The following is a 63,685-nucleotide window of genomic DNA, read 5'->3' on the forward strand; positions in this document are numbered from 1 at the left end:
CCAAGGGCAGGGCTCCCCCTCTGTGCCTTTCTCTCCTCCTCTCTCCTCCTGCAGCTGCTCCACATTCTGGCTGCAGGCCAAGACTTCTTGAAGCAGAGCCCCAGCAAAGCCTTGTGCCTATCACGTCTTCAGGAGTCAGGGGAGACGTGGGTGAGAAGGCAGCACCCAGGTAAGGGGCTGCTGGTGACTAGCACAAGGGCATTCATTACCTGGGGCCAAGGTTCCCAGGCATTTTCTAGGGGTGCAGGAGGGGACTTTGTTCATCCTTTATTTTTCCTCCAAAGTCTTAAGAAGGGACAGCTGGAGGAGGGCTTCACGGAGAAGGGATGGGAAATGGAGGTTTCTGAGCAAAGAGGGGAGGGGATTGAGGAGAGCATCCCTCCAGGCTGGAGAGCCTGGAACCCTGGAGTGTGCGCTGCCGGCAGCACCTGTAGGCTTTGAGATCTCTGCAGGAGGAGACTTTGTCCCTAAAACCTGAAAGGTCAGCAGGAGCACAGGACGACAGAGCGTTCAAGCTGCAAAGTCCATTCTCAAGCCACCTTCTCCATTTTTGCCATATGTATATAACCTCTATACCATTCTTTACATGACTCCACGTTTTCCTTCAAGAAATTTATTTTTAAAGGAAATGTTTATCACTATCTATGAAAGACACTTCGAGTGTTACCTTTTTCAGTACCCCTCTCTTTCCAGGGACATTGGATTTTTATAAAGATTTTTACAGCCCCTGCATGCCAACCCCCCTCCCCCCGCCACGCCCCTCCTACCCTCTCTCACTGCCCTGCAGTGGGTTGGAGCCCCATGACTATTTCTGGCCAAAGGATGGTGAGGGGAGGAAGTGAGGCGTGTCACTTCCAAGCCAGATCATTAAATGACTACTGGGCATCTTTCCAGTGCTTCTGCCTCTGACAAGGAGGCCATGTTCCAGGTGTCGATGCTCAAGGATTCCATCAGCCTGGGTTGCCGAGTCCCCAGAGGAGTGCAGGTGCCCTCTGCAGCTGTGGCTGTCTACACGGGGCTCCAGCAGCAGCACTGTGAACTTGTTCCAAGCACTAACTCTCTGGCTCCGCCCCAGACCTACTGCATCAGAAACTCCAGGGGGAGGATCCAGCAGTGTGCGCGTGAACAAGACCTCGAGGGGATTCTGGCGAGCCCTGCAATTCAAGAATCACTGACCCGTAGACTCACCTGGACTCGGACAGACTGGATGCCCGAGAAATAAACTTTGTTGTATTAAGCCACTGAGGTATCTGGGTTGTTTGTTGCCACAACATCACCTAACTGATCCTGACAGGTACATCACCATAAAAGGCAAACAAGTATCCTTTGCCAAAAATACAAGGAAGCCATAAAACATACACCTAATAAAAACAACTTTATTAAATTTTGGCTATTATCTCCTGCTGAAGGTGTTCATTCTGATGTCTGCTCTAATACTGCTAAAAGGGGAGATTAGCACGTTTTAAAGAGAAGTTAAAGAGAGATTTAACTTCAACTGAGAGATATTCCCCCTGAGAAAGAACTGACTCAGAAGTGACTAGGGAATATCCTTCTCACTCTGCAATTCAGTACTGTTATATCTGCAAGTTCCAGACTCCCCAGAGTTGGGCTTTTAAAGAGGTTTCTAACACCCGTCTTGGCTACTGTTCTGCTGCTAGAGGGCTGTGAGCACCCACAGGGCCTCGGCCAGCCTAGATGATTGACTACGTAGAGTTTGAAATAAATGTAGATGCCAATCATATTGACAAACTTGAAAATATTTGTTAATATTGAGTATTGGCAAGGGTGTTGGGATGGATACACTTCAACAATGCTAGTGCAAGTATACATTTGTACAATCACTTTGAAGGGCAATTTGGCAGCACGTATTAAATTTTCAAATGTTATGTAAACCTTGTACCTCGTAAATGCCACTTCTTATGTCTATGCTGGAAAATCACCAACAATCGTAAAGGAGGTATGCACAATGGTATCTGCTGCCCATTTGCTCTCAAATGCATTCCCTGCTCTGCTCTATTGCAGGGAACCACATTTCCCAGGAATGCTTTCCAACTGGCCTCTGGGCAGATTTGGCCAAGAGGAAGCACTGATGGAAAACCAGAGTGTAGGGAAAGAAGAGAAGCCCAGGTGTTTCTCCCCTCTCTCCCAGCTTCTAACAGCCCCTTCCATGGTCCCACCAGAAGGTCCTGGCCTTTGTGCACTAGGAATGCCACCTCCGAGACCTGTTCCCTCTAGCGGTAGGGTGGTAGACTCTTCCTGCTGCTTCTGATCTTGGGGTTGCCTTACCTTTTTGCTGGGGTGCTCAGGTCTTCCATCGCCTTTGTACCTCCATTCCCTACATTAAAACCCCTTTGTTTTAATTGCTGAGAGACATTTTCTGTTGCCCTGACTAGACCCTGACTGACAACAGTGTTTGTGTAGCATTATTTGTAACAGCAAGAAATTAGAAATATCTTCAAATGCTCATTATCGGGAAATTACAGAATACCATGCAACAGTTTTCAAAGGGATATAGATCTTGTGCACCAACACGGAAGACGTGTGGTGGAAAAATGAAAGTCACAGAACAATATGTACTGTGGGGTTTGATTAACATTTTAAAAAAACCAAACCAATCCTGCCTATTTTCTACAGTTTTATACAATCTGTAGATTTATAGAAATAGGATTATTACTGAGATGTAGATGGGGAAGGAGAAGAGTAATAAGAGAGAAATTTCTTATCTGTGTGGTCTTATTACAAGGAAAACATTTATTTATTACATGTGTAAGTGAAAAACAATTTTTAACGCTGACAGCAAAAAGAGAAAAGGAAATTGAACTGGAAAGTTATATTGGAACTATATTTTGAAGCATTTCAAATGCAAGCTAAGGGTTTGTGCAAAGTTCTGTAAGGCGCACAGAGCTAGTGAAGAGGTGTGAACGGTCATGGTAAGAACCATCTAGGCTGTGACAGCGCCTCCTCCTGGGGCTGCTGTGAGGACTGATGAGTAAATATACATGTATATGAAACACCCACAACAGTGTTGGCAGAGTGAGTGCTTTCTAAGCTTCAGCTTCTCTTATTATCCCCCTCACCCACTCCACCTCCACCACATGGACTTTCCACATTCCCATGAATGAACCAAGCTTTTTGGGGCCTCAAGGTCTTCATAACTGCTGTTCCTTACCCCTATTGTTCCTTTCTTCCTTCTCTTCCAGATAAATATTCTAGCTTAGTGAGGCCTCCCCCAACCTCCTCCTCTACCAATTCCCAGTCCCACTCCTTTTCTCTGTCCAAGCATCCTATTTGCTTTCTTAGGTGAACACTTGTTACAATTTGTAATCAAGTCTGTAGTTTTGTCTTTTTTAATGTACCTGTTTATTAATTTTCTTCCCTGCCCACAAGTATGCAAGAAGGCAGGGATAGAACTGTTTGGTTCACTGTTGTATCCCAAAAGCCCTGGTACAAAGCAGATGTAGAAGTAGCAGTAGTAATAATAATAGTAGCAGTAATAGCTACTATTTATTGAGCCCTTGCTATGTGCCAGACACATACAGCTTTATATACATATATATATTATATATAATATATAATATATATATAAAAGAGCTTATATGTTATATATATATATAAAAGAGCTTTTTATATATTAAGAGTTTTATATATATTAACTCATTTGAGCCTTTTAATAATCCTTTTAGGTAGGCATTAATATTATCCCCATCTTACAGATAAAGAAACTGAGATGTCAGAGATTAAGAAACTTGACCAAGTTTACACAGCCTGTGTCAGAGCTGGGATTCAACTCCCTAGTGCACCATAAATATTGATTAAATGGTCAATTGATTTTAATACGATGCTGGTTTGTGGTACTCCTGATGTTGGTATGCTCCCATAATCTATAAATAATGCAATTTGTTCTAGAAGAAATGGGAATGATTAGCCTAATTGATAGTGTCTGTAGGAAGGTCTTAGCCCTTAGGGAGGGAAGGCAGCTATTTTCTATTGAGAGGCAGTAAACAGAGCTCTGTGTAATAGCGCTGATGGCAGGGTTGCAAAGGAGGAGCAGGGTGTGCTGGCAGAGATGTGGGAAACTCCCCGGCTCCAGACCACATTACCTGGTTCTTTAAAGAACTCTCCCCGCCAAGCCCGGTCATAGCCAGAGCTCCGAGAACGGCGTTCTGGGAGCAACAGAGAGCAGGATGATGCCAAGGAAGTAAGAGAAACCAGCCCCTTGACTCGGGCAAGGGAGATTTCTGTTCAATCCTGGCCTTTAGCAGAAAGAGCTTCCTGGAAGCCTGCCTTACCCTGAATCCCTGTTAGGTGAATCCCAACAGCTGAAGCTGTGACTCTGGGTGTGCAGATGTCAGATGGAAAAATAATCGTAATACTAAGGCAGCTAATATGCATCACTTTCTCATCTTGTGCCAGGCACCACGTGAGGAGCTCTAAATAACTCAGCTCCTTTCATTCTTGTAACAACCCTGGAGGTTCCTTCAACTTTCATTTGGTCCATAAATATTTATTGAGCACCCACCATGTTGATGACATAAGTACTATTTTTAACTCTGCTTTACAAATGAGGAAAAGGAGACTTAGACTAAGTAATTTGCCCAAGTTATAAATTGGCAGCATTGGAACTATGCAGAGTTGTCTGAGGCCAAAAGCCTTGTTCATTACCTCTACCCTGAATTGCCTTCTAAATTTAAAACCACCATTTATTTCTATTTTCTATGTATCAGGTATTTGCTATAAATCATTATTAGGAATCATTCAATAAGATAATGCCTGGCCCGTTATAAGTGCTCGATAAAATATTAGTTTGTGTTATTCCACATATTATATGATATATAGAGTTGTAATAATGATAACAATAATCAGATGAACAGATTGAAGGTGGGAGAGGTCTATGTAAGAGGCAAAAATTGCCAACTGCCTGAATCTTCTAGAAATCCTGCTCCTAATCAAAGATGCAGCCCACATCAGTCATAAATGTCTCCGAGGATATAGAAAATGTCTAATCCTAGTTCTGCCCAGTCTACCCATCTGTAAAATGAGGGTCACCCAACATCTTCACGAGGAATGCAAGAATGAATGAGGCAGTCCATTGACATGCAGAGTCCCCACCCCCTGCCCCTTAACTCAGCATCTGGTGGGTGGCGGCAGGAGACCCTCAGAGGGGCTGAGGAGAAGTCACCCACCTGGGAGCCAGGGTCCTGCCAGCTCGACCCAGCATCCCACTCGGCAGCTCGATGACCAGGGACAAATCTCTCACTTGTCTAGACTTTGGTTTCCTCCCTACCAAAACTTTAAGGATCCTGTTATTAAAAAGTTCAAAAAGAAATCTCCTATGTGATAGCTAAGAAAGAGCAGAGTCTGGACTGTCGAGTAAATGCAGTTTCTGGACTCAACATCAGAGCAGGACCCACCCTGGGTAGTTCTCTTGAGCCAGCCAGGAAGGTGGGCAGACACCGCTTGTGAGCCTGGTCTCTGCTGATGGGGAGGGCATCGATCTGGTAATATCAACCCCTTCAGTGGCAAAGTCTTTGCAGCTTTTGACATGTTCAGTCCCATTTTCTTTTCCCACCAGCCCCGTGAGATGGACAGCCAAGGCTTATCGTGGTCACACAACCAGTAAAGGGCAGAGCTGGGCTTAGCCTCATTCGGACTTGAGTCTATTTCCCCAGTGCCAGGTAAGGTCAGCTGGTATTCAGAATCTAACCTTATCCAGGAACCAGGAGAGCAAAGTGACATCAATCACAGATCCACTACTCCTGAGGTTCTCTCACTGGGCAGTGGTCTGGGAGACAGATAAAGACAGAAAGAGAAATTAATTTGAAAGAACGGGGAAAGCATCAGCTAGATTCTTATCAGGCAATTGGGCTGCCAGCAGAACTGCGAATCATTTATCAAAAGTCTCCCACCCACACTTGATGCATCACTTTTCCCATTATCTTGAAATTTGGTGGAAATAAAATAAATTTTCATAGGCCTAAACCCAGTCCCTCACTCACTCTGTGACACCAGCATGTCATTTAGGATCTCTGAGTCTCAGTTTTCTCTTCTATAAAAATTACAGAATTGAACAAAATCAGAGTTTCCCAAACTTCAGCCATCTGAGGTCATGATTTTTGCCACCTATAAGCCCAACAGCTACTGTTGTTTACCTAATACTGGTCTTTACATGGATCTTTTTTGCCAGAATAAATGCATTTAAAAAGGAAATCCTATACCACCCAATAAATGTGAAAACAGCCTCTTGCAATAATAATTTACAATGAATACATACTTATTAACATATTTTTAAATTCCCCTAAAATCACCCTTCATGCTAGCTGATCCCTAAAGACCCTCCAGCCCTGGCATTTTCCCAGTGAAAAACCTTGATATTTTGCAGCATTGCTGACTCCAAGGAAGCCTTTCTGATTTCCTGCATTAGACATTTCCTAGCACATGCCCCGTCAAGGTGTTTATTGTGCTTTTCTGTAATCACAGCACAGTCTGTCTTCCCTGCTACAACGCAGTAGCCAAGAGCGTCAGCTCTTGCTCCAGATGACCTGGGAAGACCTGGTTCGGACACTGGCTCAGGCACTGCCAGTCATCGGAGCTTGGCCAAGTTACTCAACAAAGTTAACTTGATCTCCAAGACTCAGTTTTTTTATCCACAAAATGAAGTTAATTTTTCTGCAGTGAGTAGAACCTGAAAAAAAAAAAAGTCAAAAGTAATTCTGTTGGGCAAGGCAGAAGAGACTTTAGATGGTTTCCCAAAAAAGGGTCAAAGTCAAGGGAAGAATTTTTCAATCAAAGGAGGAGATCTTTAACAGCAAAGATCCCACTCCATCTGTGGTATTTGATATGATCATGACCACAACTGATAAGTGTTTAGTTTATGAGTGCAATAAGTGCTTTTGGGGCATGATTTCATTTAACCCTCCCAACTGTTGTCAAGGTTCAATGGGATGATGTGTCTTGTCCAAGGACGCAACCAGACAGTGGCAGCACAGAGGCTTGGTCTAGCTGGCAAGGACTTCCTGAATGAGGTCACATGGCTGCCGTGGGGGAGGGCACCATTCCTAGGGTCCCAGAGCTGACCACCCGCTCCCCTGCATGGCACTGGTGTTGCTTCATCGTGACCGACAGAACACGATTTCCTATAAGGTGTTTGCAGCACAGGCCTCGTCTCCTTTGGAGCCATCAACATCCTTTTGAGTCTTTCCCCTTCCTAGTCTTTCCTCTCCGATCCTTCCTTCTTGCCTCACAAGACTAGTGCACCCAAAGCACAGCCTGTGTCGCGTTGTGGGAAGCCAGTGCCTCTTCCCTGCCTGGCAGTGACAGGGGTTCCGTGTGACCTGAGCTACAGAGTACCAAGTTCTGCTGTGGTGCTACAAGGAGAAGACAATGCCAAGGGGGGGCTGGGGTCTGCTTTCATCTCGATTGTATCAATGCTCCCTGCATAAAATTTCATTTGAATGAGGCTAAACTGTGAAAACTTACTAATGGTACAGCAGTAGACAAAATCTGGAGACCTAGGCTTTCTCCTGGCCCTGCCACTAAGTAGCTGTCTCTGGAAACAGGGAAATGATGATATTGTCTTACAGCTCTGGTGGGAGGATCAAAGGAAAGACAGTGAACACACTGGACAATATTTACTTAACATAGGAAATGTACCTGAAGCGGAGATGTCAACAAAACTCATGTGCCCACGGGAAGAATTACTACTTAAAGCCATATATCTCTCTTCTCTCCTCTTCCCTACCACCAGTCTGTGCTTATCTCCTCTTCCTGCTTTTTTCATTGTCTTCCCAGCCCCTCCAAATGCCATCTCATCCATCTCCACCAGAACAAATGATAGTGGTCTTCAAGACCTAAATCCAGTTGATCGTCCTCCCCAGTCCTATAGCCTGGCTGCTGATTTGGCATCACTTGGAGTCAACACCAGTTTAAGAAGGCCTTCCTCCTGTGCTTGTTTATCTTGTCTTGGTCAAGAGCTGGTCTTCATTGCCTCCTCATCTCCTCCCCAGAGATCTCTCATCATCCTGGCACAGGTAGAAGCTGAAAGGGTCAACATCTCCACTGTTTGCACTTTCTGTTCACGAGCTCTCTGATGAGGCACCTCTTGGGGGTAGCCCCAGCTCCCAGGACCACTGCCTGAGGGTCCATTCTGGACCAGTCCAGTCACCTGCTGAGACTGCCCTAGGGATGCAAAATGATGCAAAAGTCATGAAACTGGAGCAATGGGTCATGAAAATAAAGATTTCTTTCTTGTCAGGGACCAAGTTGTTTCCTGATGCAAAGCACCTCAGCCTGAAACCTTAATTAGCCCAGAATGAAGAGGACTGGAGCATTCTTTGATCCCAAGGATGATTGTCAGGGGCAGGAGCCATGGAGAATTGTAACCTCCTTGGCAATAGCAAATTCAAGGGCATCGGTTTGATTCAGACTTTTAGCTGCTTTCAGGGGACACTGAGCCAGGGCTCACCTGTCCCAGGTGGGCAGTGATTATAAATTCAACAATAAATAAATGCTTTAACCTGTAGGAGCTTAACTCTAGGCTTTGAAATGTAATTCTTTGTGCCTCCTGCTATGATATTTTTCCAGCTTCACAACCATTGGAAATTAAAACTGCAGATCTTCCACTAAGTTGAATTCTCAGTGGTTTTAATTAGTCTGTGAAGCACAAATAGTTAGGTATGTCCCAATGTTTAGGAAAATTAACATATAAGAAAAAATTCCTTTGGAACAGAAATTCATATTATAAAGGGGAACTCTTTAAAACAAGATCCCCAGGTGTATTTAGAATATAATCTGGATTACAAAAATTCAGTTTAGCCACTTCCAGAACATATACAAAGCATAAATTAAACCCAACATTAAGCCTGCGTCTCACAAATCCTTTCTTCAGGTGCACCCGGGACAGTGGTTCCCAGACCTTAGTGTGTACTAGAGTGACCTGGAAAACTCATTAAAATGCAGATTCCTGGTCCTCTCTTCCAGATGCACCTTATCATTATCTTTGGAGGTGGGGGTCAATAATCCATATATCTAACAAGCCCCCCAGGTGATTGTACTAGGTAGTTCATGAGCCAACCTTTGGGAGCCAGTGTGCTAGGTCTTAAACCTGGAGTACTCCCGTGCCTGGAATGAAACTTCCCTGCAGCTTCATAAACTTGGAGCCTCAGCCTCTAAAGCACACTGGGAGGTTGTCATTGCAGAAGCCTGTTGGACCCTAGGCTCCTGTGACACCAGCCACCAACCCCACACACCAGCAACTGTTGTGAGAAACTGGCTTACCTGTTCCTTATTGTAAATGTTACACCTGATCTATTGTAGATGTTGCAGTTGTTAGATGTTACAGTTGTTCTCTATTATTGTAGATAATGTTGCAGTTCTGATCGCAAACAGCTGCTTGGTAGTTTCCAATAAATATAAGGTGGAAACTAGGGTCGAGGCTCTCAGTTCCAGAAGCTGTGAGTCTCCTGGTCCCATCTTTATCTCCTCTCTTGTCTCTCTTTCTCGCTGTCCTTTATTTCTTAAAGTTCTGTGTTGTGTTGCCTTCCCTTCGAGCCAACCTATCGCTGAGCTGCTCACAGCAAGCCACCCCAGATATTAAAGGTACAAGCCCCTCCTAATCAAAAGCTCAGGCTCAAACTCAGCATATAAATGTACTACCTCCCCACCCACACCCACACACCCACATGGGACATGACTCCCAGGGATAAGCCTCACTGGCACTGAGGGATTTTACCAAGCCCCAACTAGCAATGAAGCTGGAAAAAGACCTTGACCAAAAGGGAGAAATATTAAATACAAGTGAGTTTTTATGGTTAAGAGATTTCAAAATGAATTGGGAGGTCATTCCAGAGGTTATGTTTATGCATGTCTCAGCAGGATCGCATTGACTGCCACAGAAAACAGTGCCTCAAGCAGCAGGGCTCCTGAGGGCTCTAGGACACTATAAGCAGGGCAGACAATCTCAGGAATCTGGCAGCCTGTCAATGGGCCTTACCTTGGAATACATGTTCCCCAATGTAACAGAGTCAGACTCATTTATAATTTCCCTATGCATGCCTCTTCTGCCCCTTTTATTTGAACCTATAATTAGTAGTACACTCATTAAATACATGTCCCAGAGACTTAATCTTCAGTTTGTTCATATATTGGTTGAGCCCTGAATCTCAGCAGAGTAGCAAAACAACCCTTTAGTTCATCAGACTCACCTAGAACAACTAACAGAAGGATGACGATGGCCAATACCCATCCCAGGAAGTGGAGAGTATCTGCAACTGCAAGCAATACAGTTCCATCCATCTGCCCCATGGAATCGAAGCCCCCTCTCAATTAGAGGCAGGGTGGGCATCACTATCCCAAAATCCTCAAGGTTGATAAATGAACCAACATAAGGGTAGGAAGCAACTATGGACTAAAGTAGACTTTCAATTATTCTAGCAACAGAAGAATTTATATCACTGATATAAAAGCAGTAAACACCAGAGATTCTAAGGGGAGGGAGAGGGAAGAATAGATGCAACATGGGGAAATTTTGGGGACATTGGAATTGTACTGCATGTCATTGCAATGACGGATACAGGTCATTATACATTTTGTCAAACCTATGAAATTGTGCACGGCAAAGTGTAAACTATAATGTAAACTACAGTCCTTGGTTAGTACAATGCTTCAATATGCATTCATCAATGTAACAAATGTACCACACTAATGAAAGGTGTTAATGTGGGAAAGTGTGTGTGGGGGGGCACAGGGGCAGGTTATATGGGAATCGCCTATTTTTTTTTTGACCTTAATAAAAATTTATTGAGTTGAAAAAAACAGATGCCCACTGTGAAATAAAGGTCATGCACATAAACAATTGAGGAAGGCAGGAAGGCACACAGAGAGGTTGGACTGGAAATTAGGTATCTTTTAGTACTCAGGATATCTAAATTATTTCCTGTCCATACATTAGCATGTATATGAGCACATGTGCATGCATATATATATGTGTGTTTATGAATAAGTTTTTGTATGTGTTTTGTATGTATATAAGTGTACAGATGTAAGTGTATGATAATACATATGCATATGTATATGTGTATGTGTTGTGTGTTACACATGTGTATGTAACAAAGGGCCAGTAGTAGGCAAAACGCTATGGGAGATCTTTCAGGTCCAAATTTGGGTAATTAACAGGCTTCACCAACCACTGCCCTGTCCCCCCCCCCCCCAAGCCTGCTTTTCAGCATGTCTGCATTTTTATTGGGGTCTGCCATTCTGAAGTTTCCTTACAGGGTAGCTGGCACCATGGCAGAAATTCTGCTTTTTTTTAAGATACTTAGATTATACAAATGTCACATAAAAAATACAGGGGATTCCCATATCCCCACTCCCCACACCTCCCACATTTACCCCCATAAACAACTTTCTTGATTAGTGAGGTACATTTATTGCTATTGATGAACACATTTGGAGCATTGCCACTAGAATGGATTAAAGTTTGCATTGTAGTTTGCACTCTCTTCCACCCAATTCTGTAGGTTATGGCAAGATATACAATGGCCTGCATCTGTCATTGCAATGTCATTCAGGACAATATCCAAGTTCCTAAAATGCCCCCATATTACACATGTTTTTCCCTCTCCCTGCCCTTAGGACCTCCAGGGGCCACTGCCTCCAAACAAATGATATTTCTTCCATTGCTAGAATCACTCTAAGTCTATAGTAGAATACCAGTAAGTCTACTTTAATTCATAGTTCATTCCCCTATCCTGAGGATTCTGGGATGGTGATGCCCACTCCACTTCTAATTGAGAGGGGGCTGCTATCCCATAGGGCCAATGGATGGCACTTTCTTGCTTGCAGTTGTAGACTTTCTTGGTTCTCTGGTATGGTAGTTGTCCATCATTACCTCCTTGTTAGTTGTCCTGGGTGAGTTCAATGAACTGGAGAGTAGGTATTGCAACTCCATTGAGATTTAAAGCCCAGCTGGCACATGGACAGTCCAAAGATTTGAGTCTCTTGGACATACACCTACCAGCTCTAATACTAATTACAGTTCAAATAGGAGGACAAAAGAGTCATGTGAAGGGAAACCAAAACTGGGTCTAACTCTGTCACATTGGGGAGCAAAAATTCCAAAGTAGGGTCTACTGGCAAGGCAGCAAACTCCTGCACTATATGACCTGACTATAGTCGCTGGATATCTTCAGAGTCCTCAGAAGCCCTGCTATTTGGACTACTATCTACCTTAGCAGTCAATGAGATTCTGCTGAGACATGTATAAGTGTAACCTCTGGAATGACCTCCTGACTGACTTTGAATTCTCTTAGCCATATAAACTCATGTGTTTTTACTTTTTCCCCCTTTTTGTCAAGGTCTTTTCCCAATTGCATCACTAGTTGGTTCTTGGTAGTAATCCCTTGGTGCCAGGGAGGCTGATCCCCAGGAGTCATCTCCCATGCTGGGGGGAAGATAATGCTTTTATATGCTCAGGTTGGCTCAAAAGGAGGCCACATTTGAGCAACAAGGAGGCTCCCAGGAGGCAAATCTTAGGCACGCTAAAATACTAGGCTAAGTTTCAACTTCAAGAGTAAAGGTTCTTATGCACAGTCATCAATATCAAGGGCCTGTCAATGGACCATCCTCCTTCACTATTCATTGCCTCTATACTCAAGGGAATTCCCTCTATTTTTGATATAACATTTATGTAATCTAAAGCTTTTTTAAAAATAAATACATATATGTATTAAAAGCTCAGTCTCCAAATGCTCTTAAAATTATACAGATAGGGGAAGCTAAAGGCCAAAGAGGGGAAAGGACTTATCCAAAAGCACTCAGCAAACTGGAGAAAGGGCAGGTTTTCCGATCCTTCTGCCAATCACTATCCAATCTCCAGGCCTCTGCTAACCAGCCCTACCTCCTAGAATGAATGCAAAATGAATCAGGATCCCCTGTTACATCTGGTTGCCAGGCTCTGCCTTTCTTCTTTGCATTTATCACAGTTGGCAACTATTATTTTTTTGATGTCCATCTTCCCAACTATACTCCATGCATCAAGGACCTGTTTTGCACACCTGAGTTTCCAACCCTTAACACAGTACCTGATACATAATAGAAAGTCTATAAGTGTTTATTGAATGGATGGACAGAGAGAAGTTACAATTGGTCTTGCCTGCATAAGAGATATTAGAAATATTGAACAAGAGAGACAAGTTTTGTGAAGGCAGAGGAAACACTCTCCCTCAGGCCTGTGATTGAACTCAGTGGTTCTTGCGAGTCTTCCTTTGTAACAGACTGTATTTTTAAAGTTCATTTGAAGAGTCTAGGGTATGGATAGATTAGAAAGTGACTGAGCATTAGATTCCACCTGTCAAAAAGGGCCTGGGGGGGGGTCCCTGAGTCCACCCAGCTTTATGAATTCACATCTCCCTCTAGTGGCCAAGAGGTGTTACTACAGTTCTTTGGAAAACTGAGCTTGAGTAAATTTATCAGCCTGGCTTAAGTATAATGAATAACTTATGTAAGAAATGTATTTAATTCATTGAGATAGTCACTTATTCATTCAACAACTCTTCACCTGCTTCCTAATATATGTCAGGAGCAGTGGCAGGTGAAAGGACTAGCAATGAGCCCGTCTGATGTGTCCGCTGCCCAGGGGGACAACCGAGAGAGGCAGTGAGGCATTCGGCAATCACACAAAGTGGCCTCAGCACCACCACGAGGAGTGTTAGGGAGGAAACACGCAGATGTTAATACAGAATATAAGGGGCAATGGACCTCTTCAGGAACGCTCCTCTGAAGAAACAATGCTTAAGTCTGGATTTGAATGAGGAAGATAACTTGGCAAGACAAAGGTGGGGAGGTAATAAGGGAGAGGAAGAAGAGGCAAAGCACTCAGGCCAGAAAGACTGTGAGGTTGAGGAGAGCGAACCAGCCAGGGTGGCCACGGGGCCTGGAGGGGAGTGTGCTGCAAGATGAGGCTGAAGAAGTAGGTGGAATCTTCATCATCATCATCATCGCATGGCCCCCATCAGTTTCCCAGTAACCTGGAAGCTGAGGCCCAGAAACGGGACATGAGCTGCCCATACCTCAGCTTCTGGGTAGTGATGGAGAAAGTAGGCCCAGGCACGGAGCTCATGGAGGCAGTGCATGGCAAAGCTCCTCTCCCACAACCCACAGACCCCGGAGTCCACAGGAGCCAGGTCCTCCTCTCTGCTCGCCACAAACGCTGGCCCAGCTCCTCTAGCCACACACAAAGCCCTGGGCCCTTTGACCTCCACCTCTCCTCAGAAATGTGCTTTGGTTCCAGAATCCATCCGCCATCGCCCAGGGGACTTCTGGGCCCACGTGGGCCAGCGACGCCTCCCTCCGTTCTGCTCTGCTCCAGACCTGCTGCCTTTCTGCATTCCCGCCAAGTCGCTTAGCTTCCCCCACACTCCTCCCTCGGGGCCTGCCCACGAACTGGTTTCCTTCCTCAGACCAATATTTCCTCCTTCTCTAAACCTGGCTAACTCCTACTTATCCTCCAATTCTTAGCGCCAACCCTCTCTCCTCCAAAAGCCATCCCGACCCTCCTCAGGAACTCCTCCCTTCCTCTCCCCAATAGGGCACTGATCACACTGCATTGGGGTGGTCTATTTTCTTGTCTATCACTCCAACTAGACTTCAGCTCCCAGAGGCCAAGGACTGTCTAGTGCATTTTCTCCTGTATCTCCAGCAGCTAACACAGTGCCTGACATGTAGATGAGGCCCCAGATAGCTTGTGGAATAAATGAATGGATGAAAAGAAATTACTCTAACCAGAGTCTCCTGCTTTACACCTCCCTACTCTGCATTTCTCACCACCGCCACCATCCCGTCGTCATCCTCTGCTCACTGTATATCAAACAGGACCCTGCTCACTGCTATAATCTGGCCTGAGAGAGAGAAAACAGTTCCAGCCTAGCCCTGGCAGTGACTTGTCAACTTTATTGCTTGTGGCACCAGCTGGTATCACCCAACCTCTCAGGAGAAAGTGCAGTGAGAATCAAGAAGGAGCTGTCTGCATTTCAGACTTGTTAAGCATTCTCTCCGCCATCAAAAAGTGTTTTCCTGGTGAATGGGAATGTGTTTGAAAGTTAGATGTTTTTCTTACCAACTTCCACTGCATTCTGAGGCTTGGATCTCTCTGAGTCTCTACAAACCATCATAGGCCCTGAGACCAAAAATCCTATACAAGTTATCTTGTACAGGGAAACCCCTAATATGACTCAGCTTATTTCCCAGCTTAAACGCAAAAGGGATCCTGGTGGTTCTGTGAAATCAATGACATGTATCTCTGGAAGGCCTACTATGTACCAGGCTATGTTAGGTGCTTTTAATACAGTGGAGAATAGCCAGACTTGCTCTCTGTTCTTAAAGAGCTGTCATTCTAGCAGGGAATGCAGCATTAAGCAACTTATTATACCATTAGTCAATGGCAATTGAGATGCAAACTCAAATGCAAGGTGCCACAAAAGCACAGCCTGGGGCACTGCCCTGAGGTAGTGACCTTTGGGTGGAGAGCTGAAGGATGAGTAGATGTTAACAAGCCTAAGGGAGGAAGAGTGCTCAGCGAGTGCTAAGGTGGGAGGTGTGCGCATGTGTGGATATGTGTGTGAACTTGAATATGTGCGTATGTGTGCATGTGTGAGAGTACTGCTGTGTTCATTATGGGTGTGAGCATGCATGTGCACGTGTGTATGCACTGCACGAACATGCATGCGTGGGTGGGTATGCATGCATATGCAGCAAGTGAACATTTGTGTACATGTGCATGTGTGTGTATGTGTGCCTCTTACGGAGTCACAGATGCTCTTCAGCCTCTACGTCTCCTTCCCATCATAAGAGCCCAGTCCCTTTAAAGCAGGTTTCAGGGCTTCTTGTATGGATGAGTGGTTCTCAAATCTCCTTTGGTCATGCATCATTTCAATAATAACAGTAACAGCTACCCAGTGTTTACTATGGGGCAGGCCTTGTGCCTGACAGTTTCTGTGTGTTCTCTCATTTGCTCCTCCATCAACCCAGAAGGGAGGCATGATTGCTGTCCCATTTCACACATGAGGAAACTGAGGCTCCGAGAGAAGGGACTCTCCCAGAGTCACCCGGGAAGTTAGTTTGGGAGCTGTGATCAGAACTCAGGTCAGTCGGACTCCAAAGCACATGCTCTAATCTGCTGAGCTCTCTTTGCTGTCACTAGGGCAGAGGACACAGCAGGCCAGCCCTCGGCCAGGCCCCCCTCCCAGGGTACTGCACCACCACCCTCCCAGCAGCCAGCAGGAAAAGGTCAATAAAGGCCGGTCCCAGTTCAACCACGGAGCCACTCTGCAGCCTTGGCAAAGGCCCTCCCCTTTGTCACCCTGGAGAGTTTCCTGAGCTCTGTAATTCTCCATGAATAGCCTGGCTCCCCCACTCACAAACTGCGGGCAGCTTGCGTAATCCTCAAAAGCTGTTTCCTCATGTCTAAAATAACGCGGCACTCCTGATCGGGCTGAGGGAGGGATTAAATGAGCTCATGTGCATAAAATGCTCAGCCGGCCTGGTAAGGAGGCTCAGCTCATGGTAGCTGTCCCTGATGCTGGAGACACAGGAGAGACACAGAAGACACAGGAGACACTCCTGATGGCTTTCCGACTTTGGCAAGTTACTTAACCTGACTTTCCTTGCTTATAAAATGGGAATAATTACAGTACCCACTTCACTGGTTTGTTTGAGAAATAAATGACAATAATGCACTTAACACAAAGTGATTGTCCCACAGATGTTAGCTAGCATTATTATAACTTGTATATATGGTGCAATATTAAAAACAAGGATTATTTTGGTTTCCAAAATAATATTTGGGGTCTAATTTTGTTTCAGGTCAGGGTTTAAAAAAAAAAAGAACACAAGGAAGCATCTGGTTTGGCTTGGTTTACTAGGCATTGGACTTTTTAAAAAATTTTTTTAATTTTAATAAAAGGGAAAAAAATAAGCAGACCTGGCTCATGGGTCAATGGAAAGTCAGTTTCCCTTTGGCTCCGAGGCTGTCACTTCAGTGCAGTTTATTCTGGTGCTGGCTCACGGTTTGGTTAGGTTCAAAGCCATGATCATGAGTAAGTGAATCACTCTTGCCAAAAACTATAATCATGGTCATATTCTAAATATTTGTACTACAAGAAACCAAACCTGCCCAACCTTCAGAGGTCACAAGTGCCACGCACTCAATGGAGTCCATTCATTCATTCAACTCAGAATTATTGGCCATCCACCTTCCCCAGTCACCCAGCACCAGTCAAGCTGGCGGCTAGTGAGATGGGAACCCAGGGGCAGCCTTGGCCAACTTTGGAGAAAAAAACAAATCAGGGCCCTCAGGGGTGGTGAGTGTTTCTGGACCGTGCAGAGTCCTGGAGAGAATGCAGGCCCATACATTTGGTACATCTTGGCACAACCTGTCTAAGCTGGGACAGGCCTTCAGGCATCATCTGAGCCAACACACATTTGGCAGGCAGGTGGTGGATACCCAAAGAGGGAAAGCAGCCATCGATGTCACCAAGCCAGGCTAGAATCCTGCTCTCCTGACTCCTCAGGCAGTGCTCTTCCAGTGAGTCCCCTCCTTTCCCTCTAAATGCCCCAAGATTTCAGGTCTACCTTGTATAGAGCAGTGGGTTATCAAGTCAGTTTAGCTCACAAACCTCATCAAAGGCAGTAACACTAAGAATAACAAAAGCAATATCACTAATAACAATATCTATCATTTATTGGGTGAATACGAGGTATCAGGTACCGCATTAAACATTCTATATACATTATCTCATTTAGTGTTCAGAACAACCCCATTTTATAGAAGTGGACACTGGTGCTCAGAGAGAGGAAGGGGGTTCTCCCAGGATAACTCAGCCAGAAATTGCAGAGCCATGACTGAACTCAATTCTGTCTGACCCCAGACCCAATGCATGTGGCCACCATGCAATATCTCCTCCACGGATGCAGGGCACAAGGGACCAGCCCTCCGACATCCTCCTACTGAGCTCACCAGGCTAGCAATGTTTTGATGCCTGTGGCAGGGAGGGAGCAAGAAAGAGCAGCAGGAGGGCAGCAGAGAGACTTCAAATCTAGTCGTAGGATTGAGTGTACCCTCAGAGCCAGGACTGTGCCAATTTCAGGGTGATGGAGATGAACAGTGATGGAGAGCTAATGTCTGATGAGGAGATGGGCGGGTGTACAGGAAGTTCCAGAGCCTGTCCCAGGCTGAGGGTGCACCAGGTGCTCTAAGAGTGCCTTCCATCACGTGTCATGAGGCAAACCATTTTGTCTCTTCTAGAGAAGTAGCACACAATAGCTATCGAGCCCATGGCCTCTGAAGCCAGACAGCCTGGAGTTAAATCCTAGCTCTGCCTCTGATCAGGTGTGCGACCTCATGCAGTATCTAGTAGTGACCTCATACAGTATCTATTTATTGATTGAGTGTCAGCTTCCTCATCTGTAAATGAGAATCATAATACCTACCTCATAGTGTCTTTATGAGGGTTAAATGAGTTAATATTTAGAAAGCACTCAGGACAGTACCAAACACATAAGAACTACCTACATTTTTGCTAAATTTTCATTTAATTGTGGAAATTAAAGGCATGCATACCACATCGTTTAAATTGAGATGTACTTGGCTATAAAGTAACAGAATATCTGAACCAAAGTGATTTTAATCAAATTCTATTATCTTTATAATGAGAAAAACATCTGAATGGAGATGGTTCCAGATTCAAGGATATCCCCAAAAACTCAGGATCTCCTTCTTCTTGCTCCACCATCCCCAGAGCACACTGATGCCTTCCCTCATATTACAAAATGGCTGCAGCAGTTCCAAGCATCACATCCTTTCAAGACCATCCCCATAACAGAAAGGAAGAGATGGAAGACTCTCTCTTACATATATTACTCTCTTGTGAGGGAGGAAATATTTCCTAGAAGCCTTCCAGAAGAACTCCATTTTCTGTCACTGGCCAGAAGAGGGTCATGTGACCATCCCCAGCCCCTGCAGAAAGCTTAAAAAAAAAAGCAAGATTCTGGCATTTCTGGTCACTTCCTAGAGCTGGGCTCTGTAGCAAGAAGATGGGAAGAAAAATTGCTGTTGGGCAGAGTCAATCTGCCTTCCAGGATAGTCTTGAGAAGGAAATGGGAGAAAAGGTGTGGGAACATCACGAAAAGGTTAAACCGCACCACACATGTGCACGACAGCCTCATCCATAGTAACAACAACACTAATGCCTGTGAGTTGGAGGTGGATTCTACAGAAAAGAAGACTGAAAATAACGCTAGGTAGTCCTGTTCTTTCCCCATGGACATGGCAGGCAATGGAGGGGAAATGAAAGGCGGCGGCCCGCCTCGTGGCCTGGCCACACAACTTCCTAATAACCCCTGGCCCATGGAACGACTGACCACAACTCCTCTCTCATTCAGGTAGGTTGCAAATAAAGCCCTGGCGAGAAAGAAAATAAAGTTTTCTTTAAAATAAATAAATAAAGTTTTAAAAGAGAGGTGTTTAGAAAACACCCTGATGGGCCGTTTTGGGTGAAAATTCAGCCATCTGGCCATGGTCTAGATCAGGGGTCAGAAAACTTTCTGTAGAGGACCAGATGGTAAATATTTTATGCCTCACAGGCCATACAATCACTGTTGCAACGACTCAACTCAGAGCTGGCAGAGACAATGTCAATGAGTGGGTGTGGCTGTGTGCCAATAAAAAACTTCATTTATACCATCAGAAGGAGGGCCGGGGTTCACTCACAGGACATGGTTTTCTAACCCCTGGTCTAGATGGTAAGAAGTTACATAAGACAAAATCCCAGGCCAGGGTTCTCAGACTGAAGCACCCCTGATCGACAGGTACCGTGCAGGAGTGAAGCCGGCGGGTGGAGAACACATTACTCATAACATGGGCGGTCACCACCCGGGCCCAGAATGCCAGAACCAATGTTGCCAGATCCTCAAGGAAACAAAGAGTGTAGATATTTAAACGTTGCCAAGCGATGCACAATGTTAAACCTGGTACAGACGGAACACCATCCGTCTGGGGCCAGCTCAGCCTGGGGGCAGCAGTTTGCAACCTCTGACCTAGAAGATCATCCTTCCTGAGCAATGTGCTATGACAACTGAGTACACATGACACATTTGGGAGGCATGGTTCAGGAAACTTCGCACCCAGCCAGCCTGACCTACTGCTAATGGAATGTGTAACTGCTACTGTGTGGTCTGTGGCGGGCCCATGGAAGAGGCCATGCGAGAAAAGGTGGCAGTTAGTATCACGTGTGCACAACCACATCGAGTTGGGACCGCCTTGTGAACAGTGGGCTTTCTGTAAACAGTGGTGGCATCACCAGTTTTCTGTGACACCAGGGACTGTGTAATATTCATCACCTAGACTTTCCTGACATGCCCCCGAGGAGCAATGAAACGAGACCAGGCGAAGAAAGGTACTTCGGAAATCGTAAAACCACTCATCCGTTGACTTGAGCGGTTTCTTGCTTCTACAGCACCAAACTCAAACTTGAGGGCTCTGATATTCTTTACGGAGAGGTCAAAAAACCCTAGCATCCCGGCAAACAAGACACAAAACAAGGATTCCTAACAGGTTTGCGCCCTGGGCCTTGAGGAAGCGCAGCCTGCAGGCAGCTCGGCCTGCCCTGGGCCCTTGTGAGCCGGGGTCCTGGCCTGAACACTGATTTCTCTGTCTGCCCATGGACTCCTATAAATCAACAGCGGTCTGCGTATTTGCTGGAGCCCCTTCTCGCCCTGCTCAACACTCCATCTGCGCCTTCTGCCCACTCCTTGTCTGGAGCCCTGGCTTTACAGGATGCCTCTGGGCCACGCCGCCCCCTCAGACCCCTGGCTCACCTGGGACCACCAGCGTCTGGCTTGGTCCCACCCCCCACACCGCCTGGCCTTCCCGTTGGGTGCCTGCTCCTCCCACTAAGGACTTTAAACCCCCATCTAAAATTTGCTGGGGACCACCCCTGGGGCCGCCCTCTTTGGCCACACACAACCTTCCCCCTCGACCAGCCCCCCAACATCCCTGCAATCTGCCCGCCCTTGGGATTCCCCCTGCCCTATCTGTGGGCGGGGGGGGGGGGGGGGGGCGGGCAGAGAGATTGAAAGAAAAATGCCAACCTTCCAGCCCTCAGGTTTTTCGCATCCACTGGATACAATTTGGTTCAAACTAGTTCAAAAGGCATCATTCATCAGTTCTAGAGGTGGCCTCAAACCCTGTGACCCTTCAGAGGGGAAGGTCATAGGTCAAGAGTGACCATTACAGAGCGACTCCACGTTTTCATGTTTTGTAGATTATGGTCCAGCATAAAATTGTAGTTGAAAAAAAAGTTATCCGTTGCTAAAAAAATTTGAAAACTTCTGTGCTAGTCACTGTGACTAGGTACAAAGGAGGACAAGCTCTACCCTGAAAAAGTCCACAGGATAGCTTCAAGTGAGCAATATCCTTGGCAAAAGGAGTGATACAGGAAAAATTGGCTAAAGTTACTTTGTTCAAAGTAAAAACAGTTTTATTGAGTCTGTGTGCGCAATTTAAACTTTTTTTTTTTTAATAGAAGAGTAACATGGAAGAAAGAAGCACTACTTTTTAGCCACTTAAAGACGATCTCTTTATATTTGCCAAGTGGCCCCACGGGGGAACGTTTCTAAACTTCCCTTCTGAAATTGGAGGGCAAAGCACCTCTCACAGCCATCCTGGGGACGTGCTTGAGCCTTGCTTAGAGGACATGTTCTCAGAGCCAGCCCCAGAGGATGATCCACAGGCCAAAGGTTCGTACAGCTGGGGCCCAGCTCCTGCTTTCCCCACCTTGCCCTTCAAGTTCAAGTTTCTCCTATGGTATCGTGAGCCCCCAACAGGTCTTAGGGGCGAGCCAGCTAGGCCTAATGCAGAGCCTGCCGGGGAGGGGCCCGTGCGAGCAGAGACGGGTGTTCCATCATATTAGCTCAAGTCTAAAAGTTTCGCACTCGCGCCGTTGACTCAGCCCACAGCTCAGGCGCACAGCTAATCCAGGCGGAAGATTTGCAGGTGTGAACACTGGCCAGCTCTGAAAGAACAGAAAGGAATTAATCACATCATTTTAGCATCGTCCATGCCCAGCCTTTCAGAAAGATGGTCTCTTAGAACTTCAGGCTGTGAGGGAGCAGAGAGACGCCAATAATAGTGTAATAGTTACGTCTGTAGGCTTTGGAGTCAGAGACCTGCTCTCAGGACCACTCAAAGTCTGGCTAAAAGTTTACTGTAGAGCATGGGGCAGTCCACCAGTGGGATGGGAAGGCTTGGGATGAACGGGGCAGCAGAAGCTGCCAGGCAACCTGGCCTGGAAGCCAGGACTGTAATTGACAAACCCGAAGGATGCTTTCTGCTGCCCCGCCCCCGCCGTGATCAGCTCCAGATTTCAAGTCCTGGGAGAGAGATTTCCAATTGCACGGCCCATCGTCCGCCAGCACGGTTTGAAGAGAACGTGGTCACCATCGTGGAAGGCGAAGATCACTTGAATTACAATCCGACAGGACTATAAGCACTGAGAGTGAGGTGCCTCCCCTAGGTGGGAAGTGGGACCGGCCACCAGGACCACAACCACCAGACACTGAGTGCCCGCCCTCCGCGAGCTGCTGAGGGCAGAAGGAGGCGAGCCTCACGAAGCCTCCCTGCAGCCTGGCCCGCGCGCACCCCACCTGCATCAGCGCCTTCCACTGGTAATTCACGCTCCCATCCGGACCTGGAGCCCCCTGTCAGAGTGTCTGTCCAAGGAATTACATCTCACTGCGACCCATTCCTCTTCATGATCATGGCTCCTACGGCAATGACCATTTGGTCTCTCTACGGCAGAGACCAACTGGCTCAAGAATTTTAGATTTTACCGGCCACATGTACAGCCCATGCCACTGGGAGTCCAGCAACATCTGGGACCGAGCCTGGCTCAGAAAGAGATTTTCATATGGATTTTATTCCCTTCACTATTCCAAGATAGTGTCCTAAGTGCTGTCCCACTCCCATCCCATCGACCTGAGTAAAGCTTTATGTTCAGACAGCTGAGCTTTATCCATGCCTCTTAGATCAGGAGAGGAAAAACATCTTTTCAGGACACAAAGCTCTAAGACCTCATCTCATCCCTAATATTCCACTAGGGCAAGAGCACTGTCCTGGGACCCTCATGTCGAACCCCAAAAGCTCTAAACGTGTGTGCTGGATAGCAGAGGTGCCCACCAGCCTCCCTCCCCGCCCATTGCCCTATTAAAAGGTTACTACAAAAACCTTGGTTCTGAAGGCATGTTTGCTTAATTTGCAGCATATTCTAACTTCAAAATCAGTTATGCAGACAGGAAAGGGTCCATGGCAAGTCATTCTACAGCCATCTGGCCAGTCAAAGCTCTCCTGCCATGAAGGACATCAACTAGGCTTAGCATAGCAGATTTGAAGCTATACGTCTGAGTGCTTTTTCACTTCTGTTTTGCTATTAGGTGGGAGTATTAAAACCATAACTCAATAACATTCACCTGCAGTTTGGTACCTCTAGCTTCCTCCCTCTAAGGCAGCTGGTTCCATCATTGGCTCATTCAAAATGCATATTCTGAGAACTGACCGGGAGCCGCCGCCCAGTGAGAAGTCAAATGCGATAATAGCTATTATTAATGGAGTGCCTCCTGTGGGCAGGACGCTGTGCCGCGATGCTTTCCACATGATCTCGATTCACCACGCAGTGGACTATGCACTCCTTTCCTCTTTTTGTAATAAACGTACTGCTCAAGAAACTAGAAAGTTTGTCATTACATTGCACAGAATTCTGCTTCCATTTAACTTGCCCTTCATGTTCCTTCCCTATTGCCCCCATCTGAAAGATGGCCTCAAAGCCTGTCTCCTTCCCCAGTCCAGGGACAAGCCTGCATCCAGAAGCAAGAGGTGAGGCCAGTGAGAAAATCATCTGTTCCACCAACTCCTCTTCCAGAGGCAACAGTTCCCCACTACTGTGGGAAGTCAGAGCCAACTATGGTTCCTAGGAGGAGAAGGAAAGAAAGAACAGTGACCTGGAGGAGGGTGAGGGATGGCTCCCTGAATCCAGAGGTCTCGCCTGGACCTGGAGAGAACTCCTAGCCTCTCAGACCCCTCAGGGGTAGGCGTGCTGGCTGCGGGGCATTGTTTCTGTGGAACCTTCCCACCAGCGACCCTTCCGGCAGGACCAGCTGTTTGGCTGTGTTTACTGTCCCTGCGCCAAGGCAGCTTGATGGCACGCCCAGACTCCAACCCGGCAAGCACACCCTGTCTACGGCCAGCGCCAAAACTTTTTCAAATCGTAATTTGAACCCAACAGCCAGTCAATTTAAAAATACTCCAAGCAGAGAGCCAATGAGATTTTAAAATGAGGAGAGCTGAAAACAAAAAGTAAATATATTCATTCATTCATTATTTAAACCTTGCCTTTTTCCAGAGAGGATCTAAGATGTCAAATTATTTTTTTTTTTAATTACATATGTTCTATAAAATTCAGTGATACCACAAAACCTTGCTTGGCTAAAAGTTTGGGTGTATATGTGTGTGTGGTTATAACATGTTACTGCTGGAATGGACCAAGTGGGCAGTACTAGTGCAACCCCTTTCGTTTAACAGACAGAGAAACTGAAGCCCGGGAAGGTTACGTCCCTTGCCAAGTTCACACGCAGTTAAGTGGCAGCTCTCAAGGACGTCCCTGAGTCCCCTGCTACAAGGTCATGCGTGTAAGAGCTCCTAGTGTCTGTTAGTGTGACGCCACAGAGTCTGAAATGCAGAGGTTTCCTTCTCTTTTGTTCCCAAACAGAAATGGGTGTTATGTCCCACTATTTTCCACCTGAGTCATACATTCACTCCTTTAAAGTCTGTGTTTACTCAAGTCCAACTATGTGCCACCACTGATGTGGTAGATACAGCAGCCAAAAAGTCATATATGATGGCTGCACACAGGGAGCTTTTATTTAAGACGGCCAGGAGATCCGCCCCGCGTATGCTGCCTTAAACTGGGACATCCATCGTCAGGGCCTGTCCGAGCAGAAAGACACCCAGAAGTCACCTTCCCAGGGTTTTCCAAAGTCCAGCCATTCCTACGCCAACCTCAGAGTGTCTGCCATATGCGAATAACACCTTCATATAGTTCTTTAAATGTTCCCATCTACATAAATACATTTATTTTCAAAGAAAACCCTACATCACTCCCAACCGTACATTTGAAAACCAATACCACGTACACATAAAAGACAGCCATAAAATGAAAACAAAGCAATGTGATTAAGTTCTCATCCAGACAGTACAAGGAAGACTTTGAGTCTGAAAACTGCTCTCGCCCTGTTAAAAAATAAGATCAGGGGTGTTAGAAAGGCGTTAAATATGTATTTATATGTTACACCATACTGAGACTTTCTCCCTTCCTTAATCTTGAGGATTAAAGGAGAATTAAAATAACTTTCTATTATGTGATTTAATTGTCTTTAATGTTGTGATAATTAGTCATGGGATTTAGGAAACCGTGATTCAACCCTCTCATTTTCCAGAGGAAGCTGGGCCCAGAGACAGGCAGCAACATCAAGGGCACACAGCAAGTCAGTGGCAGAGGCGAAATTTAAACCCAGGTCTCTGTGTTCCTACCCAGGCCAGTTTGTTCTACTACAGTGGGCTACAGATCAACAGTTTTGCTTCTAAATAAATTCTATGCTTTTTCTTTACCCCTACTGAAGACTAGTCTTGATACACTTTACTTATGGATGGGAAGAAACCAAAATCCATCTCCAAATGACAGACGTGGAGAAGAGATCCCTCTCATTGCAAAGATGGAAAGTTTTCATTTATCACTCGTCTTCCCCGTCTACTCCTTTTCCTTGTGGTATAGAAGGTCACACAATAGAAATATACACTGAAATTCCAAATAAAACCTAGAAAGCTTGTAGACACTTCTGGATCGCCCAAAGATCAAATAGCAACCTTGGATAACCAGCTGTGCTGTAGAAGTCAGGGAGGAAAACTCCAGCCTTGCCCCCTAAAGACTCTTTGCCCTATAAAACCCTCAGTGTGTGCACCCACCACCTATCGCCTGTAACGTTTTGAATCAGGCCTGGGAGCTGGACAAGGGGAAACCCTCACTCCCCAGCTGAGGGGGTCATGTGGTTTGCCACCGCGCGCCCATTCAGCTCAGAAAGCCCCTTTCAGCAGCGGGGCCCTGGGAGGCAACTGGACGCCAAAGCCCACAAAAGCCCTCGGGCTTACAGAGGGCACGTTCTGCCATCCTGGCTCACGCCGCTTCTCTGGGAAGGTGAGGCTGGGGTTTCAATGCGCCTCTCACAGGTCAGGAGGGGAAAATGGGGGTATGACAGTACTAAAACCTGGCCACTTTTTCCCCTTTCCCCTGGAGCTGGCACAGGACTATTTTAAGGCTCCTTGGAGGGACTGAAATCCATGCTTTATGGAGGTAACTGTCAAGCCCAGCTTCTCCCTGCCTGGAGGGAAGGAAGCCTGTTCAGTGTCCCAGGTTAGACGGCACCGATCTACATTATTTGAGCAGCAGCACAGCCCTGTCCCCTCCAGGGCTCATGCCGTGTGAACACCCAAAAGCAAACAGAAATGACTCTTGCTCCTAATGTGGAAAGAGCAGGACTTCCTATGATGCAGCTGGCGTTTCCTGAAATAGAACAAGATTTGAGCAAACGGTTTTCACTAGGTGGACAGGAAGAGCTGAGTGTGCTTCGATGTTTCATTAGTGGTGACTCAGACCCTCACTCGAGGACACTCACTCATCCTGCTTGCGTCTGATTTTTTGCCAGTTTTCAGGCTCAGCTGTCAGATTCCGTCACTGGGGCCCCGCTTTGCCAGTGTTCATTGTCCTGCCAGCCGATCTGATTTCCTGGAGAGCCCACCACTCCGTCCTTCCTCTTCTGTCATTCACACTCCGCTCCAGTTTCTGTTTTAAAATCGATGAGGTCCTGGGCAGCCATTCTTTTCATTAGCAGAACACCTCCCATCAGGTCCTACCCCCATCCCAGGGAGATGCTGGTTTGCGTTCACCTCAACCAGGGCCAGGGCTGCTTCTGGAACTATTTTGAAATCTGGGGCATCTGTCCAGTTACTACCAGAATTAGCTGGAGAGACGTGTATAGAGGGTGCAAAGGCAGCCTCAGACTCGTTGCATCACCAAGACTCCATTCCTGAACTCTCCATCCTAGTCCCAAATTGGCCCTCATTCAGTCAACAGCTAGTCAGGCTTGACCATGAACCAGGCACTACTATGCTGGGGCTCCAGGCATGAAAAAGACGGGTCCCAGATCCTCCGACTGCCAAACAACGCGGAAAGGAGGCCAACGGTTATTGCAGCACTGTGGGTACTGCAGAAAGGCTGGGCAGGACCCGCTCCCCACCCGGCTGCCTCCACCCACCACCTGCCTCTCCAGCTGGGCGCACAGCACTCTCACCTTCCTCTCTCTGCTTTGGTCTCAGTGCCCTGCGTTCTGTTCCTGTCTGCTCTTCTGTCCCTTTTGCCTGCCATGAATTCTGCCCTCTGCGACAGTTCGGCTCATGTGTCAGCTTGGCCAGGTAATGGTGCCCAGGTGTTTGGTCAAGCAGACCCTGGCCTGATCAAGCAAGCACTGGACTTAAATCATTAGGGAGTTGACTGCATCTATGGCCGGTTACATCTGCAACCAACTGAGGAGATGGCCTTCAGCCATAAAGATGTCTCATTGATCAGTTGAAAACCTCAAAAGGAGAAGTGATGATTTCAGCATCAGAAGAAAGCATTTGCATCTCTACTTCAGCCAGCCAGCTCCTCCTGGGGATCTCTTTCATCAGGATTCCCAGCTTGCAACCTGCCCTATAGAATTTGGACTCCTGCATTCCCACAGTTTTGTGAGGCAAGCTTATAAAATCTCCTACCATGTACAGATTACACCTATTGGTTCCTGCCTAGCGAACACTGCCTAATGCACCATCTCCTCACTTGACCAGCTCCTTCTCATTAGTCAGTCCTTGGCTTATCCACCCTCCTCAGAGAGGTCTTCCCAACTGCCTGATTATCTCTGGTGGCCTCCCCACGGTCATCCCCATCGATCTCTATCACATTACCCTTTATATCCCCTGGAAGCACCTTGCACTATTTTCACCTTACCTTGTTTGTTTGTATAATGCATATTATCTGTTTCTCCAAACAAAATAATCTCCACAAGGGTGTAGAGGCTTTGAATGTTTATTTCTACAACCTCAATGCCTAGACCAGACTTGACACATGGAGCAATAAATACTTGATGTGCGAATGAATGAATATTCTACGTGGGAAATCAGGAAAGGATTCAGGAGGATGTCTCCCAGTGAGCATTTATGCAGATGAACATGTCACATGCGAAGGAGTAAAGTGTTAGGGGAATGGTGAGCAGGCCATGACAGAAGGATAGAAGGAAGAGTTGGGAGGGTCCCCAGAGTGATAATCTTTGGATGCCCAGCTCAGGAATTTCAATTGTTTCCTGCAGGGCAGTGATGAGGTCTCTCATCCACTAAACCTGAAGGAAGCAGCTCAGCATACAGCACCAGGGGTCTGCCGCCTACACAGGTCAGGGAATGGCAGTTCACACCTTGAAACCGCCCCGGCTCCATGCCAGCATCCTTTTGATAATATTCTCACTACCACCTACTAAATCCTCACCAAGCCAGGCCTTGGGGTAAGCACTTCACAGGCATCATCTTGTTCAGCAACCTTAGAAGAGATCTAATCTCCTCCACTTGCTAACTGAGGAAACACAGACAAAAAGAGGAGACACAATTTCCTAGAGTCTGCTAAGTGGCAGAGCTAGGACTTGAATGGAGGCAGTCTGACGCCAGAGCCTGTGCTACCCTGCCTTCCCTTCCCTGGAACTGGAGAGGTCCTCCTGATTTCATTCAAGAGTGGCCAGGTCTGAGCGGCCCAGACTCTTTGCTGGCCCTGTTTTCAGGCATAGGCTCAGGTGCCGGAATGTAAGTCATCCGTGGTCCCATCTGTTTAGAATGTTGGCATTTTGCCTTCAATTCCTCACTGCCTAGGTTCTACAGACATTCCCCAAGGATAACATGTGTGGCCAGGACCTTGTCCCCAGCTCAAGTTTAATCTCACTCCACTGAAGACCTGATCTCTATCCTCAAGGATGTCCCAGGGAAGTAGGAGAATGAGGCAAAGATAAAAACAGAGCAGGATTAGCGCTAAGAGAGTTTCTATGCAAAACACACATCTAACCGTAAAATTTCCTCCTCAAACTCTTCAGTGATCAGACAGTACTCTTAGGTCAAAGACAAAAATCATTACCAGGTCCTTGTCTTTCATGTTTCAAACCTCAGCTTAGTGGTCACAACTTCAGGGATGCCTTCCCTTTGATGTCAAATCCCCTCTATTAGGTTCTTGCAATGGCATGTACCTCTCTTTCATGGTCAGAGTTGCATTTATTCACCAGAATGTGAGCTCCATGAAGACAAAGATATATGTACTGTTATTCCCAGGGCCCAGAATAGTGTCTGCTCATACAGGCAACTCAATAATTATTGGTGAATAGATTAACTTAGAGCTGGAAGGCAGTTCCTGCATGAGTGATAGAGGGTAAGGTACTTAACCTCTTTAATTTTCCCATTTGCAAATTGGATAATATCTTTCTATGAACTTTTCAAGGCCATAAACCAAAATTAAGTGCTTTGTAAGTTACTACATGTTGTGCAGATTATTTTTATTATGCAACTACAGGCTGAGTACTGTATACCCCCAAGGTTTGGAGCACTTTCAGAAATGTCAGTATCTAAAACTGATGTTGAGAGATAGGTAAGTGCAGGCATGACCTACTCTTGGAGATGGCCTTTTTGTTAAATGGAGATGGCCACAGACACTTGCAATCCAGTTCACCACCAATGTGCCACCTCAGGCTAACCAGGGATGGGGACATCTGCGTTAGAAGCCATGCCTGGAATAGGACAGCCAAGCTGGAATAGGATCTTTGCAATTGAACTCTGACAGGTCTAAGGTTGTGGTTGTCAGGACGGACAGGCAGTGTAAGCACTGGGTCTACAGGGGTAAAAAGAAGTGGCCTAAAGACATATTCTCAGCATGGTCTGGGGACAGGGAGGCTCTGGGGCAACCAGCTCCAAGTGTACAAACACCCTCAGAGTGGAGATGGGAAATTATCATGGAACTCCACAGCTGAGTCTACCCACACTCAGTTATTGCTAAATATTTTAATTCCTAACCTCATCTTCTAAGTGAGCAGCCCCAAGTTCTGTCCTGGTGGAGCACGCCCCAGCTGTGGAGTCAGACAGCCTGGACTCAAGCCCCAGATAATGCAAAAGCTCCTAAGTGCCGAGGCCTGGCTGCATGCCAGGCACTGCTCAGCACACGGCCGGCTTCATTCCACTCACTCTCCTGAGCCGCTCTCTAAGGCAGGCAGCAGTGCCATCGTGTCCATCTCACAGATAAGGAAAATAAATCCAGATGCCTCCCCAAGATCATGCCGCTCAAATTTGACCTCTTTAAATCTCTGTTTCTTGATCCATATAATGCGAATAAACATCTCACAACAAGGTCATCATGACAACTGGGCAACTGATGGGGACATGTGTCATGTCAGGCTTCACTCCTTGGATCAGCAGATGAGCATCACCCTGGAGCTTGTTAGAAATGCAAGACGTGGAGACCAACCCCAACCTTATTGAATTGAAATCCGCATTTTCACAAGATTCCCAGGTGACACACATGCACTTAAGAGCTTTAGGAAGCACCAGAGTAAAGTATTATGAACTCCTCACTGGCATCTGACTTGGCACTTTCTTCTCAGTTTTGTTAATGAGACTCCATTACTCCCCATCATTTGATTACTTCTAGGCTAAACCTTCTCAAACTCTAATGTGAATATGCATCAGCTGGGATTTTGCTCAAATTCAGGTGGTATGAAGTGGGGCCTGAGAGCCTGCATCTCTATCCTTGTGCTCTCAGCACCTGGCTCAGTGTCTTGCACCAAGGGGGAAGGTGTCATCATGAATGAACGAACAGACATCAGTCAGTTCTCATTGTTCCCTTGCATAAAATAGTTGAGCAGCTTCCAACATACATAAAACCCCACCCCACTCACCGTGGCCAGCCGAGCCCTACCTGATCAGCCCCCTGCCTGCCTTCCCGACCTCTTCTTAACACTCCTTCTCCAAATCGTCCTTTTTCCTTTTTCTGAAACACACCGAGCTTTTTCCTGCCTCAGGGTCTTGGCACCTGCCCTCCCATCAACCTGGAACGCCCTTCCTTCAGCTCTTTCCATGGCTGGCTGCTTCTCATCAGCCATACCACAGCTCCTAGGCCAGGGAGGCCAGCCCTGACTGCCCTGTCTAACCTGGTGTACCCACACCTCACCCCAAAACTCTTATGTGTTTTCTTTTTCTTTTTTCTGTTAATAAAATAAGCTTTATTACATAAAGTAATAAATACATACAAAGATGCAAACAGTTTAAGTCATTTTTTTCCAGACATTTTGGTTAACTTACAGGATATATAAAACTGAAATCTACATACAGTCTCAGTATGAAAATTTTCGGGGGTCCTCATTAGGTTTGATAGGTTGCTCTTCTGAGTTTATAACTTGTGCACTTTGTAATTGGCTTCAAAGCACTAATAGTCATGTAAATGCTTAAGCATAAAAGAAGTTATAGTAAGCAAAATCCACACTGTATGCCAAACTGGGGCAGGCTACTAAGTAAAGCGTGCAGGCAGTATTTCCCAAAAACAGAATCCTTGGTTATGTTAGCTTATGAAAAGGAACATATAACTATTTAAGTAACATAAATGTATTCAAAAGAGGAGATTAAAGTGAGATACTGGTATTCTGGAGGCAAAGTACATACTGGATGTAAAGTAGGTAACTTTTCCATGTATTATTTTTTATCGATGCTTAAGGGAGAGAAAAAAAAAACGGTTACTTCCTAATTACTTAAAATACAAATCCTAATCAGCCGCAAAATCTTTTCTCAGTCTTCAAAGTCCATAGGTTTAGAGCCTTGTGAACCATAAGCAAGAACCGGGGAGAAATGAAAACAATTGGTTAACATTTGAAAGTGAGAGTTGCACCTGAACAGGGGAGATGAACTGTAACTCTCATCCTGTAAAAAGACGCAAAGCCTTCAGAGCTAACAGTGGGGCAGGATCCGGCCCTCAGTTCCGTTTCAGCCCAGCACTCCCCAACTCCACCGTTGCACCCTTCCTCCCTGCGTTAGGTGGGTCTGATCTCTTTTCCCAACTGTTCCATGAGAGCCAGCAGCTCAGCACACTTGCTTTGGGGTACCTGGCTGTTCCCAGGAGGAGGCTCCCGCACACTTTTGTTGTCGCGGCTCCACAGCACCGGCAGTTAAGGAAGCCCCTCACCCTGCCACCTGCTTCAGTGTATCACCCATACATCAGGGGGCATGTTTTCTTTTGTTCTTATCCTTCATCAAATTGGAAATATTTCATTTATATATTTGCTTATTTATTGTGTTTTGTTTTGTTTTATCCTATTCTCCTATCCAAATTTACACTTTGTTACCTTGTCTACCCTCCCTGGAGCATAGTAGGTTCTCCATAAATACTTTTAAGATGAATGATCTAACACAGCCCAGGGAACACACAATTTCCTTCTGTTACTGCAACAAGAAGAGAAACTATGTGACGCCAGAAGAGAGAATGATCACTTCCTCCTGGCTGAGGAGGTGGGGATGGTAATCAGAGCAGGCTCCCTGAAGGAGGTGGCATTTAATCTTCACCTTGAAAGATGATTTTGAAAGGCAATGATAAGTGAGGACATCCACCCCAGGTAGAAAGACAGCTCAAGCGGAGGCGCGGAGGCTGCCAAGTGTGGGGAGCATTTAGGAATCAGCGAAGGCAGCTGCTGCGTGGACACTCAGTACCTGGCCCGGCCCATGGCTCCAGGCAGAGGCTGCTTCCTCTGTAGGTGGGACAGAGCCTGGCAGGGCTCCTGCTGCTGAGCTGCTGAGATCACTGCCTTCTGTCAGGCCGGCCTTGGCCACACCCTGAGCCAAGAGGACAGGCCCAGCCCTCAGAGGAGGTGAGAGAGAAGTTATTAGGAGGAGATGGTAGCCTGGAGGCCCAGGACCCACCTCCGTCACCCCTACCACTCACCCCAGCGGGTGGCTCAGAGGCCCACCAGGTTCCTGTCCCCTTGCCTCCGTGGTTCTTATAGTCCAGGAGTCAGCAAACTTCTTCTGGGAAAGACAAGATAGTAAATCGTTTCGGCTTGCGGGTCATAAAGTCTCTGTCACCACTATTCAACTCTGCCATTGTAGCAAGAAAGCAGCCACAGCCAATGCCTAAGCAAATGGATGTCTCAGTAAAAGTGAATTTATAAAAACAGTGAACTCTCTAGAGTCCTTAAGGGAAGGAACCACACAGGTCAGCTTTATTTATTATTCTATTTCCAGAGCCTAGGACAGGGAGTTGGGCACATAACATGTCCTCAATAAATATTTGTTGACTGTTATTAGGTAATGGTCCAGAAGACTCATTCATTCATTCATCGCTGTTGATGGAGCACCTATGTGCCAGGCATTGCACCATACACTGAGGGAGGAGAGACACAGGGCAAGGGAAGTCTAGACCCTCTCAAGGAGCTAACTTTCTATTTAGAGGCGACATGTGCTAAGGGACAGATTTCCGCCACTACCTCACTCTGTGACCTTGCCAAGCCACTTTTCTGGGTTGTTGAGAAAAGAGAAGGAGATAACCAGATCACGTAGTTCAGAGCTTTGAACTAACTTCAAGGAATCCTAAGGTTCTGTGATACTCGTCAGGTTCAGCAAACAATGATGGGTTTCTCTTAAGGAAGATTTAAATAGCCTAAGTAAGCTATTTCTTGCTATTTTCTGCTTGGGGATTTCTCTTAAAAGTTCATGTGTAAAATAAGTTGCAGTGCTAAAGAAAAAGCTGGAAGCCACTGGTCCAGTTCAGCCTGACCCTGGGCCTGGTATAAGCCAGAGTGAGGGAAGGTAGAAACTACACCTGCCTCCAGGCCAGGGGAAGGAGAAGCAGGCCAGCAGAAGGTGACAGAAAGTGGAGCCCAGGGAAATACAGAGGCAATGTTAGCCAGAGAGAGTAGTCCGATGAAGTCAACAAAATCAGATGGAGACAGGCCTTCCCCAGGTCGTGGGGCGTGGATGATGGGCCTTAGGATCTGCATACTTGGTAGCTGGCAGTGGGCAGATGCCAGAGCAGACTGGAAGAAGGTCTTAAGAGATGTAGAGGCGGCGGACTTGGCCCAGTGGTTAGGGCGTCCACCCCCTACCACATGGGAGGTCCACAGTTCAAACCCGGGGCCTCCTTGACCCGTGTGGAGCTGGCCCATGCACAGTGCTGATGCACACAAGGAGTGCCCTGCCACGCAGGGTGTCCCCCACGTAGGGAAGCCCCATGTGCAAGGAATGTGCCCCATAAGGAGAGCCACCCAGTGCAAAAGAAAGTTCAGCCTGCCCAGGAACGGCGCTGCCCACATGGAGAACTGACGGAGCAAGATGACGCAACTAGAAGAGACACAGATTCCTGTGCCACTGACAACAACAGAAGCAGACAAAGAAGACGCAGCAAATAGAAACAGAGAACAGAAAACTGGGGTGGGGGGGGAAAGGGAGATAAATAAATAAATATATAAATCTTTAGGAAAAAAAAGAGAGATCTAGAGCAAGTTACAGGACCTGCTAGGGTGCTAGGAGGAGTTTGGAGGCCAGAACTTCAGAGAAAGAGGTGGAAGCTTAGCATGATCTTGGAGAAGCTGGGATATAGACAGAAAGAGACAAGAAGTACACCTGAACTAAAGTCCAAGGTGAGGGTAATCCCCAAAGTGGGGAATGTCCAAAGGCCAATGCCAGAGTCAGAACTGCAGCAAATTGACTTAGGCTTCTAATAAAGCTACCAGTCAGGAAGTCTTCATGTGTTCCACCAATCCTTGTCCAAAGTCACACATCTAGCAAGAGGTAGAATCAGAAACAGAACTCCCTTGACCTGCTTCTTTGAGCAAAGTTCTTTCCACTATTTAATTCATGTGAGGCAAACTGGGCTAGATTTCAAATCCATGTGGGATTTTCTAAACCGGCAATACACAATGGGCTGTTTATTGAGTGCTTGGTAAAAGGCAGAAGATAATTTACTCATCGTTCTTTTTTAAAGATTTATTTATTTATTTCTCCTTCTCTCCATTGTCTGCTCTCTGTGTCCATTTGCTGTGTGTTCTGTGTCTGCTTGTATTCTCATTAGGTGGCTCTGGGAACCAATCCTGGGACCTTCCAGAGTGGGAGAAAGGCAATCATTCTCTTGCACCACCTCAGCTTCCTGCTCTGCTGCATCTCTTATTATCTCTCCTCTGTGTCTCTTTTTTGTTGCGTCATCTTGCTGCATCAGCCCTCCATGTGTGCGGCGCCACTCCTGGGCAGGCTGCACTTTTTTCGCACTGGGCGGCTTTCCTTACAGGGCACACTCCTTGTGCGTGGGGCTCCCCTACACGGGGGACACCCCTGAATGGCAGGGCACTCCTTGTGTGCATCAGCAGTGTGTGTGGGCCAGCTCAACAAATGGGTCAGGAGGCCCTGGTTTTGAACCTTGGAACTCCCATGTGGTAGGCAGACACTCTAACCATTGGGTCAAATCCACTTCCTGAGATAATTTACTCTTTTTTTTTAAAAGATTTATTTATTTATTTCTCTCCCCTTTCCCCCCACCCTGGTTGTCTATTCTCTGTGTCTATTCGCTGAGTCGTCTTTGTCCGCTTCTGTTGTTGTCAGAGGCATGGAAATCTGTGTTTCCTTTTGTTGCATCATCTTGTGTCAGCTCTCCGTGTGTGTGGTGCCATTCTTGGGCAGGCTGCACTTTCTTTCGCGCTGGGCGGCTCTCCTTATGGGGTGCACTCCTTGCACATGGGGCTCCCCTACGTGGGGGACACCCCTGCAGGGCATGGCACTCCTTGCGTGCATCAGCACTGGGCATGAGCCAGCTCCACACGGGTCAAGGAGGCCCGGGGTTTGAACCGCGGACCTCCCATGTGGTAGACGAACACCCTAACCACTGGGCCAAGTCCGCTTCCCGATAATTTACTCTTAACTGAATTCTGGCTCATGTCCTCAGGAACTAGACTGGCATTTGTACTTTTAGCACCAGCCCATCAGGGGAACTGGAATGGCCTTCTCTGTCTCTCGCTGAGCATCACCGAAGCAGCCTTAAAGGTGATATTAATGTTCTGTCTACATAATACCAAAGCAACAGGTGAGCCTGAGCCAAAAATACTAAATAAAAAATTACTGCTATTAATAGGAGGTTTGTGGGAGCATTTTGCTCACTATACATGTCATCTTATTTCCTTCTAATGATCTTGTCCAAGGAGAACACATTCTGCACTGACCCCAGCCCTCTCCACCACATCACCCTGTGTTATTCTTCAAAGCACTTAAAACTCTGAAATTTTATTGTTTGTTTATCTATTTTAAAGTGTCTTCTCAACTGGAATGCAAGACCCACTTAACAGGGAATGTGTCCTTCCTGCTTGCTGCTTTATCTCCGGGGCCTAAACTCTGATAAACAGTCAGGAAGTATCTGTTGAATGAGTGAAGGAATGAATGAATGAATGATGCAGATTTATATGTTCTCAATGATATCAATTATGTATTTTAAGGGGGAAAAAAGAGGTGCAAATATATCTGATGATCTTGCTAGCATCAAAATGATAATAAAAGTTATCCCAGAAACAGGATTTGCAAGAAATGAGGAAGGAGTATTCAATGATTAATTTTTATATTGATACAGAGTTTGAATTTGAAAAAATGCTTTGAGAAACAATTTCATTTTTATCAAGTGTGCAAAGGTACAAAAATTCATAAGAGGATCTATTGGGAAGGACATGGAGAAAGGCATGTTCAAATATTGTAGGAGCATCCATTGACACAACTATGATGGAGGACAATTTAGCAACATCTATCAAAATGACAAACACACATAGCCTCAGGATTCTGGTATTTCACTTTTATGTACTAGATATATAATGACAATTACATGAGGTGCCATATGTATAAAGTTATTTATCACAGCAGTGTTTATAATAGCAAAATATTGAAAACCATCTAAATTGCCATCACTAGAGGACCAGATATATAAATTATGGTTTAAATCATACAATGGAATATTTTTCAGCTGTAAAAATGAGTGAGGATATGCTCCATAACCATATGAAAGTTTTTCAAGATGAATACTTGAGTGAAAAAAAGCAAGCTGCTTGTGTAGGATGCTTTAACATGTTGAAAATAGGAGATGAGGGTGCCATTGATTTATTTGTATAGCCACAAAATATCCCTGGAAGAACATACAAAAAACAAATAAAAAGTTGTTACCAATGGAGAGTGGAAATGGGGGCAGGGAAAAAGGGAAGCTTTTCATGCTAATAAAGCAAAATGAAAAGAAAAAAAGCTTTTTTATGTAGGAGTTGTAGGAATGCATTACTAAAAGCTACTTTTCATAATAATTAGCTGTTTTGACATGTGTCATTTGCCCTGTGAAAGGTCATTTTAGGAGGCTGAAGCTACAGTAGCATAATATCTGGAAACAGAACTGGCCCAGGAGTCAGAAGACATAGGTCCTAGGCCCAGCTCTAACACTGACTTTGACATTGTAGCTGCCTTTGACTCTGGAGAAATCAGCATCCCCATCTGTGGGATGATGTGGGTGGAGTTTTAAAGGTCCCTTGCCACTCTGATACTCTAGATTCCAACATGCAGCTAGGCTTTACTTAATTTGAATTTAACCACGTGGTCCATAAAATATGTCTTGATTAAGGCATTTTGAGAATTATATTTTGCTTTATTTTGTTTCTTTAATTTTGTTTCTTAAAATTTCCACTTACCTCCTATAGTAAGAGTTCTTTTTGAAAAGCTCCTACCTTGTCACTGCTGAAGAAAACTGGAACATGAAGATGATTGTGGCCAGGGAAGGGTCAGGCCAGGTCCTGAGTGCAAGATGACCCAAAAGGAGACAGAAAACAAGAGGCATTACGAAACAAATTCACTGAGAGGGCAGGGAGCATCCTCTCAGATGCTCAATCACTGGACTCAGATTACCCAGCTGGCTGTTCTGAGAACCCAAACACACTGGCTTCTTCCCCCTCTGTGAACCATGGAGAGTTCAACTACCCTGAGCAGATTAAGATAAGGTAAGACACATTGATTTCATCTTGCTGAAGTGAGCGTTCCCCTCCCAGTAGCAGCATCCAGCTTTCCTAGTTGGGAGCAGTCTTGTGTTCCCACACCCTCCTGCCCCAAGGTTCATGTGTTTTGGGGACCTCCATCTCTAGCTCCAGGTGTCTTCCCTACCCCCCAGGCTGGCCAAACAGTGGAATTCTACCTCCAGTCTCAATAATCATCAGGCCCAGGGCTTTTGTCCCAAGTGTTGGGAATAAGCCACTCCCTTTTCTGTTACAGTGAAACGTGGGGGTGGGAGGGTACAAGATATGGAGCTGCTGGCCACCATTCTGAAACTGCATGGAGCTCAGAAATGAAGGGTAGAGGTACCATTTTTTGAGGTACTGTCAACTTGCTCCTGGAACTAGCTTGGGTTTTAAGTCACATGGATCAATAAGTTTCTTTCTTTTTCTTTTTCTTTTTTTCAGTTACTTAAGCCAATTTGGCTTTACCTTCTGTTTCTAGCAGTCAAAAGAACCTGCATACAAATGTCAACCCCAGCTGACTGATAGCAACTGCCTGAACTGTATTCACACAAACTCTGGGACTCATGACTCGTGAGGAAGGTATGCGAGGAGAGAGTAAAGATGATGCTCAAAAGGGTACATGCCTTTGACAGAGATGAAAATCCTGATTCAGTCCTCTGCCTCACTTTGGACAGGACAGTGTTTCATATTTTCTCAAGGCTTGGTCTTTCCAGTCCAGATATGGAAAGGATTTTGTCATTACTCACCATCCAGAAGAGTAAATGTCCATATTTATTTGAAGGTTTAGCTGGGTGTCCCTGTCTTCAAAGACCTGTGCTTGGTGCCATAAGCAAATTTGTTCCCAGAACCTGCCCTCAAAGAACAAACTGTGGAGGAAAATTCTGATTTCTGGGTGAATTTGTGCGCTTTATACTCCACTCACTTTTCTGACTTTGAACCATTTACAACCTGTAGATCATCAAAATGAGTAATTATGTTAAAAGCATAATGGATTATAGAGGTACCATTTTAAAATGTTACAAAACAGAGGAGAGGAAGTTCATCCTAGGAACTGAAATAGTGGAAGGTGACTCAGTCATTATTTCTAACCTGGTTTCCATGGTTCCCCCAATGTGGGCAAGTGATCTGGTTAACTAAGACCCTTATTCTTCTTGAAATAACTTTTATTGTTCTAACCCCATTTGGCACTCTCAGAAAAGAGACACTAAATAAGAATGGCATGCTCTTCTGACAAAAAGTTATTCACTCAAAATATTTTAAAATCAAAACGTACACAAATATGTATACCTTAGCTACTTTTAGGGGTTCAGGTGATGGAAGTATTATATATATGCATCTATATATATATATAATATAATATGGTAAAATGCATCCTTTTTAGTCACACAGTTCTATGAGTTTTGACAAATGCATTCAGTTGTGTAACCACTTCCACAACCAAGATACAGAACAGTTCTATCACCCAAGTGATTCCCATGTGTCCCTTCATAATCATTCCCTTTTCCAACTCCCAGCACCTGGCAACCACTGTCTATTTTATAAGACTGTATTCTTCCAAAATGTCATATCAGTGGAATCATGCAGTGGGTAGCCTTTTGAGTCTGACTTCTCTTGATTGCATAATGCATTTGAGATTTGCCCAGGTTGTTGTGTATATCAAGAGCTTCTTCCTTGTACTACTGAGTAGTGTCCCATTATACGAATGTTCCACAGTTTGTTTATCCATTCACCAGCTGAAGAACATTTTGGTGGTTTCAGTTTTGGACAACTATGAATAAAGCCACTATAAACATTTAGGTACAGGCTTTTCTGGACATAAATTTTCATTTCTTTTGGGTAAATATGTAGGAGTGGGAATGCTGGGTCATTACGTACATATGTGTAACTTTATAAGAAACTGCCAAAGTGTTTTACAAAGTGTCTATGCCATTTTCTACTTCCAGCAGCAATGTAGCCATCCTCATTTTTTCCCCATGTTTTATTATCTTTACTTAGCCACAAGGAGCTCTCCATTCATGTCAGCTAAAGAACATTTCACCCACTGCTCTGTTTGGTGGCCAGTCTCTTGTCTCTCTCTATTGCAATTGTGAGGCAGATATCTTTTCCTTAGGTAATCACAGTTTTTTGCCTTTGTCGATAACAAAAACGTTGGAAAACTGTTGCCACTGGCATCTTTTACGTGAATCACATCAAAAGAGCCAGGATGCCTCTCTCTGTTGGTGATCTCACCCCTTCTTGCAAGATTAGCACCTCCAGGCACCATACCCAAGCTACCATATTGAACTTTATGAAACTGGTAATCTTGCCCGTTTCCGAAAAAATGATATCGTTCAACTTGACGAGGGGACAAGGGTAGCAGATGGTGCGAGTGTTATGGTCAGCAGATGAGGGATTCCTTTTATGCCTACAAAGATCTTCCTCGCTTTGCCCAATTTGAACTTGGCCTCCTCGGGCATAATATAAGGAATAGCAAAACAACTCCTGGTATCAGAGATCAGAAGGAAATTCTTGTCAATGCTCAGGACAGCCATAAAACCAGGAGGATAAGTTGTATCAGTCTTGGTTTTGTCATCAATCTTTATGAACCACTGCATATAGATCTTCTTTTCTTCATCTCCTATCAGGGCATATGTAAGTCTGTTCCTTAAGAAAATGATGAGGGGGAGACATTCTTTCAGCTTGAGCGGACCAGTGGATGGACAAGGAGCAAACACACCAATCAGTTGGCACAGCATCGAGTGCTTTGGAGCTGCTACATGCTTCAAATGCTTCTTGATGAAACAAGGCTGCACTAGACACAGAAAGAGCCACCTTCATTTTTAAATGGATGTAATGTCATTTTATATAGATTTAGCTACATTAACATATCTCCATCAAGGCTCCTGGGACTTCATGACCATGGTAGGAGCAAAATAGACTATGGATATTATTCCTGATCATTTTTCTGGCATGAGACTCTCGAGTCCCAGCTTTAGGGTGGCATTTGAAAAAGACACAATTGTAGAACGTCGGTGCTTGAAAGGAAATTAAAGATCACTAGTTCAACATCTCTGATTAGGGCTGGTTTGATCCAATCCTAAACACCTGTCATTCATTAACTCTCTTGAAGGAATTGCTTAATAGACTTTACATTTACTGCTCATGTGAAATTGAGTTTGTTATTTTTCTGCTTTTAACCTTAGTTTCTTCATCTCTACAGGAATTTTGTGAGGATCAAGAGAAAAATGTGTGGGAAAGAGCTCTGGAATAAGAAAGCAATTAAATATTAAGTGTTACGAAAACTGACGTTGCTAGTGGTTTAGCTTTCTACGGGTTATCTTAACAAGCTTAGGTTTTCTTAAAACCTAATAGCACAGATGACATGATTATTAAATGTTAGAACCGAAAGAGCCTTAGAGATCCACCATCAAGTCCTAGCTCTTAATGATAGTAAAGATACAGAGCCCTGAAAGTTCACATCACACAAAGGTACTAGTTCAAATCTGGTTCCAGAATTCAGAACTCCTAACCAGCTCTCTTTCTCATTATATTTCTTCAAAGTCCGGTTTGAACAGTGACCAGACACAACCAACTTTTAAACATTCATATCGGGCTGGTCTCCACCACAACAGAGCCACCACCCAATTTAAAGTAACCCCCAATCACTCCCTATCACATCTCCCCATCTTACTTTCATCATTGCAGTAACCACCACCTTCACTTATTTGTTTTACTCTGTCTCTCTCTACCTCATTAGAAGTTCAGATCTGCCAGTGGAGAGGCCTCTATTATTTATATTGCCTGGCACAAAACAGATCCTCAATAAATGTTTGTTGAATGATGATTAGAAAAATGTACCTTAATCAAATTTAATCAAATTATTCACACTCACAACAGATTTGACTAAGTGACAAATAGCTTCTTTGACAAATTTTTAAGCCACTTGTTTGGGTGGCTTGTAGGCGTCAGAGGCCAAATCAGAGTACTAGAATTGCTCAACCAAAGCGAGAGCCTAAATCCCGTTCCCATGCTGTAATCTCCCTGTCCTGTCTTGCTCCTCTAAGGGACATGTTGTATAAACAGCATCAAGTGTTAACTTGTTAAATCAGTTACGCCCAAAGGGGTGAGATTATTTAACAATGCAATAATATGAGGTCATATCAAGAATTCCAAGAGGAGGCAGTTTTCAAAGACTCCCATTAATGCCAGGGAGCTATTGTTTATGAAATGATTTTTGAAAACTGAAGAATTAACTCGGTAACTAATCTCTTTCACAGTAATTCATTGTGCTTAATTCTCTTGTTTGAAATTCTTTTATATTAGATTCATTCCCTAATCATTTTATTCGACTCACTTTTTAGAAAGAGCATATGAAGCAAATGCTTCAAAATTAAATTGAATCATTGTAACCTACCCGTATGGAGGAAAAAGCACATAATTGCCAACCACCTTTGTTCTGAACAAAGATTGGTTCCATTTGCCAGCACTGGGAATGTTCAAGAACATTCTCACTGGATTATCAGCTCCAGGAGGGCAGGAACTTCATGCATTTGGATCATTGCTCTATTTCCAGAGCCTGAGGCAGCAGCAGACATAGAAAGAGCCCAGCAAGGATTTGCTCAGTGAGTGCATAAATAAATTTAGGGAAATAAGGTGTTGAGCCCCCACACCCCCCTCCCGCTCCCCGCATAACTTGTTCGTGGAGAGATGAGACTGAGCCTCCAGCTCAGCCACATCAGAACTGTGTGGTCTTTACAGCTATGGTCTCATGGTCTCAGGCACATTCCATGTGATGGCCTTGTACTTGCCTGGGTTTCCTACTGAAGCAGACTTCCAGTACTTGTTTGCCAGCCTCACTACACACAAGCACTGAAATAACTAGGTGTCAGGTATCACCACAGGAACAAGGGCAAAAGAGGGAGGAGGAGTGATTCTGTGAGGATCATCAGATTAAGATTTAGAAGAACAAAGTTCTGGTCACTCCCACTCCACTTAATTAGTTGTGTGACTCTAGCCAAGTCACATCCTCACTCTAGGTAGGCCTTATCCAGAAACTGAGGGGGATTTTTAGATTTGGGTTTTCTCATCTCAAAGTCTCCACCCTGTGGCCCAGAATAAACTGATACACAAAGTGTGTTCCACCTCTGCCACTCTTCCAGATGCCCACAAAAAAGGCCTGGGAATGCTGTTGCACCCAACCTCTGCCCAGGGATGGAGGGCTGTGCCTGCCCACTTGAGGAAACAGAAGGTGAGTTGCCCAACACCCTCCCTGCCCCTCTTAGGACAAGGTAGTTGGTTTTTGTTTTGCTCTGTTTGGTGCCTCACTAGGTAATTGTTTTAAAAAAAGAAAAGAAAAAATATATGTATGCACAGTAGGAGCATCATGGCGGAAGGGAACCAGCTGGATTTTACGAAGAACAGGGGACAAAGCATCTTTACTCTAAACCCTACCCCTGATTTGGATGAGAGTGTTTTCTGATCTCATAAACACTACACTGGTCCCCTGTGTAACCTCCAATTAACCAGCCCTCCCCATATTCATGCCATTGAGTAGTCCCTTCATGCATTGGTTTTTGGCTGGCCCTAGGTGTCCAATAAAATGGGCTGGAATGACTGACACTGCATGACTTCTGAGGTTAGAACACAAGAAGCCTTTCCGGTTCTACTTTAGTCTCTTGAAAAGCTAGTTGTTAGAATGCTCCCTCTTGGCACCCAGCCATCACGCTGTGAGAAGCCCAAGTCACATGGAGGAGTCCTGTCTCAGTGCTCCAGTCAAGAGGACCAACTGAGCTCCTCGTTAACAGCCAGGATCAACTGCCTGTGAGGGAGCCACTGGTACACCCAGCCCATGTGAGCCATCAGATGACTCAAGGCCAACCACTATCTGACTGAACCCATACAAAATACCCCAGAGGAGAACTTCCTAGATGAGTTCATTCAACCCACCAAACTGAGAGCTAACACAATATTGATTTAAGCCTCAGAGTTTTGGGATAGTCTGTTATGCAGCGATTAATAACTGGAATGATGCTTCAAATTCCTTTACAAGTTTCTATGACCTTCTAAGTTGCTCTACAAGTCATTGACACTCAAATATGCCAGACTTTGTCCTTTCTTAGCAGATGCTCACATAAGGCTGTCTTTTATTTAAATACCTCAAAATTAAAATTTTGAAGTTAGGATTTTTTTCCTATTGGACTTAGAAGGGTATGCACTGGATATGAAACAATGAAGTTGAGGGGGTTTCTCATTTTGTTTACAATAATTTATACAACTAGTTGACTCTAAATCATGTCTGTGGCCACAGATTCTAAAGCTCTAGGGATCATGCTTCTGTGCTTTTTTCAAAATTATCCAAAATTCAAATAATCTTTCCCATAAACCACAGACATTTTCTGGAAGTTACATTTCTGCATCCAAACTGTATCTCCCAGGCTGCCTCTCACACCAAAGAAAAGCACAAAAATCTTAGGCAAGTCACTAGTTCCATCTTATGGTTTAAAACCTATGATGCCCGTAGAGGTGGAGAAAGTGGCCACAGTAGTTGCAGAGGGCATGGAGAGGGTAGAAGAGATGTGATGTGGAGGCATTTTTGGGATTTTGAGTTGCCTTAATTATATTGCAAGGTCAGATGCTGGACTTTATATATCTTGCCATAACCCACTGAATGTACTGGGGGAGAGTGCAAACTACAGGGTAAATTATTATCTGTGTAGTGCAGCAGTGCCCCAAAATGTGTTCACTGAGTGCGATGAGGGTGCCACAATGATAAGGAAGGTTGTTGGTGTGGGAGGAGTGGGGTGGGGGGGTAGGGGATATACAGGAACCTCTTATATGTTTTAGAGTAACAGTTTTTTTGTGATGTATATATCTTCAAAAAAATATAATTTACAGAAATGATGTGGTGGAGAATGGGGAGTGGGTTATATGAGAACCTCTTATGTTATTTGTTTTTTTATGTTTTTTAATGTAACATTCCTTCTGTTCTATTAATTTAAAAAATTTTTTTAAAATAAATAATTTTATTAAAAGTCAAAAAATAAAAAAAGTAAAAAAACCTATGATGCCCGTAATGCTAATGTCCAATGGCTGCCAATTTTCTTCTTTGGATTTGAGATGTTGACTTATCTGGCCTAGTCGTGCCCTATTAAGCCCAAACATAAGAGAAATGAAAACACCAACCAATCACACACTCATATAAACATACACAACACACGTAAAACAATGGCTTGGGGTTGTAGAAGAACTGGCTACAATTGTTGTTTTGTAACTTAACTTCCTTATTTTCTCTGGGATCCTTTTGGAGTCATTATATATTTCCTTTTGAGAGTCTTTTTTCCAGATAAAATCCCAGGATTAAAAATAACCAAATTTCTAAGTGCTTGCTATACTTCAGGCACCCGTGCTAAGTGCTTTGGACACATTAACAATAATCTTATAATCACCTTGGTTTAAAAAAAAAAAAGATAAAAATCCTTGAGATAAAATAAGGTTATTATCCTCATTTTACAGCTGAAAACACTGACTCCAAGTCGTAAAGTGATTTTTAACGCTCACAGATGCTAAGTATTTTGAGTTGCGATTTGAATCTCTCAAGCAGCATAAATGGAGCCAGGAACGACTCTGAATCTGCACCTACCCAGAAACCACATCATTGTCGTTAAATTATCAGGCAGGAACCATAGATTGGCCAGCAGCACTGGGTACCATTGGAGATCCCACTGAAGGAAGAACTGAGTTTGGGGAATTGGAAAGGGTTGACATTTTCAGGCTGCTGGTTTATACTGGTATAATCGTTGGCATGTTTCAGTATTGCCCAGATTGCACTGGTGGTTACTCCTCTCTGATAAGATTCTGTACCACCCTGCTAGTGTATAAATGTTGGGATTACCCATTCAGGCAGCATGAGCAGAGGCCCAGAAAGTCACAGAGTCCCAAGAAGTTCAACAATCTGGAATGCAGAGGCAACTGGAATGGGCTGAAATGGAAGAACTAAGTAGCAACCAGTCATGTCTAGGAACAGTCACTATGACTCAATCCATGTGCTCAAGGGAAGGGGGGGATACAGAACAGACAAGAGTGGGTTCCTCCGGGGGGGTAGTGTTAAGTGGGGTGGGGGCTGCTTCTTCTCCGCAAGTCACTTCCCAGCAACTTTTCTTCTCCCTCAGTCTGTGTCTTCCTCAAATCATTTACCCTGAATTCTCTTGTAGGCAAACCATCCTTGGAAAACTGAGACAGCCTCAAAGGAGGTTAAGTCCTGGACTGGAGTGGGTCACAATGTTTCATTCTTCCTGTCACCTATTCTGGTCTCTGGTGAGGCATTTTCTCCATCTAGAACATTTGCAATTTAAAATATATTTACAATGAGGTAATCCATAGTTCCTCTTTGGAAATGCAAATATTAGGTGTCCCTGAGCCTCAGTGTCCTCACCTCTACGTGTTCATACCCATCACAACATACAGACAATGTTGTCCTGTTGAGTGGTCGATAGGAGGGAATTTGAGTGGATGGCCAGTTTACCTGGAGTTAATCAGTCAGGGACAACAGGAGATCAGTACAGCTTGGTGGTAAAGAGCATGGGCTCTGGACCCAGACTGAGTCCCAACCTTGCCCCTGTTACTCACAATCTGCAAAACCTTAGGAAAGTCACTGAACTTCACCAAGCCCTATTTTCCATCTGCAAAATGGGAATGTTAATAGTACCAACTCTTGGGGTTGTTGTGACCATGAAGTGAGAAAATGCATGCAAAGTGCTTAAATCCAATGCCTGTCACAGAGCAAGTACTCAGTAAATATTAGCTGCTCCTATTTATTATAGAGTATATAGGGTTAAAATTATAATAGCTGCTATTTATTGAATATTTGCTATGTACAAGGTTCTGGGCTAAGTGCATTAAATGCATTATCTCTTTTAATCTTCTGGGCAACTCTAGAAGATCTAGAATATCCCTTTTCACAGATGAGGAAACTGAGACCCAGAGAGGTTAAAATCATGTACCCAAGGTTCCAAGCTAACAAGTGTCACAGTTAGGTCTGATTCCATGTCCTAAGGGCCTAGCCACCTTCTCAACAAACCTAATTTCTCAAAACCCAGAATTTGATTTACTTTTTGAATATCTGTAGACACTTTCCACAGGTCTTTCAGGTGCCCAATCCCTCTGAACCCCCAAAACCTTTAATATGGCCCTTTAAAATGCCAGGGACATTCACCGTAAAAAGCCCAGTTACTCCATTTGGGGTGAAAATTAACATGTGTAGAGGGCTTTTTCTTCTTAGGAGCTTTTGCATGTACCACCACATTCGGTGCAAGATGGAATGTACTATAAGGGCTTGTAAGTTTGCAAGGCTGGCATAGAATGAAGATAAGTAAGAGCAAGCGTGGCCATGGGAGAGGGTGATAGAGCCATTGTGGAGTCAGACAATCCTGGGTTCAAGTCTCACATCTGCCTTTCATCAACTGTGGGCAATTTATCTCATCTCGCTAAGCCTCAGTTTCCTCCTCCATACAGGGAATAAGGACACACTCATTGTCCAAGGGTTGTTCTGAGTATTAAATGAGGTCATCTTTGTGAAGTGCATGACATGCCTTCGATAAATACTGTTACTAATAATACTGCAATCATTAGGTATTCTAATAATATATGTAATTATTAATTATATTCAATTCTCAAAACAGTTACACCATGGAGACAAGGAAAACAAGACTTGGAAAGGCTGGACGACTTGCTCTGGACCTTGCAGGGTTTTGCACAACCATCAACCTGCAACTGAAACCCAGAGAGGAGGAAACGGATTTGCCCAACGGATAGGGTGTCCACCTACCACATGGGAGGTCCAGGGTTCAAACCCAGGGCCTCCTGACCTGTGTGATGAGCTGGCCCACCCACGGTGCTGATGCACGCAAGGAGTGCTGTGCCACGCAGGGGTGACCCCCACATAGGGAACCCCACGCACAAGGAGTGCGCCCCGTAAGGAAAGCTGCCCAGCCATGAAAAAAGTGCAGCCTGCCCAGGAATGGCGCCACACACACAGAAAGCTGATGCAGCAAGATGACGTAACAAAGCAAGACACAGATTCCGGGTGCCGCTGATACAAGTGGACACAGAAGAACACACAGTGAATGGACACAGAGAGCAGACAACTGGGGGGGGGGGGGGGGCGGGGAACAGGAGGGGAAGGGGAGAGAAATAAATAAAAAATAAATCTTAAAAAAAAAAGAAACCCGCAGGGCATTGGAGGGGCTTACTGGTAGGTAATGTGCACCCCTTGCTTTACTCTGGGAAAGGAAGTCCCTCCCCCCCTTTGTTTAGGCAGTGGCAACACAATATGAACAATTCCACCAGTCATAAAATCCACAGTTCCCTCAACAACAAAGCCAGCCCCAGTAGTGTGCAAAGCTAGGGTATTTCCCAGTGTCCTGGAGTCTTGGGAAGATTCTCGAGCAGGCTCCTGCCTTAGGTTTTGCTTTAAATCAGAAAAGTTTATGACAGAAAGGGTTTGCCCCAGAGGCTCCAGCTCTTCTAGTGGTGGTGGCATCAAACCATCCCCAGACCTTGCAGTTGGGTAGTTGGAATGCCTTCTCTGGGAGAGGCCACCCGTCATCTAGGATCATAAAAGCCTTGTCATTGGAATTAGGGTGACTAATTTCTAAGCGGAATTAAAGGCACTAGCAAATTGCTTTTGTAGAAATCATACCCACTGCTATCCAACCTACCCTGAATCACTCTATATGCACAATCAGAAACAGCTGGTGTCATATAATTCTACAAAAAAGGCAAATAGCGCTGTGTGACCTGGCCCATAGAGACAAGCCTCCTCTTGTCCTGGTAAGCAGCATGCCAATGACATCATATTTGTGGATGGATTTTCCCAGTGTCTAAGGGGAACGTCAGAGAGCAGCCTTGACACAGACGAGCTGGGTGACCTCAGGTAAGTCTCTTCCCTTTTTGGGTTCTCTCTTTGCAAATGAAAGCACTGAACTAGATGGTTCCCAGTAAAAGTACCTGTAACAGTTTGCACTCTGTGTGATAGAGCATTTGGTCATTTTAAGAGATAATGAGAGGTAACTTAATTGAATATTTAGCTGTTCTCATACAACAGTCCTATGACGTTGGTATTATTAATATCTCCATATTACAGATGCAGAAATCGAGGCTTGGAGAGATTGTGTCTTGCCCAATGTCATGCTCGGAGCTGAGATTTTTATCTCAGGCAATAAAACCCCAAGATCTATGCAATTAACCACTAGTAATAGTAATGAATCAGTCATGTGAACTAAGGGTTCCAGGTCCTCCTTTTCTGCATGCCTCAATTGTTATTCATAGCTTTCGTGTCATCTCTCAGGCATCACCTTGTGTGGGTATACATACACGTATTTATATAATCGCCTACCTAAGTCCTAGCATGTAAATTCTGAACAGGTCCTGACAGATCACCAAGGCTGGGTCTTTTTAGCTCTTCATCCTTGGGAATGTTTTAAAGGGTCCAGAATACCTCTGAAATCGCGCAAAAAGTGGATACAGGTATGTAATTCTGAGATGGTTTCAGAGATTTCTTCAGATTTCCATAGAGATCTGTGAACTTTTGGGAAACAACTTATCTTTTGACAGGCAGTAAAACTGAAATGTAGGGAGGAAAACGGACTTACCCAAATCCACACAGCAAGCTAAGGGTAGGGCTGGGTTCAGGAACCGCACTCCCTGATTCCCTGCCCAGGGCTCCTTGGCTGTGCCACACGGTTCCATCCAGCAGGCACCAAGGGCTCACCAGGGTCACACACCTCACAGGCATTGGGTATGACTTAGAATATCATGTTTCAGGCTTTTACCCTCAGACCTCTGCTCCAGGTCATTTCTTTGGAGTTCTTATCACCGATTGCTACCATGGCTCTGCAGTTCTGCTCGTCTGCTCTGGAGGAAACTTCAGCTCGCTGAGTTTCATTCCAAGCTGGTCCAGTCCGGCTCTGCCTGACCTCCACAGAATGCCGAAGGAGGCTGGGCATTTTGGCCTCACTGTTTTGGCCGAAATAATCAGCTCAAAATAAAACTGACGATGGCCAAACTACACAAAGCAAAATGTGTCCATGGCTAAACTTTGACAGAGGAATCAAATTTTCTTGATAAAGTTTAGATCCACCAAATTCGAACCAGGAAAATTGGGCTTAAAAATAAACCTCAATGGAAAATTCACAATGACAGAAGCTATAATTTTGTACAATTAAATTTGATACAGATAAATCACAATCAGCAAACTAAGCCATCTTTTTAAACTTCACGGGCAAAAGAATTAATCTCTATAAAAGCAATTTTGGTAAAATAAAAAGGAAAATTACAAAGAGTAGAAATGGTTTAACTGTATTATACTGTATTATCTTGGATTTAAAATGACTCAGTGAGGGTTAAGAAAAACACTTCCTTGACAAAACTTCTGCCATGTTGATGCTTTAAATATTTGTAGTTTTAAGCATAGAGACATAGCATCCTCAGGGTCAAAGCAGGGAGGTTAAAATGTCTGCCAGTTTAGGCAGTGGGGTCAAAATGACTGCTCTAAATTTGAGATTCAAAACTTCCTATACCTGTGCTTGGTAAATAATGGATGCAATCATTTGCAAATGATGCTCTGACAAAGGAAGCATACTAAAATAATCATTTCCCTTGCAAAGCTCCTTTGAAAAGCCAAGCAACCAGCAGACACTGCATTCTTCTAAGCATGCCTTAACCCCACAAGTTCAATGAATTAATGAAAGACCAAGGAGTAAATGTTAGAGATGGTGAATGGAGAGTTTCCTTGTCCTGCAGGAGGGTTCCTGGAGAATTTTCTTGCTCAAGAGGAGCCACGGCTTTCCCCTGTGCTTTCCATATCTTGGGGGTCCCAGGAATTATTTGCCCCATCTCCTTCCCTGCTAGGCACTGGGTCATCCACCAGGCCTCCGGGCCTCATGCCCACCCGCTCCCCAACTTCATCTTCTGTGGCTGGGCTGGAGCCAGTGGTGGGCTGGAGCCACTCACACGCTCTTGAGAGCCAGTTTAAAATTTTCAGAAATTTTGCTAGCAGGTTGCGAAACACAATCATTATTTTAAAAATAAATTGTAGAAATATTGTAAACTTAAAATTAAATAACTTAGAATAAAAATAGAGGTAATAAATATTCCAAACACATACTTTCCAAATGGTTTTACTCCATTTTACTATTATCTATGTGCTTGTGGTTATTTATGTCTATTTTATCAGTCTGGTGGGAGTACTCTATAGAGGCCACTCCCATTATAGTGGCTCCCGTGCATCTTTCCTGACTCCATGTCCAGATATATCACATTGGTAGCTTGAAATCAGTCATGGCGGCAGCATTTACACCAAGGAAATTGGCAAAGGCTACAAATCAGGACTTGATATACAACCATAAATGTCACTGACTGTCCAGACTTAATGAAGTGATGGTAATAATGCAGTGTACTTAAAACTGTGTGGTCTGCAGCTGTTACATTGTGACTAGCACAAAAAACTGAAGCAATATTCTTGCTTCAGCCAAAAAGTCTCTCACATCATTGCCAAATGAGTGATTTTCTCACATCTTTGATGTTTCACTTTCATCTTACTTGTTAATGAAAATATCAATCAACAGTCCCGTCCAAACTACCCTTGTTATTCAACTTCAACCTCATTGGCTGTGGATACAAGAGTTCAGCATCAATCAATCAATTAATTGGCAGGGAGAAGATGGAGCTCAAGTGGTTGAGCATCTGCTTCCTATGTATGAGGTCCTGGGTTCAATCCCAGGTACCTCCTAAAAACAAACGAACAACAACAAAAAAAAGCCAACTCTCATTGGGGAGCAGATATAACTCAGTGGTTGAGCACCTGCTTCCCATGTACAAGGTCCTGGTTTCATGCCTCCATAAAAAGAAATAAAAAATAAATTGGCTAAATGGGGTTTACAGTAAAGAGTATTTGTATTTTATTATTATTTGTAAATTCTGTGCCACACATCCTTTATGAAAGTCAAATTTAAAATAAACTTGAATATGCACATCCTTGCACACATCTTTTTTTCAGAGAGCCACTTACCTCTGACTTCCTTCAGAAGGTTCTTGGTCTCTTCCCACAAGACCACCAGAACCTGCAAAGCCACAGGCCAAGTGAGGTCATGATGGGCCCAGGGAAGTGCCTGGAAGCCTCGGGCCAGAGGAGAGGAAGGCCAGTGTTTACAGTGAGGGCTGGCTCCAGAATGCCCTTTGTCTGCTCAGGGCCTTTATTTATTTTCGTATCAGCCTAAGGCCTTTGACCCCAGTTTGAAGTCAAAGGAAAGGAAAAAAGGTCGTTTTCTTTCGTGGGGATTGGCCACATAGTTTGGCTAGGAGAAATTCAGGATGCTGGGAAGGCCTGGCCCAAGACATCCCGGAGCCCTGGAACGACAGCTCATGTTGGAACCAGGCTGGAAAGAGAATGACTCCCAGCATCTTCCTGGAAGTTGCACATCCAGCCAGGGCCTATGCAGAGAGCCCACACTCACTCATGTTCCTCTCTATTTTACATAATGCTGATGCCCTTCAAGGGGCATATTTATTTATTTCATTTTTTTATTTATGTATGATTTTTTATCCTACAGTCCATTCATTTCTTTGTTCATTCATTTGTCCAATAAATAAATTTGGGGCACCTACACTGTTCAGGTGCTGTGATATAGTGGTTAGCCACACAGACATGCTTTGATCTTGTGGCACAGAGTTGAGGTCACAACACAGGAATTAAACGGATTACATGCCCATTTGCATGTGAACCATAGGATTCACTCTACATGTTCCAAGTTGAATTCCCCAGACCTTCCACTCAAAAAAAAGTACTACTCTGAAGGGTCTGTCAATACAACAGCAGCAGCAGTAGCAACAATAGCTACCACCTATATAATATGTGCCAGGCCCTACTTAGCCCTTTATATAGACTAACTAATCTTCACAACCCCAAGAGATAAGTACTACTATCGTCCCCATTTTACCAAGATGAAAATGAGGCACCAAGAACTTAAATAACTTGCTTGAGATCACATATTTGGTAAGCAGTGGAGTTAGTTAATGGTATCACCATTCTCCTAGGTTTCCTGGACAGAAGATTTGGGGGAACAAGATCCTATCTAGCTGAATTTCTAAGAAGTGTAACAAGAGTCCACTTTAAGTTCTATGAAATACTCAAAATATGAGTGAGGCCCCAGCTGGTCTCATGACTCTCCCAACTTCTGTCTGGGTAACTCTGAGTAAGAGTTAATCCCTTACTTAACCTCTCCAAAGTTATTTCCTCACATGTGTTAGATGAATATTTATATAGGACAATAACTTCATGGTAGGGGGAGGCTGATGTGAGGGCTCAGTGATATAATGTGAGTGTAGCCCTCAGCACAGTGCCTGGAGTATAAGTGCTTACCTCTCAGCTGGAATGGTAAGAACGATGGGAAAGTTCATCCAAGGATCCTGGCCCACCTGGGAGCTCATAAGATCCATGAGGTCAGGGACCATGAAAATCTTGCTCACTGGAATGTGAGCCTGGCACCTAAGAAGTGTTGAGTATGTGTTGGTTGGTTGATTAAATGGTAGATAGTGAAGCAGATGTGGCTCAAATGATTGGGCTCCAGTCTCGAAGCCAAACTCAGCATGTAAATGCAATGCCTTCCCCCCAGCGCGGGACATGACACCCGGGGATGAGCCTCCCTGGCAACGAGGGACCACTATCAACTACCAACTGATGATGCAACTGGAAAATGACCTTATACGGAAGGTTCAATGCGGATCAGCAGAATATCCATGTCTACATAAAATACCATGACTTTAAAATGCTGTTTGACCTAAAGTAAGGGGGAAATGGAAAGGAGAAATGAGTTTATATGGCTACGAGTTTCTAAAAAAGAGTCTGGAGGCTGGCAGAAGGTTTGCCCTCATGCACAACTGAGCAGAGTCAGAGAGACAGATAAAGCAGATACAACCCCCAGATATTGGTTCCTTTGAGGGCTAAAGAGACCCATGGGAGTTATGGTCATGGCCGATGGGGTTAACTACCAGGGCAGATGGCCCCTCTTTGGAAATGGTGTTTATGTGTGATGAATCTGGACTCAGATGGGATCTCCCTTCATAAGACTTTCATGCTAATGTGCTGGAGGTGCAGTTAATGTTGGGGTTTAAGATATATTTAGGGGATTTGAATCTCTGGACTGACAATGTGATAGCCAGATCCTGAGCCTCAACAGACTCCAGCACCTACAATCTGATTTATTGGACTTACCACACTCAGCTAAGATGGAGTTGAAGAAGGACAACCACCACACCATGGAGCCTAGAGTGATTACAACTGAAAATGGGAGGATTGCATCCAGCATCCAGGTGGAATCTGACCCTCCTCTTGACATAGAGGTGCAATGGACACAACCAATCCAATGTCCACATAGAAGAGGTGGCATTGGATTGGGAAAAGTGGACATAATGGACAAAGGGTATGGGGAAAGGCAGGAAGAGATGAGAGGTGGAGGCGTCTTCGGGACATGGAGCTGCCCTGGATGGTGCTTCAGAGGTAATCACCGGACATTGTAAATCCTCACAGGGCCCACTTGATGGAATAGAGGAGAGTATGGGCCATGATGTGAACCAATGTATATGAGGTGCAGAGGTGCCCAAAGATGTACTTACCAAATCCAATGGATGTGTCATGATGATGGGAACGAGTGTTGTTGGGGGGGGGGGGGAGACGGGGGTGGGGGGGTGGGGTTGAATGGGACCTCACATATATATTTTTAATGTAATATTATTACAAAGTCAATAAAAAAATAAAAAAAATTAAAAAAAAAAAAAATGATTGGGCTCCTGTCTACTATATAGGAGGTGCCAGGGTCAATTCCTGAGGTTTCCTGGTGAAAGTGAACCAGCCCGCACAGAGAGCTGGCCCGTGCAGAGAGCTGGCACAACAAGATGATGCAACAGAGGAGACACAGAAGAGGGACAATGGGAGACACAGCAAACCAGGGAGCTGAGGTGGCTCAAGCAATTGAGTGCCTCTCTCCCACATCAAAGTCCCTGGGATCAGGTCTTGGTGCCTCTTAAAAAAGAGAAGACAAGAGAAGACAAGCAAACACAGAAAGCGCATAGCAAATGGACACAGAGAGCAGACAGCAAGTACAAAAACACAATGGGGGGCAGGGAATAAATAAATAAACAAATAAAATTAATCTTTAAAAAAGTAGATGGATGGATGGATGGGCGCATGGTGGATGGATGGCTCTCTGCCTCCTCTGTATCATAGGAAGTATTTCATTACTCAAGATTCTACTTCCAAGTACGCCTCACACATGCAGTGAGTCTCTTCTGAGTAGACTGGAAGGTACTCAAGGGCAGGGACCAGGTATTTTTGTCCTGGATCCTGCCCCCTTCCCAAGAAAGGAGCTTTGGGATTTTGAAACAATATACCCCAAAATACCCTAAAGGTGTGTCACTTGTCCCCTGGTTTCCTTTATTCCGTAGGACCTTTGGCACTGAAGGGGTTTCCTGTAGTGCTTGATATAAGGATGCTCATACAAACCAAATTTCCTGCCTCTAGGTTTTCTGGTCACTCCTCCTCCTTGAGACAAAGAGGAACTATCAAATGTTCACAAGAGAAACATTTCTCTTCAAGACCCTAAGTTTAAAAAGAGAAAATAGATAACCAAAATTACATAGCAATTAAAAGCGCTGGTTTTCAGAACAGACCGAATTGGTTCTGAATCTCTGCAGGTATCTTAATTACTGTGAGCCTAGATTTCTTCTTCTGGAAAGTGGAGATAGTAATCCCTTCTCTGTAGGGTCATTTGGAAGGTCAAATCCTATACTACAGGTGAATTACTTTGCACAGTGCCTGGTACAGGACAGTACTCAGGAAAAGTCAGTGGTTATCCCTGATCATAACTGCTACCTGCCTGAAAATTAGGAAAAGAGACTAGCACATCCATAGCAACTCATCTTAAATCAAAACTATGCTTATTATTCTGAATACAATTTTACTAAATACCTACTATGTGTGTGAGCAGCTCCATCAGCTGATTGCCAATCACTCATGAGCCATAAGCAGAAAGGTTACGTTCTCCCTCTCATTAAGTGATAAGAAGGGTCACAACCTGAAACTAAAGTTTCATTCATTTTTTATTCATCCATTCAATAAATCTTTATTAAAATTCTACCATTTGTCAGATGCTGGGCTTTGGAAACACAGAGGTGAGTGACCGAGCAGGGACTCTACTCTCATAGAGCTTCCAATCTAGGTGGTACACAGGGATTATTGAAAAGCAAGCCCCACTGAAAATTTTATTATAAACTGTGGTAAGTGTTCCAAAGGAAAATTACAGGAATCTGTCAGCACATGCAACAGAGAGAAGCTAACTCAAGGACTTGAGAGAGAGAGAGGAACTTTATGTAACTGAAAGAAAAGAAAGGAATGCCACAGAACTTAGAAGAGGGTCAAAATTCAGTCTACATAATCCTTTAGAACTTTAAAACATCCAAAAATGCAAATCCTCCCATCAGCTCTCTGTTTGGCTCTCCTTCCCTCCACCCACCAGAGTCCCAGTGCTCTGTGTTCTAGGACAGACAAAAGTCAGTTTTGTTTTGTTCCACAAGTAGCTGTCTGGTCCCCAGGATTACCCTACAGCTGTTAGCTCAGCCTGGCCCGTGGCAGCTCCCCCGGAAGCTCCCCTGGAGAGGAAAGCAGATGCAGAGAATTCAGAGACCTTCCTGTGACCACCTGCATGCACAGATGTCCAGTATAGCTCCAGGGTAAAACAAAAAAAAATCAAAGGTTCTCAATTTCAAGAAAGATCACCTTCATACATAATATTTACCCCATCCAAGAAAGGTAAAGTAGTTGAGAATCATAAAATGTTTAGACATCACTCTAGATCCAAAAGTTTAAGATCAGAAACAACAGAGATCACCTATTATAAAAATCCTCTCCATAGATATTTTGCATGGTAAAAATGTATAACCTCCCCCCCCAGATAAAAATAAAATGGAAGCTTAAGAGAGTAGATAATTTAGCATTTCTGAAAGCTGAGTGGGTAAAAACAACTTTCTTACCACCCTTCTGCATGAAAATTACAGCATCTCTCCATGGTCATGGACTTTTTCCAGGCTGTTTTACAAGACGAGTTTGGAAGATGAGGATGCCCCAGCAGCTTTCCCAGGAGGGCAAAAGTAGATAATTCTCTCATGTCTGTGATCTCCTTCCTGCCTCAGCCCTCAAACTGGAGGGGCCTTGATGAAAGAGGCACCTTTCGCACCACCTGGCTGCTTCCTGGCCCAGGTGTCTATAGCTTTCTAGTGTCGACTCTGGAGTCCCCTGAAAGTTCTCTCACCCACCCCTCTCCCCACCTGGAAACTTCTTCAAGCTAGGACTGACGTACCCCTTGTTTTGACCTATTGCCACTCTGCCATTATAACATTTCTGTTCTTCCTTCCACTTTCCATTTGAGAGAGAAGCTCTATTATTTATTCTTATCTAAATTATCCAGCTGTGGCCAACTGTAACCCTCATATATTTTTTAAGCTCTCCTTTCCTGAAGTAATCCATTTTTTTACTGTGTTGATTTCAGCCCAGTATTGCAGCCTGCTGAAACAAGTTTTAATCTTGCTTCTATTCATGATCATATCAGTGATATTTCCATTCTCTAAACTTCAATGGAGGTAAAAATATCTTCCTCAAAATGCCGTCAAATAACATGAGATTGTCCTTGCAAAGGCTTGGTTTAGGGCCTAATGCATAGTACACACCCACTGTTAATTTTACTTTGATGTGTATACATTCTCAGGTCTCAATGAAGTTGTCCACAAAATGACAGATAAGAAAGAATACAGGTCAGAGCCCTCCTACACTCTCTGAGAGACCCTCCTTCAGGACGGTGCTTACAAACCGCAGATTAGTAAGTCAAAAAGTCAAAGTAGTGAGTTAGGAGCTGCCCCTTTTAAGTAGAATAGACTAGAATATTAAAAAATAATGAGGGAAGCGGACTTGGCCCAATGGAAAGGGCGTCCGCCTACCACATGGGAGGTCCACAGTTCAAACCCCGGGCCTCCTTGACCCGTGTGGAGCTGGCCCATGCACAGTGCTGATGCACGCAAGGAGTGCCCTGCCACGCAGGGGTGTCCCCTGTGTAGGGGAGTCCCACATGCAAGGAGTGCCCCCTGCATGGAGAGCCACCCAGCGTGAAAGAAAGTACAGCCTGCCCAGGAATGGTGCCACACACACGGAGAGCTGACATAACAAGATGACACAACAGAAAGAAACACAGATTCCCGGTGCCGCTGATAAGGATAGAAGCGGTCCCAGAAGAACACACAGTGAATAGACACAGAGAGCAGACAACTGTGGGGGGAGGGGGGTGTAGAAATAAATAAATAAATCTTTTAAAAAATAATGAGGAGAGAAAAGAAAAGCATCCAAGTGTATTACATGTTCTAAGAAATAGTGTTTTGTCAAACATGTATGCATGCATGTTTGTGCGTATGTGAACTGAGACAACTGTAAAATGCAACTGTAAAATTGCCTACTGTGGGTCACAGGAAAAAAAGTTTGAAAGCCGCTGCATTTGGTTAATCCTGAGTAAATACATTCTTTGGGAAAGACGCTCCTGCCCCCTACTGGAACTCTCGATTTCTCCCAGAGAGGGATAACCCAGCATCCAACTGCAGATTTGCTAGGGCCTTTGTTCCCTGCCCCCAGCTCGCTGCGTGCCCGCAGTCTGGAAGCCCACCTAGAGAGGCTCACCGCTTATGCTAACTCCATGCCCTGGACTATGAGTCAAAGCAGCATGGAAGCGGGAGCTGGAGTTCCTGCCTTTAAATAATCTTGGAAGCACCTTGTCCTCCCTCCCCACCTCCTGAATTCTCTCCTGAGTGGCTCTAGCTGAGCTGCTCCATTTTTGAGTCCAACCACACACGTTATTCTTGGTCCCCAACTCTACCCTGTCTCAGCTGGCCGGAGCCTCCCCATGCTCTAAGGAACCAACGGATCTCTGCTTCTCTGGGGAGAACATGCCCCTTAGAGGAATGCAAGCAATTGCATGTTCTCAGAGTCAGGACTTGAGGCAGCCTCCATCCTCTAATCCTCCTGAGTCCAGGGAGAGCAGGTGGGCACCAGGAAAGAGGCGTTGTCCCACAGGAGGTAAACCTGCGAGGCCAAAGGCCCAGAGAACACAGCACCCCTGATGTGCACCCGCCTCGAGACGTGGGCCCCAGAGCTTGTGAAGAACCCACCTGGCTCTCCATTATGACCGCTAGCATGAGTTGAGTGCCCACACCAAGTACACTTGGGTGGGTTATCTCCATTAAAACTCCTAGCAGAGGAGAAACCTGACCTTTGAAAGGTAAAGTAACCCGCTTAGTTCCCTCAGTGAGGAAGAAGGGAAGCCAGCTTTAAATTCAGGCGTTCTGAGGGCAGGGCCAGGGTGCCCAGCCACTGCCCCAGGCTTGGCTGCACTTTGTAGCATCAAGGATTATGTCAGGAAACAAAAGGGAGCAGGTGTAGCTTAGTGGTTGAGCACCTGCTTGGTTTGTATGAGGTCCTGGGTTCAAATCCTGTACCTCTCCCCACTTAAAAAAAAAAGTTATTGAATTGCAAAGTAGCAGGTGATACTTACTATGAAAATAGTTTTAATGTTAATTTTTAAATAAATAAACTGATGGGTAGGGTCATAGCAGACATTTTTCAGAACATAAGCCTCTTCATTAATGCCCTTTAAAAATGGCCTTGTTTGTTCTGAGTCCTGAACTGGGCTTCTAAAAGAGGTAAACATGTCTTTATCTGATCAGCTAGCGTTGCTGCTCTGTGCCAGGCACCATGTGTGCTCAGGACTTTACATGCGCTGTCTGGAATAATTCTGTCAACACTGGGCTCAGAGGAGTTAATTAATACACAGAAGGGGACCAGAGAAGGTCATACAGCGAGAAGCGGCAGGAGCAGGTTCTAAGCCAGGTGAGCCCGACTCCAAAGCCAACCCCCGACCCCTCCCAGAACTGCCACCTGGGCCAGGGCAGGGCCCACCCAGCTCTGTTCTGTCGACGCCCTTGAATTTCTCCTTCCCCCGGCCCCAGGCCCACTCACCTGGAGCAACCAGCACACACACAGGCGGCCAAGGTGGCCAGGGCCATGAAACACAAGGACAGCCTGGGACGCTGTCTCAAGAGCCACGACAACTACGTGCCCCTTGGACTGTGTCCTGGAACAGAAAAAGGGATTGGCAGGAAAGCTGGTGAAACCTGAATGAAGCCCGGAGGTAATTAGTAGTAACGCACCAACACCGCTGTCTTAGCTTTGACAAATACACGTGGTGACATAAACTGTTAATAGTGGGACCCTGGGTGAGGGGTATGCGGGCAATTTCTGTACTTTCTTTGCAACTTTGCTGTAAATCAAAAATTACTCCAAAATAAAACTTGTATTAAAAAAAAAAAAAAAAAGGAAGGAAGGCAGACTGCAGGCTGGAAAAAGAGAACTCAATGTTTCCCTTAATCCCTCAGCACCCCTCTTCCCAGGCCTGTCGGACCAGCTTTCTAAAACGTCACTTCTGTCGGGCCCCTTGTCCTCAGTCATGCTCTCGTGCCATCTCTCTCTGAATTGGGGCTTCAGCCAGGTCCCAATAGGTCTGCCACGGGCCCCTCTGCTACCCTACAAGCCATTCTCATGTGGCTTCCAGAATCATCTTTCCAAAGCCCGAATCTGACCGTGTCTCTGCCTCCTGCTTATCACCCTTCTGTAGACCCGTCACTCTCAGGATGAAGTCCAAACCCCTTCCAGGTCTGTCTCTAGCACCCCTCTCCAACCTCTTCTTCATCTCACCTCTCTCCCTCCCTTCTTATACTCCAGGCTTGCTAAACTCACCGCTATTCTCAGAAAATGTTCTACCCCCTCTAACTGCTAGTCCTTTGCTTGACACATGCCCTGTCCATCAGCAATACATCCACTGGGCTGCAATTAGGATAAAGTAGATCTCTTTTGCAGAACTCAACGGTGTCACCTCCTCCAGGAAGCCCTCCCTAATGCCTTCACTCCCATGCCTGGGTTAAGGTCCCTCCTCTAAATCCCCATGATACCCTCATGAATGCCCATCACAACCCTTCTCAGCCTGAATTACATTACATATTGTAGCGTTTATCCTTTTCTTCTCACAGAACTGAGTCACCCTTCCCAGAATGGGAGGTACATACCCGGACATGACACTGAAGATCGTCAGCTCTCCTTGGGAGGAGGTCAGACCTTCTCACTGCTTTCTCCATTTCTCTGATTGCTCAGAGAAAGTCTTTGGCATTAGTCTGTCTTCACCACTCCCCGCCGCTTGTTAATCTCTCTATTGTCAAGCAACACCACATCAGGTCTAGGCTGGGCACTTAGTGTACAGCTTTGTTTCTATGTATTTATTATTTATGGTCATGATGGAAAGCAAGACAAGTTTTTCTTATATGTGGGCCAGGCATACCTTATAAAATGAAATTATATGAGTAAATGAAGTAAACCAATTTTGAAAAAAACAAAGCTTGGCCAATGACTATTCTGATGGTGCACATGGTAACACATGCATACAGACAAACAAACATACACACTGTACATACAGACAACCGTGAAGGCAGCCCCTGAATGACAGGCTTTGCCACTATTGCACCTAAGCCCACGGGTAGTGGAGCTGGGGTGCCATTGCCTTCTCCACTAACTAGATGGGTGACTGGGAGGAAATCACTTTTCTGTTTCTCAGCCTCCTCCCCTATAAAAGAAGAGAATAAAGTTGGACCTTAACAGTATTACAACTTCAGGGAAGCGGCTGTGGCTCAATCAGGTGGGCTCCCGTCTACCGTATGGGAGGCCCTGGGTTCGCGTCTCGGGGCCTCCTTGTGAAGGCAGGCTCGCCCGCGTGCTGCAGAGAGCCGCCGGCCCACAAGCGCCATGGAGCGCCAACTCAGCAAGGTGACACAACAAAAGGGGAGACAGATAAAAACACAGAAGAGTGCACAGCTAATGAACACAGAGAGCAGACCACAAGCAAGCTGCAAGGAGGGGGGGATAAATAAAAATAAATGCAGGCACACAGAAGAACGCCAGCGAATGGACACAGAAAGCAGACAGCAAGCAAGCTGCAAGGAAGGGGGGGGGGATTTTTAAAAAAGTAAAATATACATATTAAAAAAGTATTACGGCTTCGTCTCCCAAATACCATCTCCCTCCATGTTCATACAGCTATGGAAGAAATTCTGCTGAAAGGGTACCCAGAGGTGAGTGCCCATTTCATAGATCAGAAGTCTGAGGTCACTAGAGGTTAAGTGAACTGCCCAAGGCCATACTGCCATATAATGTCAAAATTAAGACAAGGGAAGTGGACTTGGCCACGGATAGAGCGTCTGCCTACCACATGGGAGGTCCAAGGTTCAAACCCCGGGCCTCCTGGCCCGTGTGGAGCTGGCCCACACACAATGCTGATGCACACAAGGAGTGCCCTGCCACGCAGGGGTGTCCCCCGCATAGGGGACCCCCACGCGCAAGGAGTGCGCCCCCTAAGGAGGGCCACCCAGTGAGAAAAAAGTGCAGCCGCACACACAGAGAGCTGACGCAAGAGGACACAACAAAAGCGAGACGCAGATTCCGGGTGCCGCTGACAAGAATACAAGCAGACACAGAAGAACACACAGTGAATGGACACAGAGAGCAGACAACTGGGGCGGGGGGGTGGGCGGGAAGGGGAGAGAAATAAGTAAAAATAAATCTTAAAAAAAAAAAATCCAGACAAAATCCAGATTCCCATTCCTCCTGGTAAGAGGGCCCCACCCCCAACCTGACGCCCTCCACCCTCGTATGCTGCCTCACCCAAATAAACTTCTGTCAAAAGAGTTACAGCCTATTTGCAAAACACAGCCAAACACACTTACACACAAAATAAAAAGGCATCGTAGAATCATAGAAAAGCAAATAAGCAAAGGATAAAATCACTGTTGGTCTCAGAGCCTTCACACCACTGGACAGGGACACTATGTCCCAGAAAGGTGAGAAAACATGCTGCAGGGTTCTCCACGACGTGGCAATTGCGTCCTTGGCCTTTATTTACATTAGGAGCCAGGCAGGCTCCAAGTTTTGGGGAGAGGATCAGAATAAAAGTCACTAACTAGTTCATCTTTGGCTATGATACATAATAAAACCTGCTTATGTAGAGACCACAGCTATGCTCTCTGTGGATCATGAAACAAAAACAGCATCAACAGGATTCCAAGGAGACCGGTTAGCCACATGGTAAAAATGGAATTTTCAAATGCCTTTTATGACTATTTTGGCAGAGCAGTTTATAGATAGGATGTAGTAATTATAATGATACAGTACAATGATTTTCTCAAAAAAAAAGTTCTACGCTTGTCCTTGGAAACATGCTGAATATTTTTATAACCAACCTGGCTAGAGGCAAATTTACCAGATTTACAGGTAAACCAAAGCACACAGAGTCAGGGAATTCTAACCAAAAGC

The 63,685-nt window shown here is 45.1% G+C and overlaps 2 long non-coding RNA genes and 1 pseudogene across 3 annotated transcripts; 1 reads left to right on the forward strand and 2 right to left on the reverse strand.

Annotated features, from left to right (window-relative positions):
- Positions 1-21,510: 21,510 nt before the first annotated feature.
- LOC139436188 (uncharacterized) lies at positions 21,511-60,703 on the reverse strand. The gene is made up of 3 exons (XR_011646869.1): positions 60,290-60,703; positions 37,924-37,989; positions 21,511-22,061 (listed from the first exon to the last, which is right to left on the reverse strand). It is a non-coding gene; the product is annotated as an uncharacterized lncRNA (long non-coding RNA).
- Positions 35,961-48,329, forward strand: LOC139437161 (uncharacterized). Of its 2 annotated transcripts, XR_011646866.1 has the most exons (5): positions 35,961-38,193; positions 38,650-38,787; positions 43,347-43,435; positions 46,398-46,500; positions 47,865-48,329. It is a non-coding gene; the product is annotated as an uncharacterized lncRNA (long non-coding RNA). The 2 variants fall into 2 exon arrangements; XR_011646867.1 differs by lacking the exon at positions 46,398-46,500.
- Positions 39,978-42,623, reverse strand: LOC101430235 (small ribosomal subunit protein eS4, X isoform-like; annotated as a pseudogene).
- Positions 60,704-63,685: the final 2,982 nt, after the last annotated feature.

This window comes from Dasypus novemcinctus, chromosome 2 (assembly GCF_030445035.2).
Source record: "Dasypus novemcinctus isolate mDasNov1 chromosome 2, mDasNov1.1.hap2, whole genome shotgun sequence".
Classification (NCBI taxonomy): Eukaryota; Metazoa; Chordata; class Mammalia; order Cingulata; family Dasypodidae; genus Dasypus; species Dasypus novemcinctus.